The following is a 71,300-nucleotide window of genomic DNA, read 5'->3' as shown; positions in this document are numbered from 1 at the left end:
TTCACCTTTGGGATATTAATCATTTTTCGTATTTTTGGATGAAGAACTTCCAAATTCCAAGGAACTTAGATAAAGTGATGAAGTGATGGATTACAAAATGTTAAATAGAAGAGATTAGAAATGCATTTACATGAGGATTATAAAGGCATGTGAGAATACTGTAAAAACTAATTACTTGAAATGTGTCATTTAGAAATTCCTTCCTAAGGTTAAGAAATGTTAATGCACAGGATATCGTTACGCACTGTTAAACTCAAATTTGAGTTTTCAATATAATGTTTTCTCTTCCATTGTAAAGACTTGAATCAAAACTCAGAATGATTTTTAAGATTTTTTATTTTGGTTCAAATGATTTGATTTTATTTTTAAGAGAGTCTCTTTGCATATGGAGAATAAAAAAAAAATCTGAAATTTTCAAATCCACCATCCTTTTTAGACTTGAATACATAATGTGGGTTTAAGAGTATAATCTTGCATTAGAAATGGTCCTTAGACATTAGTCCTTTAAACTAAAAGTCAATGAGTATTCTCTAAACTTATCACAATATGAAGCAATGTTCATTTTGTGTAACATTGTTAGAAATTTCATCTAAAATAAAGGGTTTAAATGAGCAAAAAATGGACCGAATTGTTCTAATGAAGTTATCCAAAAGAATCATTACTCTAAATTATAACAAATTCAGAAACAAATACTCACAAATTTTTAATTCAAATATCAGAGCTCCAAACTAGAATTTAGAGACCACTTTTCTAATTATTGTAATGAAAAGGGAGTAGGATTCTCTCCCTTCTTTTTTTCCCTCCCCTTCCTTCCCCTTCTATTTGAACAGTCACGGTTAAGCCACGTCAACATTTTATATTAATTTTTATAGCAAGATAAAGATAAAATAACAGAATGTGAGAAGAGGAAATGGAAAGAGGAAGAGAGAAAATTCAAGTCCAACGAAAAGTATCACCTTCATCCTCTGTGATTAATTGAATCCAATGACCGTAAGTGGCAGCTCTTTTCAATTTGAGAATGACTTGTACGTGCTTGACTGTCTATGGTCGTCTGGTTCCTACATTGCCATTTTCTCATTCAAATTAATGGATCCTGACATGACAGATGACATGACTTATCATCAGAAACTAAGAAGAAAATTAACCGCATAAACATGGCAATTCCAGGAAAGCCGTTATATATTTGATAGAGTTAAGTCATTGACTGCTAAATATAATCCCTAAGCTTGATTAAAAAAATATTTAAAAAAAAAGTTATCCCTAAGCTGCAAGCATGCAATGTTGGTATATAACTATTGACTCCAAAAATTACACAGCCTATGTGGCGCAAAAGTTAAGTAACAATGAGCTAAATACATTTTTTGGTGGGTTGAATGCTGATGCGAGTGTGCCAATTCGCTATCGAGTTTAGTCAGACAAATGTCTTGAATGTGATAAATGTTGTGAAATGCATTGTTGACTCCTGAATTGAGAGACTTCGGCCGAGAAAGAAACACTCTCAGTCTTGGGTTCTATAACCTAAAGACAAGGTTATGCCAATTTCTGTGAAGTTCAATAATGGTTCGGCTATTTGTGTGCCACACCCTAAAAGTAACCTCAAAGTAACACTTTCCTTCACCGAGAAAGCTGATGAAGTAATATCTTTTGGCGAGAGAATCAAAGACTCTTCACCAGTTAAGACTTAAGATAAAGAATCAATCGGACTTGAGAGAATTCCTATCTAAGTAATTAGTCGAGACTCCTAAGGCAAATTGACTTTACAGCTCATTGTTTAAATTTTAGGCTTCAATTTTGAAACAAATGAAAATTTATAAATTAATATCTAAACTTAAAACAAAATGAAATTTGAACTATAAAAATACAAATGAAATGGTTTGATTTTAGCAATTTGTAAATATTAGACAATGCGATTTCAAAAGTTTTTTCTCTCATTTCTCATTTTTAAATTCATTTTTAGTGATCTGGGATGAAGTTCCTAATATACTCCTAAATTTAACGGAAAAGTAGACGACGCTAGTGAAAATGACTACTGGTACAACACATAATTCAAGGACTCAAATAAACTAAAGATAAAATTCAGAGATCATTGCTCCAATTAAGCTTAATAATAATTTAATATCAAATTCACTATACTTATTATATTCGAATTTAAGAACTCTCATTTAATTATAAACGGAGGAATACCAAATCAGGAGAAGATGATCATCTCAACCCAAAAAAATGAATGTAGGGCAAAGTGGTAATTGAAGAAAAGGTGTTGTCAATCAATACAAAAGGTAAAGAAACAAATCATGTTATTCCCTCATATTTTTTGACCCCATTGCCTTTATCATGTATCCATCCCATCTCTCTCTCTCTCTCTCTCTCTCTCTCACTGTCAACCTCTTTCCATTTCTACAGAAACCCTACTATTTGAGGAGAGACTTCATTCGCACTTATTACCCATTTACCGCGCACACACTCTATCTCCCTCTCTCAATTTGTTGGCCTGAACTGAGTTGCTCCCCCGTTTTTCGGGGCAAAAAAAAAAAAAAAATATATATATATATATATATATATATATAAATCTGGCAGATCATAAAATGTTCCCATGAAACAAAGTAATAAACAAAAGCCACCTCATACCATAACCTCTTTCAAAGGGTTTCTAGTATTTGATCAAACAAGGATTCTAAAAGAAACCTCGGAAGAGTAGTATATACTGTAGAAAATAAAAACAAAAGGTTATATATAGCTAGTTAACCCTACTCCACTTTTCTCACTTGATCTATCCTTATAAAATCCCCATCCTCATTCCTCAACCATATAATTGGAAACCCAGCTCAATTGTTCTTTGAGTTCTTCTAATCGGCCATCCATGGATTCACTTCAAGAATTTGACCCTTCCAACTCATCAAATACTTCAAGCATCAACATCAACACCACCATCACTACCAACTCATCCTCCTCCTCCTCATTGTCACCGAGCTCCACTCTAAGCCGCTACGAGAACCAAAAGCGGCGAGACTGGAACACCTTCGGGCAGTACCTCCGCAACCACAGGCCACCGTTGTCCCTCTCGCAGTGCAGTGGGGCCCACGTGCTTGAATTCCTCAAGTACCTAGACCAGTTTGGGAAGACCAAGGTGCACATCCAGATGTGTCCCTTCTTCGGGAACCCTAACCCTCCTGCGCCGTGCCCCTGCCCTCTGCGGCAAGCTTGGGGAAGCCTCGATGCCCTCATTGGCCGCCTCAGAGCCGCCTTTGAAGAGCACGGCGGGAAGCCTGAGGCAAATCCTTTTGGGGCTCGTGCTGTGAGGCTTTACCTGCGTGAGGTTCGAGATTCTCAGGCCAAAGCCAGAGGAATTAGCTACGAAAAGAAGAAGCGGAAGCGCCCACCACAGAGTAGTAGTAGTAGTACTAGTACTATTCTTCCAGTTCAAGCAATACCGCCTCCGGCTCCTCCGAGTGCAAGCTAATAAGTCAGTAATTAAAAAGCTGTTTGGTTTTTTGGTCTAGTATCAAAATCTTCATTTGATTAATTAATTAATTATCTCTATCATACATATAATTTTCTTTGCCCTAGCTATGTTAATGAGTCTTCTTAGGGCGGCACGTTATTCTCACTCTATAGAAAGATTAATTGTTATTGTCTTTCTCTCATCAGACGGAACAACTTATCTACAACTGGATATATACTTCTTCGTGCCGTCTCTAGTCATGTGGTATCACAGGACTTTTTGTCGTCATCTTTTGTATTTGTAAGTTTATATATCTATCGGACTTATTTTTATTTTTATTTTTTTTCTTCAGAAGCATGCTTAATTGGACTGTCAGATATTGAACAATTGGATTGATAAGCAGACAGCAGGTGCAATGTTGTAGTATAAGCAAATTAGCAGTTGGGCTGGGAGTAATGAATATTATAAGTACTAGTTCTAGTAATGAATATTATTAGCAGTATGACTTAGCATAAAACATGTCATGGCTATGTACTATTAAAAGGTCAATTGGTGAGAAGTAATAGATTTGCAGATCATGTTCTATGTCTCCTTTTGAAAATTTTCATATTCTTTAAATGCGTGTTGGCAAATCATTGAACAGTTTGGTAGATATAACTTTTCAGGGGATCGATCCTGTGTCAGATTTGTCTAGCACGATGTGTATACAGTCTGTACTTGTTTATTTTTGGTATCGACATATAAGGGTCAAATTTCTTCTTTTGTTTCCTCCATTGGATTGGATTGTGAGCTTTTCGATCGTCACCGTGGAAGTGGAAGTTGAGTGAACAGAGAACAAAACCTTTCAATCACTAATGTAAATATGCAATCGGTAGATGATGGAGTTTCTGCAATTAAACCTTTATGAATGTATTATATTCATTCGCTATGTGTGTGTGTGTGTGTGTGTGTATGTATATATGCATGTGGGGAGATGTGTCTTTGCCAATATGAGGTGTCCTTCATTTGTCAAATGTGTCATATCACTCTTTGTGCTTCATTTGTTACCGAAAGCGGAGAAATACATTAAACAAGTGAAGTCTTATAATCGTTAAATAGTGTGTGTGTATATTCAAGTCATAAACAATATCAAGCTAGCTAGCTTTCATTTAAAATATTCAATATACCATTCAAGTCAGACGAAGGGGTTAGGGCTTGTAACTCAAATAGACTGACATAATTTACCCTGCAGACGAAGTCTTCGATTTTATTCTCTCATCTCTCAGCATCATTTGTATATGGACAAAATGCAAACTAAAAAAAAAAAAAAAAAAAAAAAAAGGAAAAAAGTTGCATGAGAGAGGTACAATATAAAAACTAGTAGTAAGTATTATATTATCAAACTCCATGTTAATTTAAATTAAAAACATCTAGAGATATATATAATATATTGAGTTGCATGAGAGAATAATAATATCAAGTATTTATATTTCAAGCCAGGTTAAGATTTTATGAGATGAATTTAATTACTTGGTGATAATCATGAGGAGGAGGATGAGATGGACTTAATTATTTAAGCATCTGATAAACGCGTGTATCAAACCTTATTTTCACAACCTTGCTCATAGTAACAGAAGCATTGATATACTTGCACTTGTCTACTTGTTTGATTTTTTTAACTAAGTTGTGCATTGTATGGATTGAAGTGTTCTCTGCCGTGCTATTGTTTACATTTTTAATATAAGCTGTGCATTATGATATTTTTTTTATATATGTGGGAGATTAATTTAGACTTATGTATGATATAGATATTTGCTATCGGGGACATGATAATTAGAGTAGTGATCAAGAATGCCAAATTAAGGTTTAAGTCCACCACATTAGGGAGATGATAATTGGACCTAACACATCTTCTTATTATCAATTGATTTTAAGTTGAATGCTGACATCCAAATAGTTTGTTGTTATTGCACAATTGAGTGTTAATTGAGGCAGCTAAGTTTTCTCGACTAATTTGCAACCAGGTAGGGTGTCTTATGAATGTTAATTTTACTCCTCTATGTAGATATGTGCGAGCACACATAAGAGAGTATGAAGCTTATTTTCGGGTGCTTGTATGATGGACTCTCAGGTTCTTCGATCATAAAATTTTGTTTGGACAATTTCAACTTAGTTTATGAGCTATGATTGTTTGTTAAACATGCATGTAAACACATTCAAATGGTGACTTTTAGGTTAAGTCGTTGTTAAATGAGATCCATCTATTAAGGTTTTGTTTATTTTTAATTTCAACGTAAGTTTAAGTCTGAATTTTCCCCTTTGTTTGAATACAGATAAGGGATTGCAAGCATGTCAATCGTATTGACTATCTATGCATACTATATTTATATAAAAATTAGTGTTGGTAAAAGCTAGAACCCCAAAAAAAGCTACCTTGTTGCTAACTTGGGGATTAGATTATTACAAGCTAAGCTACCTAACAAGAATTGATCTTCTTTTTTCTTTTACATTTTGCTCCGGTCTGAAACCATGCTATTCATGTATCACTGTATTTTTGGTAACACGGTTGGCAATAAACAGAATTCTTCAATGACAGTGGCAAAACTGTATGTATCCCTTCTACCCCTTACATTTCCATTAGTGGATCTTATATATATTGAAAGTAATCTCTAGCTTTGTGTGGTTGCTATTGTCAACTACAAGCATTCAGTTATAGTTTGGCTGGAAGTTTCTTTAGCCTCGTTTCGTAGGAACTGATTGGAATGAAAAAACAACTACTTTCAGGTATTTTGAAGGAAGAAATGAAAAAATTGTGGCCAACATAGAGGTAGGAGATGGATTACTCAAGAAGAAAGTTCATCCATTCCAATCTTCCCCCAAATGGTACAATTGGAAGGGAGTAGTTTCTTTCATGTCTAATCCCTTTCTAAGTCCTCAAATGAAAAATCATTCTCCACTACCTTTGATATACTTTGAATTTAGAAGGTAATCCATTTCACTTTAATCCTAGACACCAAACAAGAGATTTTGATATTATCTTGTCGTTTTTGATAGTGCATTTGCTAAGTTTTTAGTTCGTAGTATACTCGGGAATCATTAAACATGTCCAAATTTGTGTGCGTGAAATGTGTTAGCTAGGCTGTTAATTAGATTGCTTAAGAGTAATCAATAAAACTGCTAGCTGCCTGGATTTTTCAAATTTACAACGAAAAACGATGTAAAGGGTATATTGACAGTGTATTCGTATAATGTAAGTTGTTCTTCAAAAATAAAATTTGTTTTTGAGCTTAAAAAAAATAAAAATAACCATTAATAATATAAGTTTTGTCATGGATAGGCTTTGGAAAATCTTCTGGACGATCGAACTTCAATATTGTATTTATGTTAAGCTTTACATTTTTTTATAGCTCTAAAACGGAATGCTTTAAAACCTAGCTAGCATGCATTATAGAATATAGTGACATATTATTGTAGGGAGATTTTGTGGTACCTTATTTAAAAAACCATTTAAGATACATTATGATGATTCAAATTACACTCCAATGTTATATAATTATTTGGATAAGTTTCAAGTTAATGACAAAGAATAGTGTGATCATTACTATAGCAAGGTTGGTAGTTACATTGTGGACGTTCTATTACTTTGTCAATGTAGGTTTTTGTACTTCAACATGATTTTATTACAAAAGTTACGTTTATTATTATTATTATTTCAATGAAGTATGATTATAGTATAGACGTATGTTATTAGCAGGGAACATTATGAACCTACGCAACATCGTAATTGTGTTACAACATGATGTCAACATACAAGGTCGAAGTTAAGGTTACACCTTAATCTTTCAAATTTGAGTCGAAAGTTACATAATTATATTAACATTATATTTAGTTACATCAAATAACGTTCATATTAATATACCAAGGTTGCCCTTTACGGTGTTAATGTTGGGTAACAACGTAATCGTTCAAATTTACAGTCCAAAGTTACATAATTATATTAATGTGATATTTAATCATGCCAAATGACTTTGGTATCACTATACCAAGGTTGCTCTTTAAGTCGTGGATGTTAGATTACATTGTTTTTTTTTTTAAACATACGATAGTATCTACACTAAGAGGGTGGGGGAGTGGGCTAAGCCTCACAATGGACTAGCAATAATGTGATTCAAATTTGTCTTTGATAAGAATCGAACATAAGACCTCTTCAAAAACATGATCAAAGTGGGGCAAGACTAGCTCTCCACTACCATTCAGATCACAGAGAATCAATAGGCCAGGTCAAGCCAATCTAACTTCCGAATGCAAGTAATGAATAATGTAAAATGGCGATGATCCGAGATGGTAACTGGAATTTAAGTTCCTATCAATATAAATTGCAGTCATCTAATGTTACTCTTAAGTTTACGAATATAATCGTAAAGTTGAAACCGAGATGGAAACTGGAAGGCTATATTTTTTGCAGTTAAAACAAAAGAAGAACCGTCTTTACGTCAGAGAGAAATAGAATCTGTACAAGTTTGGGCTTTGTGTACCAGATTTGGTTAAAAAAGTTAAGCTCAAATAAATAGGTACAACTTTATAAGATCTGGCTGGATCATGCAAAATGCAACACTTTTTCTTTGCTATATGCACTCTTCGTTTGATGGTCACAAAGCATCGATCCTTCTCTTGTGAACAACCAAATAGTCAAGTTACGAAATCCAATAAAATGTTCATTCTTTGTTGGAAAACTAAAATAAATTGTTGAGAAAATGATGCATGGCAAACTTCTATCTAAGCAACAATTTGTACTTAACCATTTGGGGACTCCTGTGTGGTATTCTTTTAGTGAAAGAAGCATGTGGTATGAGTCGTGTGACAGCCTGATAAACCTACACCATATCTCCTATCTAGTTTGGATTGGAAAATTCGAAGAGAAGATCAGTGTGGAGTTTTCTGATCCATCGTAGCTTTGGGAACAAGCCCATATTGTCTCCAGTGCATCCTAGGCCAGAAGGCCTCCAATGCATCTGTAACGAAGAGAACTAACTAAAATGAAATTGTCAGCGGTGACTCGCTACGAATTAATATGCCCCTGTTTTCTTTACGCCCGAGATTTGTGTTGAATCGAAGTGTAAAGATGTGAAGAAATATTCTACGTCAGAAAGTTAAGTAAGAATAAAAGAGCTATAGTTGCCATCGCCACTGATGATATACCGTATGACATTATGTCATTATATATATAATAGACATAATTAATTATGTATGCATGAATTTGGGATTGGAACCTCAATATTTTATATGGTATCATAATAAATTCATCAGTGTGTGAATTTCATAAGCCACATGTGTGCTATGTAACTATATCATCCAATTAAATTATGAAAGATAAACTGTTATGACGAAACCACTAGATCCTTAAAAAAAATCTGATATATGCCACGAAAGGTTTAATGCGAAAACCATTTTATCAAGGATGACAATCTATTTTTTATAACAAAGATGATGATTGTATTGATGAGCAACCAATACAAGGCTAACTACAAAACGAAGGGATTATGCCAGTTCAGCCAAAGTTTTTTATTCGAAGCAAGGGATAAAGAACAAGAAGTGATTTGTGCTAGTGTGTCTTTGCCTTTTGGTCTCCTCTTATAGTTGTCAATAATCAATAAAAAAAAGTTGCCAATAACCTATAAACAAAAAAAGCCTCGTGGCAGATAATGATTTTGCTCAATATTATGAAACAAATGAGAGGAAATTAAGGATTTTATCGATTGAATAACTTCTAGCTTTTTAGAAGTGCTTTTAAATGACTAAAAACATTTTAAAAGAAAATACTTTTGGGTTGCAAAAGCACTTGAAGTGTTTTCTACAAGAAATACAAATTATGTGCTTCTTACATGAAGCACTTCAAATGCTTTATAGGATTAACTTGTATTTTTATTAAACATTGGTTTCAAATTTTCTTTTTTAAAAGAGCTTTAAGTCATATAAATGAAATGTCCAAACGAGCCATTCATATTTACACTAACTATGAATATGAACAAACAAATAAAACAATCTCACCTCAAAACCTTTGTGCATGCCCGCATGGTTAGTGCAAGCGATGAGAAAGTGCAAAATTAATAATGAGTTTAGATTAAAGTAGACTCGGGGTAAGTCTCCAATGTGAAGAAAAAAAAAAGGCAATATCACCATATTAAAAAATCTAATAGTCTTGCCAAACACGATCGTATATTGCTCATTTTAATGGTAGCTGTAATGAGAGTAATTTACATGATAGGAGCATACTAGCACCGTGTTATTTTATGTCAAGATATCGTTATATCTTTAGTGACGGAACAGTAACAATATATACTCTTGTCATAAATTGTTGGATAGTTTTTTAATGTCATTCTAAATTGGTCTCAACCTTTTTAAACATTTCAAACAAATATTCAACCTATTGAAAATGTCACGTCCTTTAAGTCCCAATAATTTTTTGTCACATTAACTAGGGTTTATTTTGTCTCCATCATCAATAGAAGGTTATGGAAGCATGGCTTCCACCAAGTAACGCTCACCATCACACCCTTCATTCCATCACTTCCAACCCAACGCACAACCACAAACTCCATCCTACAACTCAAGCTGCCAATATTGAGAATAAGGTATTAGAGCCTGTTGAAATGGTATGGACTACCATGATACGGCCACCACCATATTTTCATTGCTCACAATAAAGAACTGAAAGCTTGACTAGCAAAAACTCGGCAAATGAGGAAATCACATGAGTAGAAACAAGCTCTTTGATATCCTATATGAATTCTTAACCCTCTTCTTTGTTAGGAGATTACCCGATCTACATATTCGTTTTCAATTTTACTCATGGATTTGTTTTTTTTTTTTTTTTCATCTTCATGTCATTTTTGAAGTTATTTTATTATTATTTTAGTGTCAAAGTAAGCAAATAAGTGGGACTCATTGTTGCACATGTACATTTAATGAAAAAAATCAATTGGGACATAACGGATGTGACATGCTTAATAGGTTGGGTACTTATTTGGAATTTAAAAAAATATTGAGATCAATTTGAAATAACACTAAAAGGTTACGAGTTTTAGGTATTCAATCTTTAATTGATAAGTTGGTGGATAGGGAGTTATCCTATACATGTTATTGTTAGGCAGGGTCCTAATTGCAGGGTCCGAATCATAAATCCAATCAAACCTTATCTCAGGTTCCAAATCGGCCAGCAGTTCACACCACACCGAAGATGGTGCATGGCAACTGGCAAGTCACATGCATGCTAACTTTCCAGAAGGAAGTCGGCCAATCTTTTTAATGATAGTCTTCATCCTACTGTATATTACCTTACTTAATGACTTTTTCAAGTATATTGTTTATACAACTTATATTATTAAAGAGTGTTATTAAACTACTAATCAATTGGTATTTTAATAGAGTGCTTACCACAATTCAAGCCGTTTCATGAGAACATTTTCCATTTTTTTTAACTTACCCAATATTTTTTTTTACGACGATAATATTGTTATATAGACCCGAAATCATATTTTTTGATGAAAACACAAAGACTAAATTGACTGAATAGATAAATGCAGAGACTAATTAAGCCGTTTCATGACATTTACCGATAAAAGGGACTATATAGGCTAACAAAAACCATAGATTAGCTAAGTTGGCTAAATAAGTAAAATAGATAGACCATTTTGACATTTACCCATAACGGCTTAATTTAGAGAAGTCAGTGATTCTAGTCGGTGCTCCAACTTAATTACAAAGTGGTTAAATTGGGGGGAATTATAGAGTGCTATGGCAAGAAGTTCTATACCATGTTTGCCATTTCACAAGTTTAGTTTCACACCGTCCTTGTGGTGCTTTGCTTTCGAAGGCTCCATAACCGGCTGAGAGGCTAAGCAAATCTATCCTAGCGCCGGAAAACAAATCAAACATATCATCATATTAACATATCTACAAATTTGTAAACGGTGTTTCGGGTGTGAAGCCCACCATGCAGAATATAACTACATCAATCAAAAGAGTTATGATGCGCTTAGTGTCGATTAACTGAACCAGAATGTAGAACTCTAAGTGCTTCACCTTGCATTCTTTACGAAGCACTGGTATATCAGTATCCAATATCTTAATAATATAACTCGTTAACTCCTTATACAAAGTGCACTCAAGAACTGATAATAAAATTAATGTCGAGAGTAGCCACATCGAGTTTGCATACGCCAACTAGAAGCATATTGAAAGATCTAAACAATTAAGGAGCCCTAGGCTTTTATTATATTGATAAGAGGGATTATCATGCCTCCTCTTCTGCTTGCATCTCTAGTCTCTACTCCCTTCTTTGAAATCTTGAGAGAAAGATGTTATTTATACGTTCAAAAAAATCATTGCATTGCATGAGGCAAGGTACGTAGTATGTGTGGAAGAAAAAGAAAAAAATAAAGTATTAGAGATTGTTAAGTTTGAGATTAATTGTATTTTATTTCCTACCTTTCGTTATTTATAAATTTGATTTGATACCATAATAACTAAAGAAAAATAATGAAATGGGTTTGAAAATTTCGAGTTTTAATGATAAGGACAAAATAAAGGGTAAAGTGAATAGTACCAGAATTGACTTTTTAGTGTAAAAATGTGGTTTTTCGTTAAAGTGAATAGTACAGTGAGCTTTTCGTTAAAACTCTCTAATAACTAACACAGTATCGTGGGTTTTTCGTTAAAATTCCCTAACTAAGGAAAACATCGAATCTTAATTTATCCAATGTCTATCTAGTAATGCCTATGACCAAATTTCTGGTTGTATAAGGTGATGTAAATGATAGGTTAATCTTTGGTGCTGCTACAGTTATTTTACCATTGTCGCTGCTAACATCATAATCGTAACCTTTCGCTTGACACATTCCTTCTTAATATTTTGCTTCCAGTTCTTCGCCCATAGTTTGTTGGGTTGTTACAATGTTGTTCTCTCTCCGAGAACAACATGCAACGCTGATGATAGTTGACGAATCATCTTCAGTTAATGTTAACCCAAGAACAGGCTCTTTGGAAGATTCTTCTCTTCTTCCTCCAAAATTCTTGACATCTCCCTTCTACCAACTAAGAAAACAGGAACGTTCGCCAAGATTTTCATATTGACTGTTTTCAAAAGTTCTTTCAATTTACAACACAAGAGGCTCGCGTTCTAAAATATCAAAAACCACAGTTGAATAAAAATCCGAGCAAATTTCTCGACCAACACCGAGGGACGCATTAATCCTTGTCTTCAATCTCATACAAGTACAAAATAGCCAAGTTCCATCGTTCAGATGAGCATGACAAATTGTATGCTTGGTTCCATATTGTTACACAACATGCCGGAGTAATTTCTTCGCATAGATGAGTGAAGTAGTGCATGTTCTTAATTGTTTCATCACAAATATCGCGAATTTTTTTTGCTTTGAAATAATTGGAGTACTCTTTTTCTTTGTATAGCTGGTTTGGATATGATGAAGATTTAAAACTTTCTTGATTTTTTGTAGAAATTAGGCTGTATACTCGTGGACATAAAAAGATATATTATATGTCAATTGGTATAGAGAAAACTCATAATACCAATCTTTAGAGCGTCAATTTTCGTCTTCATCCATAGAATCCTCAATCCGTAAAATAAATCATACATCTCATCACTAACGTCTGCAAATTTATTGTGTTTCTTATGTGAAACCCCATGTAGACGGTGACTACATTTGCTACGCTAACTGAACTGGGATGCTTCGAGTGCTTCACCTAGTTTTCTTTACAAAGCACTGATATATTAGTAGCCCCTATCTTGATAGTAGAACCCATTAACTCCTAACGGAGAGGACTAAAAAACTGATCCAAGAATCATTGACAAGATTCTTGTCCATGTATCCTAAACCCTAAACCCTCAGTATCCTCCCTTCATCAATGCCACTGTTACTCACCTTGATCCCAGCAAGTCCGACCATGCATGTACCTCTCCTCCTATCCATTGATGGTGCGCCGGCGCATAAGTCTCATCGCTGCCGTTCATTCCGTTTTGAGGAATTTTGGGTTAACCATGATGGATGTGAGGAAGTCATCCACAATGCTTGGGCTCAGTATATGGTGGGTACTCCAATGTTCTACGTTATCAACAAAATAAAAGCTGTTAGGGTGGCGTTCCTCAAATGGCAGCAACTACTGTTTCAGGGGAAGACAGGAGGAAATCTCTCAAGTGAGGGCCAAATTGGGTTTCATCTTAGCCCAACCCTTATCGGAGAACTCCTTAGCGGAACGATCAAATTTATTGGCTCATCTTGATGAATTGTTGGGGCTCGATGAGTCTTTCTGAAGATTTAAATCTTGCTCACTCTGGTTACGAGATGGTGACAGAAACACCAAATTCTTTCATCACAAGGCTAACAATCGGAGAATGAGAAATCATATTAAGGGAATCACAAATGCCCGAGGCCTCTGGGTGAAGGATGACAGAGGTATTGAGGATACTGTGCTTAATTACTATAGTGATTTGTTAACCTCCTCACCAACACATAACCCTGATTTGGTGCTTAATTCTATTGAGCCCAAAGTTTCGTCCGCTATGAATCAGGAGCTGATCAGGGGTTTTTCTGCAGAGGAAATGAAAACTGTTGTTTTCCAAATGAAGCCATCGATGGCATCGGGCCCTGATGGGATGACACCACTTTTTTTTTCCAACGCTTTTGGCACATTGTGGGTTCCGATGTCACGTCTGCGGTCCTCTCCTTCCTCTCTACTAGGAAACTACTCAAACAAATCAACTACACACTTGTCTCTCTCATCCCCAAACAGAAAACTCCTAAGGATATGACCCAATTGCACCCTATCAGCTTTTGCAATGTTCGTGTCCAAGGTTTTGGCTAACAGACTATAAGGCATCCTACCGAATATTATCTTTCTATCTCAGAGCGTTTTCATCCCTGGAAGGCATATATCAGACAATATCATTATTGCATCTGAGATCTCCAAATTCCTTGCTAAAAGGCGTTGGGGGAAGAACGGCTTCCTGTCATTGAAGCTTGGCATCAGTAAAGCGTACGACCGCATTGAGTGGCCATACCTCCGGGCTATTCTTCTTAAGCTGGGCTTCTCTCCTCTTTGGACTAACCTGGTTATGGCTATGGTTACTACGGTCTTGTATTCCTTTATCATAAATGGATGCCCACGTGGTTACCTTCACTCCTCTCGCAGCCTTCTGCAAGGTGACCCCCTCTCGCCCTATCTATTCCTCCTATGCGCCGAATGCCTCTCGGCATTATTGGCAAAGTCAAAAAGGGACGATCTCCTCACTGGTATTTCTATTTGTCCAGGTGCCCCCACGGTTAATCATCTGCTTTTCGCAGATGATAGTCTTCTCTTCAGCCAGGCTAATGAAATAGATTGCCTTTTAATTGCCAAGGTTCTTTATGATTATGAATCAGCTTCTGGCCAAAAAGTTAACCTCCAAAAAAGCGAAATTTGTTTCAGTCGTAACATCAAATCTCCCCTCCATGCGAGATTGGGTGCCCTGTTAGGTGTACGGGTGGTTAATTACCACGAGAAGTATATGTGTATGCCGTTTTTTGTTGGGAGAAACCGTTCATGAAGTTTTGGTTTTATTAAGGATAGACTGTGCAAAAGACTCCAGAGTTGGAAATGGAAGCTCTTAAGTGTTGCTGGAAAAGAAATTCTAATCAAGACTGTTGCTCAGTCCATCCCTATCTTCACCATGAGCTGTTTTCTTCTACCAAAACACCTCTACGAGGATTTAAATAAAATTGTGGCCTCTTTCTGCTGGAACAGTTTAGAGGGAGAAAGAAAGCTTCAATGGTGCTCTTGGAACAAACTTTGCACCGCAAAATTGGAAGGTGGACTCGGGTTTCGTGATTTGCATGCCTTCAACCTGGCATTGCTAGCTAAGCAAGGTTGGCGTATCCTCACTACTCCCCAATCTCTAGTGGCTACGATCCCAAAGGTGAAGTATTTTCCTAACTCGTCTTTCATTGAGACTTCTATTTGCCCCACTGATTCTTATTGTTGGAAAAGTATCTGCGCCGCTAGGTGCATCTTTACATTGGGTTCTCGGTGGCAAATCAGATGAGGGACTACTATTAGAATCTGGGAAGACCCATGGGCACCTTTACCCTCTACATTTGGTCCCTTCTCTGCTAAACCGAAGGGATGTTCCTTAAGCCACGTAAATGAGCTTATTGACCCAATAACCAGATCTTAGAACACTAATCTTTTATTATCTGCTTTCTCGGTAGAGGAATCATGCGCCACCATTTCCATCCCTATCAGTTATTGTCAAACTCAAGATCTCCAGGTCTGGTACTATGACAAAAAAGGCATCTTCACTGTTAAAAGCGCTTACCATCTGGCAAGAGTTCGGGCCTTACAACATAATTCGGGGGCCTCTTCGTCTGGAACCACGAATCCTTATCTTCGGTTCTGGTCTAAGGTCTGGCATGCTAATATTCCACCCAAAGTAAAAATATGCTTCTGGCGCCTCTTCAATTATTTGGTTCCCGCCAAAGCTATTCTTTCTAGGCGGCATATTGTGGTGGATACTTCTTGCGTCCTCTGTAATGGTCCTAACGAATCTATCATCCACCTCCTTAAGTTGTGCCCCTTTGCCAAGTGCGCTTGGTTGTCCTCGACTTTGGGTAATCTTATCAAGGATCACAACCCACCTTTCTTCTCATAGTGGGCATTTGATGTTGCTAATAAGATTCCCAAGCATGGCTTTAAGGCGTTTCTCATGATTTGTTGGGCATTTTGGCGAGTTAGAAACAACAAACTTTAGAACGGATCGTGTGAGACCCTTGACTTGGTTGTTTCCTGCTGTATAAATTGGTGGCATGATTTGGCTCACACTTCTGCACTTATCTCTCCACATACTATGAGGCTGATGGCTCATCCCAAATGGATCACACCACCTTCAGGGGTTCTTAAACTTAATATCCATGATGTTTGGAATGATATCACTAAACGAGATGGCTTTGGATGTGTGATCCACACAAATTCTAGTTCCTTTGTGGCCGCCAGATATGGAAGCATTAACAATGTTTTATCTCCTGTCCAGGCAGAGGCTATGGCAGCTTGTTTGGCGGTGGTTTGGGTGAGCGAAATCAGATATCAAAATATTCTATTTGAGTGCGATTCGCTCCAAATTGTGGATTCGCTAAGAGATCCATCTACCAATATCTCCTTTATTGGACAAATCCTAGAAGACATCAAGGCTTTCCTTCCCACAATCACTGGAGCTTCTTTTGCCCACTTTCGCCGCCAAGCCAATGAAATCGCCCTTAGACTTGGTCGTTTAGGCCTTACTCTTAGTCATATTTGTACATGGCTGGAGTCCCCTCCTAGTATAATTTGGGATTTACTCGAGGTGGAGGCTAGCTTGAATTAATTTTGACTGCTTGTAATGTCTCCCTTCAATCAATACAACCTATTAACGTTTCTTTAAAAAAAAAGAGCTGAGAAGAAGAATCATTGGTAAGAGTAGCCACACCAAGTATGAGTGTGCCAATTGGAAACATATTGAAAGATCTAAACAATAAAGAAGCCCTATACATTTGTAATATAATAAACAGTTTTATCCTAAAGCACAATGTAAGCTTGACGATTCATTTGGAGCTTCTTCCCCCTCCATGGAACGTTTAATAATCCTCATTTCGTGAGAGTCGTGACATTAAGTTGAGTATTTCAGTATCGCACAATAACTTATTTGGCAGAACCTGTAGGGTTCATAAACTCATTTCTAAATTGTAAATCAAATCTCCTAAAATGACTAAAATGATCGGAAATCAAATCTCAATTGTTGAACTACTTGACAAGATATTGGCAATATAACGATCAAATACCAACCACATACAGATAAATATATCATTCCATTTATGTGTGCAACTTGGGCGAGTTAGGTAGTCAGCCCAACCTTAACCCCACCTTCACAATTTGGCCTTGGAGTTTGGTTCATGTTCATTCAGGCTCGGTTTTCAATTGAATCGGGCTTGCTTGGGTACAGTTCGAGTTTGCCAAACTTTATCAAGATCAATCTTGTAACATCTTATTTGTAGGATTTTTCATTTTGAACCAATCAACATCAGTACTAATTAAAATTCAATTGTACACATCATCATCCACACCAAAGTTAAACCAAATGGAAACCGTTTATAATGTTTCAACTATGCGAATTGGAAATTAAACTATAAGACAGTATCAAAGCTTCAAGCACATGAAATTTAAAAACAACTCTACCATTCATAATTCGCGCGAAAACTAACAACAAACTTCAAGTATAATCATTCCAAAACCTACACCTAGCTTATATAATAGAAGTAAGATGAGTAATGTGTAAATGAGCGAATTTGGGGTGGAAATCAGGTTGAGTTTGATTTAACATGGGTGGGCAAGGCAACAACCCAACCCAATAAATGATCGGATTAGGTTTGGGCAAGTATTTACTTCTTTTAATTTGTCTAATCCGGTTGGAAAATGGGTTGAACATGGACAAATTCGGTTTGACCCTACCGTTGCACCCTTGATTTTAGTAATTTAAATTTAGTAAATAATCATTTTTATCAATTTTCCTAAAATTTATCCTCCTCTACCATTAAAATCATTAAACCTCAAAGTGGCCATATACAACATTTTATTTGGAAATTGACAATCAGAAATCAAATTCCAATTATTTAAGTGATCAAAATTAAATATAAAAAATATTACGAACAAAGTTTGAGAATATAACCCGATATTAACTAATAAAGCTATAACTCACTTGCATTTTACTGAAAAGGCAATAATGGGACTTGTACATGAACCATAATGACGAAAAAAATTTCAGTGTGACCAAGACAGCTGAACACAACTTATCCCTCTCTCTCTTGTTTACTCAAACTCTCACAAATATCTTACCAAAAAATTGTTTGAAATCCGATCTCTCCCACTTTTCTTTCTTTTCTGCTCCCTTTCATCCCTTTGTTTCTATAAAAGTACCAAAGCCTGTCACTTTAGATCCTTTCAAACCAAAGCAGGAATCTTTATGGACCACTGTTAGAAAACACCCACTTCGTTATTCCAAGTAAGCTCTTGCTCCCACCTTTTCTTTTGCATAAATTTTCAATTTTATTTGCATCAATTTTCAATCTTTTGTATAAGTTATTAATCTTTTGGTGGATTTGGCTGAATTTGTACCTTATTGGTTTTGGTCATTTGTTGGGTTTGATGCTTACTGATACCAAATTTGGTAGTTTTACTAGGAAAAAAAAGTATGAATTTCATAGTTTCTTGATTTGAAGAATGAAGGGTTCGTCATGATTATGTTTTTTTGTTTTCCTTTCGATTGAATTGTTATCCCAGATCCGTGAATTCAACTATTAAGTGCTGTCATTGTTTCGATTTCAATTAAGTGGAGAAAAATTGATTAACATTTATTTTGGTTTATACAATTTAGTGGATCAATCACTTACATTGCTTGGTTGCCAATTTAGTGGATGCAAGTGTACCTGGTCGACATCGAATAACGTTTCCCGTTTTATCAATTGATGGTCTACATATTTGACTTGATGTTTGAACTCTTGTTAGGCAAGGAAAATTAACATCTTTACATTTAACATGGAAATTTTACAATACTATGTTCGGCCGGGAGGTTACATTTAAACATTATGGCAATACTATGTTCTGTCAGAGGGTTGTATTGGCATAAGTTAGCAAGAGCAATTAGGTGTAGTTGTTAACAGAAAGGTGGATGGTGTTTGATCTGTCACATCCATTCAGTCTTTTTCTTTTTGAACCGGTCATATTTGAAACTGTTGGAACCATGGAGAGGTATCTTAGTTGCTTTGTACATTAAGTGTAGGATTCATTTTTCTTTTCTTTGTGCCTTAAATTGTTTGTTACATGTTTTATATGACTACTTGGTCACTTAACTATTGTATCTTGATTTCCGGTCTAAAGATTTTCATTGCCAAGATTGAGCGAGAATTTTGTTTTGTTGCAACAATAAATTGAACCTTTAATCTTTGAGCTTTTGAACTGCGTATGCTTGCAACAGAAGAACTAACACCTCCTATTTATATGTTCATATGCACTACAAGTTTTGATAGTGTTGTTTGGTACCTATAACAGGTTGTTCGTTGTATCTAGTCTAATGGATCTCAAAAGAAAATTTGTACCATTGTCTTTAGTATTAGAGCTGTGGAAAGGCAGCACTTGGCATTTGTAACAATTAGACATAAGACAATTTTAGTTAGAAGAACTTCAAAACTACATAAATGATGAGAAGGAGATCTGATTCGGCCCAAAAGAAGCATATAATCACATCTCTGTGCATGGTGGCAATCCTTCTTGGTTTCCTATGTGTATTATGGGTCCCTTTTTAGCTCTCAAAGTTGTAGTGCATCATCACTAAAATATGATAGCAGATCTTTGAGAAAGCTTGGTTCATCTTGTTTGGGTGAGGATGAAGATAACAATAAGAAGCAGGATGAATCTTCAACAAAATCTGGGCAGGAAAACGGAGAGGACAATGTCACATTGAAGAGCTTTCCTGTGAGTTATATATTACTAAACTTGGAACACTGAATCCTCTCCCCCACCCTAATTCTCCAAATGCCCTCTATCTTCTGATAAAAATATCTAGTTTTAACGTGTCAGGTTTGACCTATTTTGTTTGGCATCTACTCACCTTGCTTCATTTGTCTACTCATAACTTTGTAAGGTTTGTGATGATCACCATTTGGAACTTATTCCTTACTTAGACAGAAATTTAATATACCAAATGAGATTGAAATTTGACTTGTCTTTGATGGAGCACTATGAAAGACATTGCCCTACCCAAAAAGGGCTTTTCAATTGCTTGATTCTTCCTCCACCAAGGTACAAGGTATTGTTGTGTCAAAGCTGAATATTTAGACTGCTGTTTACTAGCTTCTTATTCTTGGAGTTATTTATTATTCCCAGATTATGCAGATGGTAAACATTATGGTTGTTTATCTTACAGATCCCAATCAAATGACCCTCAAGCAGAGATGAAGTTTGGAAAGCAAATATACATCATACTCACCTTGCACATGAGAAATCTAGTCAGAACTGGGTGGTTAAAAAATGTGAAAAGATAAAGTTTCCTGGGGGAGGCACACATTTCCACTGTGGAGCTGATAAGTATATTGCTTCAATTGCAAATGTAAGGTTTCCTCCCCTTACTGTGCCAAAAAAAAAAAAAAATAGTAGTATTGGTGGATGATATTTTCTCTTTATAGATTTTGTTGAATTTCCACTTGAACTTGGCAATCCTTTATAGGATTTTGTAATCTCTTATCTACTCATTTTGATGGATTTAATGATATTTTTTTTTTTTTTTTTTTTGTGTTGCATGAATGAAGCATTAATATTTTATGTTGTTTTCAATTGCCAAATGCTCAACTTTTCCAAAAACAATTTGAACAATGAAGGAAGGTTACGAATAGTTTTTTATGTTGGCTATAGAGTTGCAAGTTTTGGAGCATATTTACTTTCATCTGATATTATAGCAATGTCATTACCACCCAATGATGGGCATCAAAACCAGATCCAATTTGTTTTAGAAAGAGGAATTCTAACCTATGTTGGTGTTCTAGGAACTAAAAGGCTTCCTTACCCTGGAAAATCCTTTGAACTTGCTCATTGATCCCGCTGTAGAATTGATTGGCTTTAACAAGATGGAATCTTCTTTCTTGAGCTAGATAGGTTGCTCAGACCAAAAGGCTACTTTGCGTACTCATCTCCTGAAGCATATGCACAAGATGAGGAGGATCTTAAGATATGGAGAGAGATGAGTACCTTTGTGGAATGCGTGTGTTGGAGAATAGCTGCAAAGCAGAACCAAACTATCATTTGGCAAAAACCATTACCAAATGATTGTTATGTGGAAAGAGAACCTGGTACTCAACCTCCTCTTTGCCAATTTGATAATGATTGGATGCAGTATAGGGTGTGCCAATGGAAGCTTGCGTCTCAACATACTCTGGTCGTGAGTGTTTCTTTCTTCTACGTCTTTTGTATCAGTAGTAGGACTTTATTGAAATAAACTAATGTCAATCTCTTAGCAATATCATTGTGCATTTAAGGTGATACTTTGCCAATTAGTTTGGTAGTTTACGAACTATTTTGGCTAAACAATGTTTTTTCTCGATATAATCAGATAATCATACAGAAAAGGGTAGTGGATGGGCTACGTGGCCAGCTAGATTGACATCTTATCCTCCACAACTTGCTGATTTTGGCTATTTAAATGAAATGTTCAAAAATGATACGGTATAAATGACAGCACTATTTTTATATGTTTTAGATTGCAATTTTTAACTGATTGCACTACTCATAAATATTTTAAATAAATGTATTGCTTCAGCATTTCTCTTGTTATGCAGGAAGTTCGGCCACACAGAGTTGAGAGTTATTGGAATCTCATGAGTAAAAAGACCGAGCCAAACACTCTGAGGAACGCAAACATGAGATCATTTGCAGCTGCTCTGAAGGACAAGGATGTTTGGGTAACTAAAGATGGACCAAATACACTTAAGCTGATAGATGCTGGTATGCAAATCAAGTTACTGAAATATGCTGAGCATGTCACTTTGATAAAGTAATTCACTTAATAATTTGTCCGTTTATGGTCTATTCTTCCATCATGCTCTTCACACAACAAGTCATAGAACTTGTAGAAATCAAAATCAAAATCATGATCGTAAAGATTATTAGGATAAAAAGGATCCATATTGAAGTTTTGATGCATTTGATATTGTGTTAGTAACTTGATTCTCTACTTTGACAAGTGTGAATCCTATTCAACGTACCCTCAGACTTATGATTTACTCCATGAATGCAATGTTGAGGATCTGCTACTTGGGATGGATTGCATACTCAAACCCACTGGCTTTGTAATAATCTGTGACAAACAATCAGTAGTAGATTTTGTAAAAAAGTATCTAACGGCATTGCACTGAGAAGCAGTGGCAGTATCTGATGCCAGTTCAGATTCAGACCAAGATGGAGACGACGTTATGTTTATTATCCAAAAGAAAATATGGCTGACAAGTGAAAGCCTCAAGGATTCGGAATAGGAAAGTGCCTCTTCAGTTCCCCGTTTCAGTTTCCCCTTAATTATCTGCTACCCCAAGGGATTAAAGTCATGATCTAGTAAACACTACATTTTGTGGCATTACAATGATGTTTACATCATTTCTTCTTCTTCTTCTTCTTCTTCTTCTTTTTAGGTTCGATTCTCGCCAAAGGAGAAGTTGAACCACATTATTATGGCAAGCCCATTGTAAGGCTTCGATCACTAGTGTAGATACTATTGTTTGTTCTAAAAAAAAAAAAATATGCATAGATGTTCTGCTTTGGCTTCCAAATTATGGAAATTTATTTTTTTCATGTTCTTTTTTGTTTGTTATTAGTTATTTTATTATATATTTTGTTTTTGTTTTTTGTCAACATTTTCTATTTGTTATTTGTGGGATCACGGAAAGACATGTTATATTATAGTTTGGAGTTTTGAACTAATGTTATCAACAATTGACAATTACACTTGGCTATAAGATATGAACGCTCATCAAGCAATATCATGACGCAAATATGGCTTTGCTTCGTTAGAGTGTACTTATAATCAGTCTTATGTCGGGTTTAGGAAATTTTTCCCCTTGTACCAATTAGAAGTTTATATGAATGATTTTAAGATCCTACGAAAATATTTGTGACTTAGGGAATGAGTTGAGCTCAAGTGAGAAGAAAACAAATAACCTAACTTAGCATTTAGTATTTGATCTATATCTGTGGAATCTATCAAGTTGAGGAGAGATCCTATGTCAAAGGTGTAAGTAATGGGCCAACCTCATCCAACCATAATGTTAATTGCCATGACATATTGTTCTTGTTTGGATCAGAATAATCAACAAAGTAGCTATAAATAACATAAAGCAAAAACGGATAGGTATGTTCATCTTTCACATTTGTTTTGACATTCAACAAAGAAAGTTCTACAAGATCAACCACAACCGCACAACGAACAACAATTGGTTCTATTCGTAACCCTACTTTGATACCAACGCCGTTCGTGTGTTAATCTCGTCCTTACGTCCAAAGTTTAAGATTAAGGGATTTATATGTTTTGAACTATGAACTTCTTAATGGTATAAGGAAATAAGTAATTTTGTGGCAGATGCTTTGGCTATTGTTGCTCATCTTATTCTCATGTAATCGTGTTTGGATGCAGATCCGTCTGAGGCTCATTGGCTTGGTTGCTCTAAGCATTTGTAATTTATTGCTTCTTATTACAAGGAAAAAAGAAACAAGTCAAACGAAAAAAAAGTGTGCAAAAATCGCTATCCATGTGTGAAAAGATGTTGAATAATCATTTATATCCTCCACTGCCCAAAGGCCCCAAAACACAAGCTCTGGCTATTACATGTGGTAATGTTTAATCTTCTCTGAGATGGATCACAATCACTCCATTTATGTGAACATATATCATGCTTTTGACTTGAATTTCTGCCATTTTGTAGGACATAGAGGACCCCTTATCTGGGTTCATGGCCATTTCTATTTAGGGCTACACTAATTCTCACTTCTCTTTGTCCTTCATTTTTGTTCTGTTATGTCGTTGGAATTCAATTTTTCCAAAAGACAGAATGTGAAATTGAATTGAGAGTGCTGTTGTCAGCTGCCATGTAACAAATGTGGCAAGGAAACTACAGCCTTTTGGACTTGTCCTGTTGTTTGGCCAGGCGCAAAATATGAATATGATTTGAGTTTGGCCGGTTCGGGTCTAAACTACTTTAGAAACATTTTATTTGGTTAATTTCTCATATGTGTGTGTGTGTGTGTGTGTGTGTATATATATGTTGAAAATGCTGATGGGTAGTGAATGTCCACAGTATTTTGGTGGAGTTTTTCAATGCCCTCACAGATCGACTTTTAACATTTGCATTATGTATGAATAAACATATACATTGTCAATTCCCATGACAGTTTGAAAACTGAGTAGGAATTCAGGATGTCATTTGTCAAAAAGTGAGTTGTAAATTTCAAATGTAGTAATACGAGTTGCTCTATAAATAGAGCACTCGACTGCAATCAAAACATATACAAGAAAATATAAGAAGAATAGAACGAGAGAAAAATATCAGTAACATCATCTATTCCTCTGCCTTTTATTTGTTATCCTCTTGTGCTATATTTTTAGTGTGACATTTAACATCTACCTTGCACCTACCATTAAAAAGGTTATCTCTCTAACTTTGACCTATTTATAACACGTTATCAGCACGAGTCTCTAAATATAATTATTCTCTCATCTCTCTTCGCCGAACAAAAGAAAGAAAGAAAAAATGTTTCCCCTAAGGTTTTTACTGTTCATCTTCTTCCTCTGCCTCAACTGCGCGGTATATCCTCGCGACGAACTGTTTACTCCATGCCTGCTCTTAGTTCTCAATCTAACGGTTACATACATCTTTGATTACTTGTTTGGTGTAGAGATTGATTACTAACCCAATATTTATTTATGTTAATTTTACTGCAATCCAAGATGGTGCGGTACAATCGCCCATCTTAAACTGCAAATTTATTCTTACTGCGATCCAAGACGGTGCGGTATCATCGCCTATCTTGGATTGCAGATTTAATTTTACTACAAATTTTAGGTGGAGCGGTATAATCGCCCACCCTACCCTGCATATATAAATTTACCTGCTGTTTAATTTCCTTGCAATTTTATGTGGTGCGGTATAATCGCCCACACTACTCTGCATATTTAAATTTTCCTATTACTTGAGTGGTGCGAAATAATCGCACATTCTATATTACATTATTTCAATGAGAATGGTGCGGTACAATCGCCCTCCTCATTCACCCTGAAAATCTCGAGCCAAAAGTTTCAAGTGCTTATCATTTTGGCCTGAAGATCAAAATGAAAAATTTGTAAGAACCAAAAGTTCTAACATCATATTCCTCCAGGAATACATATTATTGCAAGTTCTTACACATCTAATTTTTTTTCAGAAAAGAAAATGGCGAACTTGGCGAAGCTTGAATTTGCTACCCTGGATATTACCGGGAAGAATTACCTGACCTGGGTACTGGATACCAAGATCCATCTGGAAGCAGAGAATCTTGGAAATACCATCAGGGAAGAGAGCAACTCATCCTCTCAAGATCGGGCAAAGGCCATGATTTTCATTCGCCGCCATCTTGATGAGGAGCTAAAGAGCGAGTACTTAACGGTTGAAGATCCGTTAGCTCTCTGGAATGCCTTGAGAAACAGATACAATCACCAGACAACGGTGATTCTTCCAAGGGCCCGCTATGAGTGGACTCATCTGAGGATCCAAGACTTCAAGTCAGTGGCAGAGTACAATTCTGCGTTGTTCAGAATTACCTCTCAGATGAAGCTCTGTTGGGACATTATTACTGAGGAACATATGCTGGAAAAGACTCTCAGCACATTTCATGCCTCCAACGTGCTCCTCCTACAGTAGTATAGAACGCGAGGCTACACTGAGTACAACCAGCTGATATATGTGCTCTTAGTAACTGAACAGAATAATGAGCTCCTGATGAAAAACCATTATTCTCGACCTACTGGATCTGCACCATTCCCAAAAGTGAATGCTGCTTCCCTCGAAGTGAATGCCACATCCTTTGGTGGTGATAATCATAAACGAGGACGTGGCCACAAGCGAGGTCGATGGAATAGAAAAGGCAAGAACCATGGAGTTCAGTTTCACAACCAGGTTCCGAGGCATAATTCTGGCCCGAGCTTCAAAAATGCGAATCGCCACAAAGGCAAAGCTCATATGAACAATGCTCCTAGAAACTCTGAAGGAGCCTGCCATAGGTGTGGTGGCAATGGGCATTGGGCGCGTACTTGTCGTACCCCAAAAACATCTAGTGGATCTGTATCAAGCCTCCCTCAAGGAGAAGGGTGTCGAGACCAATTTTCTCGGGCAGGCTAGACCAATGGATATACCTGATCCAATGTTTGACTTATCAGGGCAATTGAACACAACTCATCTAGATGTTCCAGACTTTATTGTGGAAAGGGGAAATGAAGTATACCGGTCCGATTGAATCATTGATGTACTTTTATTATGCTGAACTTGTAGTATTTCAAATTAAATAAAAGTGGCATGTAAATTTCTTGTTATAACTTGCTTTTAACTCTGATTCTCTTACTCAGAGAGCATGGATAAAAACTATGGTTATTCTCAGAACATGAGAAATGGCGGAGATATTTGTCTTGCAGATAGTGCAACCACACATACAATACTTCGTGATCGGAAGTATTTCTCAAGCTTAATACTTACAAGAGTAGGGGTAACAACAATATCAGGACCTTTACATGTAATTGAAGGTTCAGGGAAAGCCCAGATTATATTACCAAATGGAACAATATTGTCCATACAGAATGCATTGTATGCTACTCGATCTACTCGAAATTTGTTGAGTTTCAAAGACATACGTTTAAATGGATACCACATTGAAACAAAAAGTGCAGAAAATGTGGAGTATCTATGCATTACCTCTAATGATACCCAGAAGCGTATATTGGAGAAGTTGCGTGGTATGTCGAGTGGATTGTATTATACATACATAAGGACAATTGAATCACATACTGTCATGAACCAGAAGTTCATTGATTCAAAAGTTTACATACTTTGGCATGACCGTCTGGGTCATCCAGGATCTACCATGATGCGTAGGATCATTACCAACTCTAATGGACATCCATTAATGAGCAAACACATTGTTGTCTTAAATGATAACCCTTGCAAAGCTTGTTCTCAAGGGAAGTTGGTAATTAGACCATCTCAACTAAAGGTTGATGCTGAATCCCCATCATTTCTGCAAAGAATTCAAGGGGATATTTGTGGGCCTATTCAACCATCATGTGGACCATTTCGATATTTTATGGTTTTGGTTGATGCATCTACCTAATGGTCACATGTTTGTCTCTTGTCTACTCGAAATGTAGCCTTTGCGAGACTTCTTGCTCAGATAATTAAGTTACGAGCACAGTTCTCAGATTATCCCATTAAGTCAATCCGACTTGATAATACTGGTGAATTTACGTCTCAAACCTTTGATGATTATTGCATGACATTGGGCATTGATGTTGAACACCCTGTTCCTCATGTCCATACTCAAAATGGTTTAACAGAAGCATTGATCAAGCGACTTCAGTTAATAGCTTGCACTCTGCTTATGAAAACCAAGTTACCAGTCTCTGCATGGGGACATGCCATCTTACATGCTGCATCATTGGTTCGATTGAAACCTATAGCCAACCATCAATATTCTTCAGTATAACTCGTGTTTGGTCATCAACCAAACATTTCCCATTTACGAGTTTTTGGTTGTGCTGTTTATGTGCCTATTACACCACCACAACACACCAAAATGGGACCTCAGCGTAGACTGGGAATTTATGTGGGTTTTGATTCACCATTTATCATTAGATATTTGGAACCCTTAACAGGTGATATGTTTACAGCTTGTTTTGCTGATTGTCACTTTGATGAGACAATTTTCCCGTCGTTAGGGGGATAAAATACCGTTCCAGAAGAACGAAAAGAGCTGACATGGGTTATTCCCACCTTGTCTCATTTTGATCCTCGCAGCATTCAATGTGAAAATGAAGTGAGAATGATCGTTCATCTTCAAAGCATTGCCAATCAAATGCCAGATGCATTTAATGATGCTATGAATGTGACAAAATCACATATACCAGCTGCAAATGCACCTGCAAGAATTGATGTCCCTGTTGGACAAAATAAAGTGGCATCGAATGATTCATCTGGTGCACACCTGAAGCGTGGTAGACCCCAAGGTTCAAAAGATTTAGCCCCTCAAAAGAGAAAGTCGAGGGCACAACTGAATTCAAATGAAATCATTCAGGAAGAGAAAATGAATGATACATCCACAATTCATGATTCTGGACTTCTAGAAAAAGAAAATGTCCTTGATGAGACATATGTCCCTGAAGAGACAGAAGTACATGAAAGCAAAGAAATCTCCATAAACTATGCATGTACAAATGAATTGTGGGATCGGAATGAAATAATCATCGATGATATGTTTGCATTCGTAGTAGCCACTGAAATCATCTTAAGTGATGATATTGAGCCCCGCTCTGTTGATGAATGCAAATAGAGACAGAATTGGCCTAAATGGAAAGATGCAATCCAAGCTGAATTAAATTCCTTGGAAAGGCGGAATGTTTTTGGACCAGTAGTCCAAACCCTGCCTAGTGTAAACCCCGTGGGTTACAAATGGGTATTCACAAGGAAACGCAATGAGAAAAACGAGATCGCAAGATACAAAGCACGACTCATTGCACAAGGCTTTTCTCAAAGACCTGGAATTGATTATGAGGAGACATACTCTCCTGTAATGGACGCAATTACGTTCCGTTACTTAATAAGTTTAGTGGTTTCAGAAAGGCTTGACATGCGACTTATGGATGTCATCATTGCGTATCTATATGGAGAATTAGATACTGACATCTATATGAAAGTCCCAGAAGGACTTAAGTTGCCTAAAACAAGTAACAAACCACGAGGTATGCTCTCGATCAAATTAAGGCGATCATTGTATGGTCTGAAACAATCTGGACGAATGTGGTATAATCATCTCAGTGAGTATTTGATCAAAGAAGGGTATATCAACAATGTTATTTGCCCTTGTGTGTTCATTAAGAAATCCAATTATGGATTCGCTATAGTGGCAGTATATGTTGATGATATGAATCTAGTTGGAACTCCTGAAGAGCTCAATAAAACTGCTGAATATCTGAAAAGTGAATTGGAAATGAAAGATCTTGGGAAAACAAAATATTGTCTCGGCCTGCAGATCGAGCATTGTGCTAGTGGAATTTTGGTCCACCAATCAGCTTACATTGAAAAAATTATGAAGCAATTTGGTATGGACAAGGCTTATCCACTCAACACGCCAATGGTCGTTCGTTCTTTGGACATTAAGAAAGATCCATTCCGTCCAAAAGAAGATGATGAACTGGTCCTTGGTCCAAAAGTGCCATATCTGAGTGCAGTAGGTGCTTTGTTGTATTTAGCACAATGTAGTAGACCAGATATAGCTTTTTCAGTTAACTTGTTAGCAAGGTATAGCTCTGCTCCAACAATTCGCCATTGGAAGGGTATCAAACATGTATTGCGATACCTTCGTGGGACAACAGACATGGGTCTCTTCTACTCAAAGAACTCCACAAATGATTAGGTCCTTGTTGGATATGCAGATGCTGGTTTCCTCTCTGATCCGCATAAAGCCCGCTCACAAATTGGATATGTGTTTAAGAATGGAGATACAGCAATCTCATGGCGCTCAACCAAGCAAACATTAGTTGCTACATCTTCAAATCATTCAGAAATACTTGCTTTACATGAAGCAAGTCGTGAATGTTCTTGGTTAAGATCAATGATCCATCATATTCGGAATTCATGTGGTCTAGCTTCGAAGACAAACAACCCAACTGTTATCCATGAAGATAATGCAGCCTGTGTTGCCCAAATGAAGGAATGATTCATCAAGGGCGATAAGACTAAACACATATCTCCAAAGTTTTTCAGTGCACATGAGCTTCAGAAGGCTAAAGTTATTGAAGTTAGACAAATCCGTTCAAATGAAAATCTGGCAAACTTCTTCACCAAATCTCTACCAAAGTGTACGTTTCAGAAGTTAGTGCAAAGCATCGGATTACGTCGACTTACCAAACAGCTAAATTTGGAGAATGCGGAATCAGGGGGAGATACATATCAGGGGGAGCATCCATGATACATGCTTGTTGTACTCTTTTTCCTTCGATTAGGATTTTTCCCACTGGGTTTTTCCTATCAAGGTTTTAACGAGGCAACATAAGCATACTTGACACTATATCAACAATCCAGGAAAAGTTATACTCTTTTTCCTTCGCTATGGTTTTTCCCACTGGGTTTTTCCAAGCAAGGTTTTAACGAGGCAACTGATGTTGATATGTGGGCATCCAAGGGGGAGTGTTGAAAATGCTGATGGGTAGTGAATGCCCACAGTATTTTGGTGGAGTTTTTCAATGCCCTCACAGATCGACTTTTAACATTTGCATTATGTATGAATAAACATATACATTGTCAATTCCCATGACAGTTTGAAAACTGACTATGGGAATTCAGGATGTCATTTGTCAAAAAGTGAGTTGTAAATTTCAAATGTAGTAATACGAGTTGCTCTATAAATAGAGCACTCGACTGCAATCAAAACATATACAAGAAAATATAAGAAGAAAAGAACGAGAGAAAAATATCAGTAACATCATCTATTCCTCTGCCTTTTATTTGTTATCCTCTTGTGCTATATTTTTAGTGTGACATTTAACATCTACCTTGCACCTACCATTAAAAAGGTTATCTATCTAACTTTGACCTATTCATAACAATATATATATATATGTATATATAATGTATATGTATATACCAAGTAAATTTCAAATTTTGTGGTCAACAATCGACCTTCAAATCTCCTCTTTTTAGAAGGAAGTTGGTTCACAGAGGAAAGCATAATAAAACACTGATTGTAATGGGTAATTTTTTTTTAGCTTAAATGTTTGTGTGCAATGAACTATGTTAGTAAGTTGAGTCTTAAATGTTAAAATTGGTTGTGCTAAATAAATTATCATGTTGGAGATGACATTCAAAGCGCAAGTCCAAGCAATGATCGTTGTTCTAACATATGTAAGTTATAATATTTAAGTTTAGGATGGTAACTTTGACCTGGAAAATATAGATGCATTAGGAGAAATGTATTATTTACGCACTTACTTACTGTGTTGCGTGGAATGCCTTAATGTGCTTAGAATTACATGAACTTTTAAGAGCAAGTTTTTATGGTTGTTGGATATTTTGTAGCGAAGTTTCAGCTCCATTGGCACTCGAGAGGATGTGAACACTCAAGTTTAAATCTTCTTATCAACTAGCTCTTGATCTAGTGACTCTTTTCAATATTTAAAGAGATTCTAAATTTTAGGCTTCCAGCTCCCTCCTCAATTAATCAAAAAGTTAAGATCTCCCTCCCTCCCTCTAAATCACAAACAAATTAATGATAACATAAAAAATATGGTTTCAGCCTTCAGGTACGATGCTCCTAGCTGAAATGCTAAGAAAAGTTTTGAAATGGGTACCAATCTTGTCCATAACTTGAGTAATTTGTCGGGATGATGTGACAAATTCAATTGTCAAAGAGCTTTGGCCCGATGCTTCTTCCCCCAAAAAATGCTCCCTATGCCTAACATAATATACAAATGATTGTTCTACGTTCTGTTATTTGTTAAAACAAAACGTGATAAACTAATTTACATAGCATTCACAATGTATTTCTTTCCATTCCGTTCCTCTGGATTTAAACAATATTTTGCTTGTAATACAATGGTATATTTACATCAAGGAGTGAAGAATTTAGGTTAAAATACAATGGTATATTTACATCAAGGAGTGAAGAATTTAGGTTAAGCTGCATAATGAGTTTTCTTTAGTATCAAATTTGATATGCATGAAAGTTAAACCTAAGAACTTTCAGTTATAAATGAAAAAGAATATTACGAGATTGTAGTACTAAGTGATACATTCAATTATCCTTAATGCACATATATTTATGTACAGTTTTGAATAAGTTACCATTACAACGACGATCTAAATAAATCTCAACACACATATAGTCATAGTGTACATATGCAGTGATTTACCAGTGAAAATAGTGTCCATAGTGATACCCTGGTTCTAAGGAAACCTCCTACTCGACCACTACAAATCAAGTAACCAATGTTTGTGGGACAAACCATGTTGTGGGGCTATCTTTGCCTGATTGTATGTCTGTAGAACATGATTGAGTGAGTAGTATATGCTAATTAATTGCATTATAATAACAATAGTCATAATCTCACTCGCAATTTTATAATTTTTATGTTTAGTTAGAAAGTCATCCAGAAAATAAAAAGAAAATTAGAAAGGAAAAGAAAATGTCTCGTCCATACAAAGAGATGGATTTTCCCTAAAGTCAAACCATATTTTTTGTTTACAGCTGTTAGTTTGAATAAAAATCCACTATTTTTTTTTTTTTTTTTTGAGAAAAAAATCCACTAATTATATATGAGCTTTGTTGAATTAATGGAATGAGCATCCTTTCCAGATCCTTTTTGTGAGGATTCTGAAGATCTTTCAATCACGTCCGTTGGTTGTATATTGTACGATCAGTTTTCGTCAGCTACTATTTATATTCAATTTTAAATAAAAAATTTACAATGATTTCTGACCGCACAATATACAATAAACAGACATGATTAGAGGATCCCAAAAATCCTTACAAAGAAGATCTAAAGAGGATCCTGATTCGAATTAATCTCTATGTGTTATAAATTTTGATTAATTAATCTACTTCTCAATGCACTTTTTCATTGGGATCAGTCGTATGCAAGGTCAGATTTTTATGTTAACGGCCAAAAAGATTTATATATTGCAGGCAACTTTTAGGAATTAATTATTTTAGTGAAGAATAATACTAACCTTTGAATTAAATTAATTGTGATTAGTTGTTATTCAGTATTGTAAGTGAGAAGTCTTAGATTTGAATATCGTGGATAGCGAATTAGATTCCAAATTATGATGCCCATTGTGTAGCTTAGCCAAACTCCCGCTCTTGATAATGTAAAATATATCATTGTACTAAAAAATATTAATTATCATTAATAGATACTATATGTAATATTTTGTATTTGTTATGTGTGTGTTTCTCCTCCTCGGTATATTTATTTGTGCTAATCCTTCTGGAGCTTAAGAATCATACAAGAAATACAATTAAGTATATGGATCTAGTCCATGTCTAACCCTATTTCTAATTTACATAATCACACTTTTTTTTTTATTTTTTATTATGGATATAATTTAGAAGGAATAGATATATTATATCTAATATTCTTATACTTTTTTCCAAAAATTTAGAACCAATATTGGCCAAGTTCAGTAGAAATTTGAATCAATAATATAGGTCCTCCCTTTTAAAATTAATTTTTCAGATAGACCATATAAAGTCAGACCTGTTGACCTATCTTATTTCTAATCCTTATTTCGCCACAAGTGCTTGAACATGTTTACCTAACAGAAACGGGAAAAGAAATAAACCGAAAAGCTTGAAAATAGGAGAAGTAAGGAAAGTGAATCTAAACCACTAGTCCTCCTAGTCGATCCGATATCTTAATTTTTGTATTTATTTACGGATTTTAAGAGAAATTTATACTTTTTTTATTCTTTACGTGTAAGTAAATGCATGTAGAAGTTAAGAAGTGAAATGATTCCCTTACCATATTTTAGTAAACCTATAAAACTTAATAATCGAAATGATTTCAATTCTGTCAATTAGTACTACAGTATAGTGGTATTTGTGGTGCAAAAAATACTCCCAAAAATCCTGCAGGCAACACATGATTTTTTTAGCCAAGAATGATTGCTCTTATTAAACGAGCACGGCGTCCCATGCTCACCTCAACATAGCGGACTAGACTGCTCAGAGCTCCACTACACGAAAAGTCAAAGGTATTTAATGATAGGATTATCCCTAAATTAATCCTGTCATAAATAGGTTTGACTAAAAAAAATCCTATCATAAATACATTTTTAATTGAAGACGAACTCTGTCAAGTAAGTAATCTCAATCACATTTATTATGGGATAATTACCTTTATTTCCACTATATTATTTACACAATATCTTGGGAATATTCTCACCAAATCAACCCTAAATGCCCAGCCACCTCCTCTATAAATACCCTATTTCTCCACCAAAAGTGAGAGAGCTTTTCTATACACATAAAACCCTAGGAGCACTCATCATAGGCGTGTGAGGCTTTTAAGTTCGATTCTCGTCAAAGGCAAATTTGAACACTTACTGTAGATAATATCGTTTGTTAAAAGAAATTGATTTCAATTCCTATTCTTTACAAGTAAACACACCCTAAAACGTATATGGACTATACTAACAACAAGTTAAGTTACTATCATCTTGACCAGAATGGCAAGGGACGAGACTATGATATGTCGGGTTTTGGTCATCAGCACCATCCCATCCTCAATTATGACAACAGTCCATTAGGGCAATAATATAAGTCATGCAATGACCAAAAGGCATTTGAAAGGGTACATGATATGAACCAAAGCCTTACAAATTTTAAAATGAATCAAGGACTAAGGTCCATATATTACGTGGAGTGTAGGGTTTCCAATACTAAAGTGAGATGGTCCCATTTCACAAATGGTAAAAAGCATACTATGTATATGAAACATGTGACCTCATGTGATTTAGATAGCGACATTGTTATCGGTTGCCTTGTCATGCAAATCCCTTTTGTAATATTTAGCAAACAAGTTGTCGCTAGTATTACAATGTAATGGTACTATTCTTTATTTGTAGGGATTTTTTATAGTACTTCGAAATATTTGACTTTTAACCGTTAGATCTTTAGTCAAAAACATAAAAATCAAGATTTAACAGTGAAAAAGTCTGGAGTATTCTATACTACGATATAATTGTTGGTATTTATAAGTGTATAATTTTAGATTCAACTCTCAAGACTGACGAATTTAATCCTTAAATGGTTGATTCATTATGTGGCCTGACTAATTCATTGTGTAGCTCAATGTGAATTGTAAAAATAACCAGCAAGAAAGCTTTAGAAAAAAACTAAGCCCAAAAAGGAAGTGAAAGCAAAGAAATGTTTTTGGGGTGCCCCTGCCTCCATCCCCACCCATGGCAAGGGATTTGCAGCATTTCGGGCGGAAGTCGAGGCTTTGAATGTGTTTAAGAGAAAATCATAGTTTTAGTTTAGGTGAAGCAACTTAATAAAAAGTCATTGTTTGGCAATTATTCTGGACAGTTTGCTAATGGAGATGTCATTATTCTTGATGGTCCAGCTAAGCACGCCATATTAGGCACCGTTTTAGTTGTACTTTTGGTACTTTGCCATACGAACATTTGATAGAAGTAAAATGGATTTGTATTGTGATGGGTAGAGATTTTAAGGTTCTTTGAGTCTTAAAAATAGAAGTTCAAGCATAGGTACGGAATTGGAACTCAATGCATGTCATGCGTTTATTTTTGTTTTTCTCATCATGTGATTGAAAAACTTCTATACGTGCATTGTATGTCAACTGTCTTTTTTCTCTCGTCATTTGACAATAATAAAGAGAAACTCCTATTGTACATGTTTCATGTTGCCTCTCTCTCTCTCTCATTGTTTATGTGGCATGCCACAAAACACAAATATATTCTTTCGATAATGGTAAACAATGCATTATGACGATAAATGACAGAATCTAGACTCACTTGTAAAGTACCTTACTAAGAAGTACCATTGTTTAAGAGAGATTACTTTTAATGAGAGTAAGATTGCATTGTTGAAGTAACTTTATAATGTTATTCAACAATTCGAACAATTTGTATTTAAAAGCTTAGTAATGAAGCATCATTGCATAAAATCTATAAAACTAAAAATTGTTTGACCATTTATTATTCTTGCGAAAATCTCAAAATTTATCGAATTGTTGTGTTCGTCTAAAATTATGTGCCCATACTTAGATGATAAAATCATTTTAATTTCGCATGGGGTCTAAGCAAATAGATTGCTCAGCTCTTCAAATTGCATTAAGCGTTAGGCCTGCACGCAAAATCGATAGTTTCTCAGTTACTAGATCACATAAACACTGTTTTTTTTTTTTTTTTTTTTGTCAATGATCACATATAAAGATTACATTTACTTACCAATATAAAAAGATTACATTAATAGAAGAAAGCAAGAGTAATATAGCATTCCAAATCTAAGAAGAAATATAGTCTCCTAAGAGAGAAATTTTGTGACAGCCCGTCCTGAATGGGTATATTATTTTATCCTCGAGAGTAAGGAAATGACTTAATTGCCCTTGAACGTTGAGATGTGTTGTGTGTGATATGTTTTTGGTTGTGGTCCAATTCCTAACTTTCCTATACTTTTGGAACTACTTAGGACTTAGGTTTTATTTTCTTTTATTTTTGGTTGGTGACCCACTAGGACCACACACACACACATACCCAAACCTCTCCGTTGACCATCTCTCTCTCCTTCTCTCGAATTTCATCCGTTGTCCATACAAGTTGTACGGTCACTCTTCAAACTAGCTTTATCTTACATGGATCGATGTGGAGGAGGTTGCTTTTGTGTTCTTTGTGAGCTCAGGAGCTCATCCATACCCTTAGTTCGACGTGAAAGCTCGTAAAACCCGAAAACTAGAGAACCCAGTTTTGGGTTACTGTTCATGCAGTCATGATTGTGGACTTTTCTTCGAGTTTTAAGGTTCTAGGGAGTTTTAGGACGTCTTCACGAAGCTTAAGGAAGAAAGTTGGAGTGTTTTGGACGTCGGGAAGCTTAGTTTTGGAGAGTTGCAGTGGTGGCCAGATTATCGTGGGTTTTTCCAGCAAGATCCCATTAGATTTAAGTCCTAAAAGTGGTAAGGTTTTGTTCTACTCATTGTAAGCTTTATTTTGGTACAAATTTCATGGATTTTGGTTAAGAAATGAGAAAGATATGAAGTTTTAAAGTTTTTCCAGAAACTGGCGAAAATTCGAGTTTTAGACGGCGGCGGACGGCGGTGACCGGCGAGGCTCGTCGGAGAAAGAGACGAATATTCCGTCAGAGTTGACCAAATATTCTAACGGCGTCAGGTAACGTCGTTAACTTCTGTTAAGGTTTTAACAGAATATTCCTAACTGCCGTTAACTGTTCCGTTAGGGTTGGCCGCGCGTGAGGGCACGTCTGGCGGTGCCTTGGCCAGCGTGTGGGTGGTCGGAAAATTTTTCTAAAAATATAGGGATGTTCGTGGTGTTGAGTAGATCATGTTGGTATATTCAAACACCCCATTTGAGCAATGTATGAGAAGTTATTAGTTAGTTTCGTTTATGTGCTTTAAGTTGTTTCGCATATAGGTGAGGCCTATCCTCAAGACAAGGGTAGTCAATCGAGGCTTGGGGGCTACGACCATTCCACATACCAGTGAGTGGGCTTTTGGTTTTCTGTATATACCTATATACTTGAGATTTTTCCCAGAAAATCGATTTAAATGAAATTGTGTTTAGAAATGCCATGCATATTGATTTATACGTAGATCATTGAATTAATATAGTATGCATAAATGTGATTTGACGTTGTGAACGCTCAGGTAAGTACCAGGTGAGTTGTAGATTGTTTATGTAAGTTGATGATTATGTGAGATGTGTTAGTGCTCCCGCCATAGTGAGGGCATAGTCCTTCACGTGATGTTCACCTCCCGCACCATATGCTCACCTTGGATCCAAGTTAGGTGCAGAGTCCTGTAGTACAGACCACTATAGATGGTTCTGACTCGTAGGTGAGCCGCGATTATTTGTACAGTCTTCACGTGATCGTAGCACTTAAGCATATTTATTTACACCTAGTCCTGTCATACAAACCACTTTAGATGGTTCCGACTAGTGTGCAGGTATATTTGTTGAGATATGGATTTAAGCCATACAGGTCACGTTAGGTGACTCTGGCTGACATATCATTTTGCATTGATTTATATCACCTAGCTTGCATACTTTCATGTTGAGATATCTGACATGGCATATATATATATGAGGATTTTGCTATTTAAGCATGGTTGTGGTATAGTTATGTATTCTATTTTCTGGGAAATTATACAGGTTTTACGACGAGGGGTCTTTGATAATTGAAATGGTTTTAAAAAGTTTTGTTTTTGCCCACTCACACTTTCTATTTTGCGCCCCTCCAGGTTTTAGTTAGGAGTGCTTTTTGGTGGCTTGCGAGGAATCCACAGCAACTCTGACAGGTTATCACCATTGTATGGTCATCTTTAGGTGTTGTATAATTAGTATTCGTCCTGCTGGACTGCACTTAGGCTACTTATGCTCTGGTTGTGAATTCACACTTAGTTTCGTTTTGCACTTATTCTTATCTAGTGCTCTAATTAGTTTGGTTTTTTTAGTTATTCGCATTTCTTATATTAATATTGCTTGTGCACTGTGCACATGGCTACGTCACCCTCACGTGATAGCCAGCAAGCCTTGATTTCGATCGGGGTGTGTCAGTTTGGTATTAGAGCGTAGGTTTAGCAGTCTTGCATATTTTGTGAATATTCTAATTATTTTGGTGTCTTTTGTCAGAACTATGCCGCCTCGTAGAGAGCCACGTCGTCTAGCTGAGCCTAGTTTCCCCGATATAGCTCAGTTAGGGGAAGCTATAACCAATGCGATTCAGTCTTCGCTTCGCCCTCCTCAGAGGACTCCCTTGGAGACTATGTATAACTTGAAGTTGGATAAGTTTAAGGGTAATGAAGGACATGAAGGAGCAGAGCAGTGGCTCGATCATCTGAAAAAGACTTTCTAAGTGATGTAAAGTCAAGGGAATCTTCATCCTGAAAGGTGGGTCAAGATGACTACATGGTTCTTAGGTAAAGAACCAACATCTTGGTGGAGACATGAGGCTTATCAGTTGACCCCAGCGGAAATTGCTGATGAAAGAGATGATAAAGGTAAAGGTCAATCGTCTCAAGGACCTTGCAAGACTCAGAACTTTAAACGAAGTGAAGCTAGTTCCAGTTCTTCCAGCGGGGGTTTTAGTGCCACTGGTCAGAGAAGAGGTGGTAGATTTTCTAGAGGTCCTAGATTCCAGAGACAGGGGGTGCTAGTAGAGGAAGTGCTCCGTTGTGCCGCAGATGGAATAACAGACATTTTAGCGAGTGCAGGAGGCAGCAGTGGATGTTTTACTTGTGGTAAAATGGGGAATATAACTATAAATTTTCCTCAGAATTAGCAGAGGCCCCAACAGCCTTCCTTGCCACCACCAGCACCGATCTAGCAAGTTCCAGAGTTTGGTAGTTGTGGTCAGATGGGTCGTGGTGGTGCTTACCATTATCAGGGTGACGCTGCTTCTTATGCTTCAGAGCAGTATCAGTATTCCTAGGATCCTTATTATCAGAGTAGGTATCCTCAGTATTCTGGAGGTTATACGCCGTATCTTTCCATTCCAACTGGTGGATCTCAGTGGTACCAGGGAGGATAGCCCTAGCAAGTAGGGATTGCTTTTAGTAGTGCAAGATCTTCGAGGCAACCTGGTCAGCCAAGTCAAGGCCATGGTGTGCAGGGGCGAAATAATCAAGCTAGTAGAGGTCGTGGGGGACGACAACAAGCCTAGGGATATATTAACAATATCTCTCTGCAGTATGCTCAGAATCATCCGGACTTGATCATGGGTACGTTAAACATTCTTGGTCACTTTGCTAGAGTTTTAATTGATTGTGGTGCTACACATTCTGTCATTTCTCATACCTTTGTTCAAGTGACGCCAACTCATCCTACACCTCTAGGGTATGATTTAGAGTTTGCTATGCCTAAAGGGGAGAGATGTTATGTTGATTGTATTTATCCAGGATGTATAGTGATGGTAGAGGATATAATTATGCCAGCTAACCTTATCCCGTTAGATATTGTTGATTTTGATGTGATTTTGGGCATAGATTGGTTACATTATAATCTAGCCAATATAGATTGCTACAGGAAAACAGTTACTTTTGTGGGTGAGCAGAGTGGGGTGAGGCATGGTGTTATTTCTGCCATAAGAGCTAAAACGTTGTTAGAGAAAGGTTGTCAGGGATATTTAGCTCATGTGGTGTTAAATGATGTTGCTCCTAGTAGTGTGAATGATGTAAAAGTAGTTAGGCATTTTCTTGATGTATTCCCTGATGATTTACCTAGATTGCTGCCAGACCGAGATGTGGAGTTCACTATTGGTATGTTTCCAGGTACAGACCCTATATCTTTAACTCCTTATCGAATGACTCCTGCTGAATTGACGGAATTGAAGATTCAGTTGCAGGAATTAGTTGATAAAGGTTTTATTTGGCCTAGTACTTCACCCTGGGGAGTTCCAGTGTTATTTGTGAGGAAGAAAGACGAGACTTTGAGGCTATGCATTGATTATAAGCAATTGAATCGGGTAACAATTAAAAATCGTTATCCATTGCCACGTATAGATGATTTATTTGATCAGCTTCGAGGCGCCTGCGTATTTTCTAAGATTGATTTGAGGTTTGGTTACTATCAGTTGAAGATTAAAAGTAAGGATGTTCCTAAGACGACTTTCAGAACTCGATATGGTCATTATGAGTTTCTTGTGATGCCATTCGGATTAACTAATGCACCTGCAGCTTTTATGGATTTGATGAATCCAGTATTCCAGCCATATTTAGATGGGTTTGTCATTGTCTTTATTGACGATATTCTGGTATACTCTAAGTCTAAATCAGAGCATGTTCGACATTTCACTTTGGTGTTGAAGAGATTGAGGGAACACCAATTTTGGTTGAGTCAAGTGGCATTTTTGGGACATGTTGTATCCGCCCAAGGTATTTTGGTGAACCCTCAAAAGGTAGCAGCCGTTGAGAATTGGGAGCAGCCACAAACCATCACGGAGGTACAGAGCTTCCTTGGTCTAGCAGGTTATTATCGACAGTTTGTTAAATATTTTTTAGTTATTGCATTACCACTAACGAGATTGACAAGGAAAGATGTTAAATTTGAGTGAGACGATAATTGTGAGCAGAGCTTTCAGCAGTTGAAGTATTGTCTCACTCATGCACCTGTTTTGGCGCTCCCAGATGATAGTGGTAATTTTGAGATCTACAGTGACGCTTCCTTGAATGGTCTGGGTTGTGTGTTGATGCAGCATGGTAGGGTGATTGCTTATGCTTCACGACAATTAAAGCCTCATGAGATGAATTACCCTACTCATGATCTGGAATTAGCAGCCATTATCTTTGCTTTGAAGATTTGGAGACATTATCTTTATGGTGAAAAATGTAAGATTTATACGGATCATAAAAGTGTCCAATATCTTTTTACTCAGAGGGATCTTAATCTTCGGCAGCAAAGGTGGATTGAGTTGCTAAGTGATTATGATTGCACGATTGAGTATCACCTTGGTCATGCAAATGTGGTGGCTATGCACTTAGTAGGAAGACTCCAGTTAGACTTAATGCTTTTGTATGCTTGTCATATTCCTCTTCTTGCTAATTTGAGGTCCATTGGAGTGAAGTTAGGGGTGGAAGCTCGAGAAGAAGCTTTACTTGCTAATTGGAAGTTAGACCAATTTTAATTGATCGTGTGCTCGAGGCTCAGATGAATGATGAAGAAATCCAGGAGTTAATTGAAACAAGAAGTCAAGGAAAAAAGGAAGATCTCAGAGTTCGGTAGACTGATGACATGCTTATGCGTCAAGCCCACAGTTACAATCGGCCCCAGCCTGGTATCTCAAATCCAAACAATTTTATATTAAAACGTTGAATTAACTTCGTTCTTAAAACGTTGAAACCAACTAAACTAGTAGACTAGTAGCATGGTCTTTCTCTTTGAGAGAAATCCGATCATATATTAATAGAAAGGATTACAGTCGAATAGGAGAAAACTTAGTTCGTGCATTGCCTTAAGTAATGGTATTCTTTATGTTGTTGATTCCGCTTCTCGCCTCCTAATCTTGTAATTTGTTCGACTAAGAATGTTTGATTTACTTAAGCTTTTGATCCGACACGTGTTGACGTTGGTAAAACTTGATGCAACTGTTTACTCATTAATTGTAAGCCCCACCCAGAAACTGAATTTTTCTTTAAAATACATTGAATATTTTGGATAAGAAATGAAAATGTACGGACACAGGAAAGAAAGAAAAACAATGACAGACAGTCAGACAGTCACTGAAGCAATAAATATTAAAAAACTAAACTCGAAAGTGAAAATATTATATAAATTAATAGAGAGTGACAGAGAGTCAAAGGGACTTGCAACCTTTTGGAAAAGGCGAAAAAAAAAGGAAAAAAAAAGGAAAAAAAAAAAGGAGAGAGTAAAAGAGAAAGAGGAGAGAGAGTAGAGAGAGGGGGGAATGGATGAATGAAACGGGGAGGCATCCGAGTCCTATTTCTCATGATATGACATGAACACACCAAGTGCTCCTCTCTCTTCACTTCCCCACTTTCTTCTTCAACACCCAACAAACCATCCATCTCTCTCTAGGGTTTTCACTCTCCCACATCACCATTGCCTCCACTGCACTTCTCCTGCTGGTGCGTGTCTCTCTCTCTTTCTCTCTCTTGAATCGAACTCTGATTTGCTTTGCGTTACTTAAATTTGGGATTTTTTGATGTGCTTCTGTCACTATCTCTCATTGTCTAATTTGGTTGATTTGCTTCGTTTGGCCCTTTAATTATTGTTTAATTTTAGTTTGTTGGTTGATCGAATTTATGCTTTTGTTTGGCAAGAAATTGTGGGTGGAAAGTGTTTTTACTTTTTGTCATTGGGTAAAATTTGGTGTTAAATTTATTGGATCGTAAAGTAGGATTCGTTTTCCTCTTCTGGTTGAGCTTGGAGTTGGAGTTTTCGGAATTGGTGAGTTGAGTTCTGGGGTTTGCTCATCTGATTGATTGATTGGAGTGTCAATGTGAGAAAATAGTAAATTTCGGACAACGGTTTAGCTGTTTTTTTTATTCTTGTTGCTTTTAAGCAGATTTAAGAGCTTGTTTGGTTGGTTACAAGTTACAACTGGAAAATGTAGCAAATATCGTGCTTGGTAGGCATATTGTAAAGATGTTTCTTTTTTCCCTAGAATATTGTGCTGAAGTCACTTGTAGGAACTCTTCATTTGTTTTATACTTCTGAAAACAGAAAAAGGCAAGTTTATGAATTGTTCACATGATACTTCACACATTTGTATTGAGTCTTGTTTCCAGAACATTGTGCCAAAGCCACTCGTCGGAACTCTTTATTTGTTTTCTTAATCTAGTGATCCTTCTGAAAATAGAAGGCAAGTTTATGAATTGTTCACATGATACTTTGCACGTGCTTGTATTGACTAGTTTTATTTCAAGAACCAATGCCGAAGCCACTTGTAGGAACTATTTATTTGTTTTCCTAATCTACTGATCCTGCTAAAGACAAAAAGGTTGCAAGTTTATGATCTGTTCATGTGATACTTCGGTCGTGCTTGTATTGACTAGTTTTATTTCAAGAACATTGTGTCGAAGCCACTTGTAGGAACTTTTTATGTGCTTTCTTAATCTAGTGATCCTTCTGAAAACATAAAAGGGCAAGTTTATGTATTGTACATGTGATACTTCACACGGGCTTGTATGGACTAGTTTTATTTCCAGGACATTGTGTTGAAGTCACTTCGTAGGAACTCTTTATTTGCTTTCCTAAAGATCCTTGAAAACAAAAAAGGGCAAGTTTATGAATTGTTCATGTGTGTCACGTGCTTGTATTGACTAGTTTTATGTCAAGAACATTGTGCCAAAGCCACTTGTAGGTACTTTTTATTTGTTTTCTTAATTTGGTGATCCTTCTGAAAACAACAAAGGGGAAGTTTATCAATTGTACATGTGATACTTAGCACATGCTTGTTTTGAGTAGTTTTTAAGAACTACATTGGCGGCATAATCAGGGATCTTGGGTACATAACTGGGCCCTAATCTATGAACCCAGATGTTAGTTAAATGTCTGGTTACGTAACCAGCGGTTCTGAATCTTTTGCTGCAAATTTTACAGAGTTCGGAATTAGTTGGGTCATATCCAAAGGCTGTGTCGCTTTTATGCCAGAGAAGCATAAATTATCAGGAAATGGAAAGAAACCGAAGACTTTATGGGGATGTATAGTTTTGGCTATCTTGGGTCCATAACCGGGCCCTAATCTATGAACCTAGATGTTAGTTAAATATCTGGTTACATTACCAGTGGTTCTGACTCTGTGGCTGCAACTTTTACAGAGTTCGGAATTAGTTGGGTCATATCCAAAGGCTGCGTTGCATTTATGCCAAGGAAGCATAAATTATCAGGAAATGGAAAGAAAGCGGAGACTTTATGGGGATGTATAGTTTTGGCTGCGTTATTGGTAATCTGGACAGAAAGGAATTGGGTGATTTTGAGGATTTTGTGAAAGGAATTGGGTGATTTTGAGGATTTTGTAAGTAGCAGCAGAGGGGAGTTATGTGAGAAAGTTCGTTTTGGGTCATCATTATGGGCTCGGTTTTGTCAGATTTGAACGATTTATCCTTCTCAGTTATTTGGCTCGACTAGAAAGCTGCTATCAATTACCTTTATGAGTTGTCATAGCCTCTTCTTTTTAGGAGGCTTTCATTTTTGCTTCGCTGACATCTTGTCACCTGTGTAATTTTATTGTCATTAGAATTAAAATGTCATTTCTTTCGCATGTTTGTGATTTTCTAATTTCTGACATCTTTTGAATGAGAACTTGGCATTGGAAACAAAATGCTGTGCATTTTAGTTTTATAATTGGTTAAAACAGATACTTATTGAGGATACAATTTCAGATATAATTGGTTAATTGACCGGTCTTTGGTTTTTGTCAATGCAGGAAGCCTGCATTCCTCAATGCGGTAATCAATCGTGCATTGGAACGGATAATGTTTTATGAGACTCTTGTTTGCTGAATTTTGTTTGCTTTAGTGATTGGGAGATAAAATGCACATATAATACACTGGTTAAGTGGTTTGACGTTAGTTGAGCGATACAAATGGAGTTTGCAAGGTCATGGTTTAAAAGATTCAAGTCCAAGGAGAAGGTGAAGTCGTCAAAGAACAAGGGCGCTACAGGACATGGGAAAGAGGTATCAAAAACCCCAACAACGGAAGAAGTGCCTTCAAATGTAACCAAGCAGAGGGTTGCAGCTGCAAAGCAGTATATAGAGGATCATTACAAGAAGCAGATGAAAAGTTTGCAGGAGAGGAAGGAGCGGTATGTGTTTAAATAATTCTCTTTATAGTGGTGGTGTTAGACAGGGTAAACTGTCTGACACCACTTGCTAAACTACTTGATGCTTCTCTTGATTGTCGTGCCTGATTGTTGAGTTTTTCTCCATTTTTATGACTTGGAGTAATGGTTGATCATACTTTTAATTTAATACAGACGTAATATACTAGAAAAGAAGTTGGCTGATGCTGATGTGTCTGAGGAAGAGCAAAGCAACTTGCTAAAGTACTTGGAGAAGAAAGAAACAGAATATATGCGTATTCAGAGGCATAAAATGGGTGCTGATGATTTTGAACCACTGACAATGATAGGAAAGGGTGCATTTGGAGAGGTATATCTTTTCTTTTTAATAATGTAGTACACTATCAATTTTGTTCTGAAGTATCCACACACCACGACACGTCTGTTCTGTGTGCGTATTATATTTGACCATTTGAAGAGTGTTTGCAGTCAATATAGGTCATGACTGAAAATTAAGTTTTGTATATATATGTTTTAAGGGTATTCTTGTAGTGATAGTCAGGACTTGGGAGAATAAACTTTTAAAGCATCTCCAAAGGAGCTGTCAAAATGTCCAAATCAGCTTTAACAGTCATAAAAGGCAGCAACAAAATTTTCCAACTGAGAAGCCAAATCTGATGTGGCATGACATCGAATAGCAGCCCACACCCTTGTTGTCAAATTTGATAGCAACGTAAAATATTTTTAATTCATTATTAAACACTTTTCCATGTCGCCTATCCACCTTCTTTCAAAGCAAACTGAAAAAGACAAAAAATCAAAAAATAAAAAAAAAATCTTCTTCATCATTTTTAATTCCTTTCACCTGGAATTCCAAAACCTTCAAACTTCTTCGTCTCTAACCATTTGCAGAGTCCCCCCAAAACCCTTCTCATTGCCCTTTCTCCCTCTTCGTCGTCGTCTTTTCTCTCTGCACCTCCGCTCGATCACTTACAGTGTTGGCTGGTCAAGCTCGTCTCCACCGTCAAGATGGGATTTGGGGGCCTTCGAAGAGGTGGGGTGGGGTTTGGAATATTGGTAAAGGTTGGGGTTTGGGTCAACAGGGAAGAAGAAGTGGAAGGGGCTGGGATTTGGGTCAAGATGGGATTTGGGGGCCTTGAAAGAGGTGGGTGGGATTTCTCTTCGATCTTGATCCACACAACCACAAAAGTTTAATTTCTGCAACACAAGATTGAAACAACAAGGAATTGTGATTTAGGGTTTCACAATTGTAAAAGTTAATTTTGATAAATAGGAAAAAATGAATGCCAAATCATTCATTATTTATTTATATTTTTTGCTGAAATTGTAGAAGTTATTTATATTTTTGTAAAATATAAATATAAAATAAAATTATAAAAAGAAAATAATGTAATAAAATAATAGTTCAATTTGACGTATGGGGTGGAGACTAAAATTTTAGAAGATGTCATATTGCCACATAGGCTATCAAAATTAAATTTTATGTTTAAAATTTGAAATCTCCTTTGGAGATGCTCTTAGGCTCTAGTTGCATTATGGTTATGGTTTTGGAAGTGGCATCTATGGATGGATTAGGTCTCACATGTCATCTCAACTTTGGATTAGCAGCAAACCACATCACGATACCTAGAGTTGGTTCTCATGTGTCGTATTAGCTCTAGTTAGCATCCACATGCATAGATTGCATTGCAACTTGGTGGATCTTCTGACTGTTTTTGGGATATATAACTCATCTTGAGAAATAAAAGTGGCCTTAATGCATTATGTATGGCTTACAACATCTGACCTATTCCTTTGTCTGATACAGGTTAGAATCTGTAGGGAGAAGGCAACTGGTCACGTATATGCAATGAAGAAGCTTAAGAAATCAGAGATGCTTCGGAGAGGCCAGGTATACATTCTCTCATACCTTTTTTTTTAATCTAATTTAATTTTTCTTCGCTGGGCTTAGTACAATAGATGTTTTTTCTGTTTAGGTGGAACATGTGAAAGCTGAGAGGAATCTACTTGCTGAGGTTGACAGTAATTGTATCGTCAAGCTCTATTGTTCGTTCCAGGATGAAGAGTACTTGTATCTAATTATGGAATATCTTCCTGGTGGGGATATGATGACTTTATTGATGCGCAAGGATACATTGACAGAAGATGAAGCTAGATTTTATATTGGGGAAACCGTCCTAGCTATTGAGTCCATTCATAAACATAATTACATCCATAGGTACATTGATGTTAGTTTGATTATCTGATTGTACAGTTGTACATGATATATACATATGTAGATGCCCTATTATCTAATTCTTATGTCTTATCATGATGAATGATCCTTTCCTTTTTAATGTGTTACAGAGATATTAAGCCTGACAATTTGCTGCTGGATAGAAATGGTCACATGAAATTATCAGATTTTGGATTATGCAAACCATTAGACTGTAGTATACTTCAAGAAAAGGATTTTTCTGTTGGAAAAAATCTTAGCGGGGCTCTTCAAAGTGATGGACGGCCTGCACCACCAAAGCGTACACAACAGGAGCAACTGCAGCATTGGCAGAGAAACCGGAGGATGCTTGTAAGTTCTAATATCGTGTTCTTGATATGGTTATCATTACTATAGTACTGACATTGTTAATACAAATTCAGCATGCTCTTGGTTATTGGTAACCTATGCCATTATCGTAAATGTTTAAACTCTAGAGTTTATCATTTCAATTTACAACTTATGATATTGATACTTAATCGTAGTGCATCCTTAGGTCTTAGTTACACCTGAGCTGGTCTAACTCAAATGGCATTCCTTCATTTTCTCATCAATATACAGAAATATCTATATAATTATCATATACCTAGAGATATCTCGAGTTCATTCTTTGTGATGTCATTGTGTTCAGAATTTTCATACCATTTTTCATGTTGTAGGCTTATTCTACAGTTGGAACCCCTGACTATATTGCCCCAGAAGTTTTGCTGAAGAAAGGATATGGAATGGAATGTGATTGGTCAGTGTATAAGACTTGGCTATCTTTTTCAACTTTGTATTTCTTGTTGTACATTCAGCTGAGATATTGTTAATACTGTCCCAGGTGGTCCCTTGGGGCTATTATGTACGAAATGCTTGTGGGATATCCACCCTTTTATTCAGATGACCCCATGTCAACTTGTAGAAAGGTAATATCAAGAGTACTAGTTTTTATTTTTCATTTGATATGTCAGCAATACCATGCTATGCCTTTAGGGGATATGTGTCATAGACATGGCACTGATAGGATGTAATTTTGTTATCATGATCCTCATAGATATATCATTATATGGAACTTTCTTTCGGGTAATGGTTAGTTTTGATTCTGATTAAGTTTACTTGAATAACAAGAAAATAACAAACATTGAACAAACTCTAAAGACCTTGTCTGTGGGTAGCAGTCTTTGATACTACTCTTGTAGCAAAATTATCTTAACTTTTATGAGGTCTACTTTTTTTATTTTTCCTTGTTCGTTGAGGTCCCTGAAATATGGTGCTTTTGTCAAGGTTTAGTGCTAAGTATTTTCTGGGGCATGTGTAAGTTATTCCCACAGAAATGTTTGAAAATTGTGTCACACAATGAAAGGGTACTTTCAATGTAATGTATGACTAGTATATCAAGGGAAATGTTTCTCCCATTTTGGTTACGTTGCCCATCCTTTTAGAAGTGTATGGAGGTTACATGTTTACTGATTACTGTATACAGGCTTAGGATAAGTGAGGTCATTGTTATGATTTGAGAAGTTCCTGGAGTAACAGATTTGCATTGGTGCTGTGTAGAGGATGGGATCCTGTATTTGATCTCATTTTGTCACATTTGGCTGTAGAGACGTTGGTAGTTATTCAGTCACCTGGTCCATTACCTCCATACATGAAGCTGTCTTTATTCATTGTCTTCTGATCCTTATAGAGTCTCTTCATATGTATGTATTAATTATTACTTTGTTCTCTTTTTTCCTTCAATTTATCTCATAATTGCCGTCTTGCTACAGCTTTGTGACTTGTAATAAAAATTTCAATCCTTGTCGGTTTATCAAAAAGGAAAAAAATGGGTTTTTTTTGGGTCTATGGCTAATTAATTCTTTTTCTTGCTTTTATTCACACGTTGAATCTCAATTTATTCTTGTTTGTTTTGGCATTTATGGTTGAAAAGTACCTCGTTTCTCGTTTATCCAGATAGTTAATTGGAGAACTCATCTGAAATTTCCTGAAGAAGCCAAACTCTCTCCAGAAGCCAAGGATCTCATTAGTAAACTCTTATGTAATGTTGACCAGAGGCTTGGAACAAAAGGGGCAGATGAAATAAAGGTGTTGTGTGGTGTGTTCTATTCTAGCTTCTCTAATCTAATGTTGCAATTGGAATAGTAATTGGTAGAATGAACTAGTTGGTCTTGTTATTTCCAGGCTCACTCCTGGTTTAAAGGAATTGAATGGGACAAATTGTATCAAATGAAGGCTGCATTTATCCCCGAGGTCAATGATGAGTTAGATACCCAAAATTTTGAGAAGTTTGAGGAGGTAGATATTTAGTTTCTTGTATGTTTGTGTATGTATGCATAACGGTATTAGCCTTTCTCGGGGCATGTTTTTCCTAATCCTTTTTATCCCTTTACCCTTATTTGCTGGTGGTAGGGAGACAACCAGATTGAAACTTCAACGAGAGCTGGTCCATGGAGAAAGGTTGGTACTATTAGTTTCAGTTGTATGAGTTTTGAAGTTAGAGCTCTGCTCATGTAGTATTTATGTTGGTGTCTCACATAAAGCTTCAGCTGCGTGGGCATTTTGTTTGCTAATGTTTTTGTTGCTGTTGTCAAATGTAGATGCTATCTTCCAAAGATGTCAACTTTGTGGGTTACACATACAAGAACTTCGAAATTGTAAATGATGACCAATTGCCTGGGATTGGTATTGTCTTCCATCCTTTATAGCTTGTTATCTATGGACTCCTTTGATATGGTTTTTCTTAATTGTATGCGTTAATATCTGCAGCTGAGTTAAAGAAAAAGAGCACAAAACCTAAGCGGCCTTCCATCAAGTCCCTTTTTGGTAAGATTTTTTAATATGCTTTCTTGTTCATATGAAATAGCATCCACCCTCATTTAGTGGTGGTTAGTAGTCAGTGAGCATTGCCCAGTGAAGCTTCAGGTTAATCTGACAGAAAGTTTGAAATCCACATGTTAAACGTAAAATACATGTGCATTTATTCACATTCTCGGTTTCTAGTCCACCATCCAAAATACCACCTAGGTGTTTTTCTTCTCACAGAAACAGACACAAAGAAGATTATAGGCTTTTTAGCTGTTCAAAACCGTTACTTTCCCACATTACTTTGATCGCTGAATATACTGGAACAACCTCCTTTTCTGGATCCATTTCTTTTGTTATATGACTTATTACATATGATTTGTGTTTCTAATTGTCTGAAGAAACGTCAGCTCCTCAATTAATTTTCTCTTCCATAATCTCCAGAACACAACAGAATTGATTGATTTGGTCTCTTTACAGATGATGAGTCCGCAACGGTGGCCAATCAACCTGTTCAAGGAAGCTTTATGAAACTCCTTCCTCCCCAATTAGAAGTCCCTGAGAAACAAAGAGAGTGAATCCGGGCGAAGGACACAGTTTATCTCATAACTTTCAGCTGCTGTAGAGATCCAACCAAACAGAATATTTTCCGGTGATTAATTTATCTGTAGATCCGTAGATGAGGGGCAAAGGCCTCGGAAACAAATGGTTTTTGTTACATATTTTCTGCAAAGTATATATTCTTTGGAAATGGTTGTGTATTCTTTATTTGTACCCCCTTTTTTGTCAAGATTAAAAAATCCGTGTACAATTGTTCCACATTTGTTCATGTATTTTACTTGTGTTGATGATTGTCATACTAATGCTATATATAAAGAAAGAGTAATTTGAAACCTTTTATTGATAGGCTTTTGGCCCGAAATTTGTTACTTCTCGTCTAAAATCGAAGTTTAGAAATCAACTATGTCAATAAACGGGATGAAGTTGAACCTTTTTTTTCTTTATATTTTTGTTTACTGCTGGCTTCATGTCTTAAACGTCCTACATGCATCAAGGTGGACTCTGTTGTGCATTCTGCATTGCCCTCAAGAAACTTGTACGTTTTAGTCCTTCAATAAAAGGACAATAATAAAAACCTCACCAACTAAAACCTGAACAAATGTTTTAGGATGAAAATCACACGTTCATCGTTGTTTACGACTCTTTTATAAGGGACTTTGATGACATGATTATATTGTTATTGTACATCTTGTGCCAATGATTTAACGTTATATGTTAAATTTTCTCTACGTTGCGTTTTATCATTAGCACAAAATGTCAAAATGTAATGTACTTGTGCTATGTTGCTTTGTTCATAAAGACGCTAAAAGCACAACTGTATAAACCTGAGGATTGATTTTCACAAATCTTTTTTAGCGTCCTACAACCCTCTTTTTTATTTATGGTGATTGAATTGATAAATCAAACAAAAAAATAAAAAAAAAAATAAAAACATACGTGATTGGGCTAAGCACGTGAGTCAATTTTTTCAAGGCAAACATAAATTTGAAAACAAAAAGCTCACTTGCTCCCCGCCACCCTCTCTCCCTCTCCGGCGGTGCGGCAACACCCATGACTCGGGAAATCCAGGGGGCAGATTCTCATCCCCGTAAGGAAGATTAACGAACAACAATGATCTCATAACCCTAATTTCCAAAAAAAGCCAAATCGCAAAAAACCTCTAAACCCCATGAAATGAGCTCCGCCTCCATCCAAACACTGCTAAAGACCCTCTTCAAGAACCCCAGCACCATCAAATGCCAATCCCATGCCAAACAGCTCCACGCCCAGATCCTCAAATCCAACTGCGGCCCTTCGGCTCCCGACCTCTCCTTTGTCCTCTCTGTTTACTCCACCCTGAACCTCCTACACGACTCCCTCACCCTCTTCAACTCCCTCCCTTCTCCTCCCCCCACTCTCGCTTGGAAGTCAGTTATCCGATGCTACGCCGCCCACGGCCTCTGCCACCGTTCCTTGGCCTCCTTTGTGGAAATGATGGGTTTTGGGATATACCCAGATCACAATGTGTTCCCTTCTGTGCTCAAATCATGCGCATTGCTTGGGGACTTGAGGTTGGGCGAGTCCGTCCATGGGTGTGTTGTTCGGTTCGGTATGGATTGTGATTTGTATACTTGTAATGCACTTATGAATATGTACGCAAAGTTAGAGACTTTGGAGGGGATTGGTGGGCAGAGGTTTGGTGCACCCAAGTTGTTTGATAGAATGCCTCAACGAAATCAAGTTTGTAGAATTGGGTCGTTGGAGGTAGAAGGTGAGGCTTTGTGTAGTAGTCAATCAAATAAACTGGTTAATGACTTGCAGATGCAGGGTAATGGTATTGATAGGACTGTTGGTTTGACTACATCTGTAGATGTAGACCCTCCACTTTGCGCATACCGGCAATTCAATGATCAGTGTCGTAAAGCTTTCGAGCAAGAGGAAGGGAAAAGAGTTGCCAGAGTGGATAGTGTGAGAAAGGTCTTTAACTTGATGCAAAAAAGAGATATTGTTTCCTGGAATACAGTCATTGCTGGGAATGCACAGAATGGGATGTATCGAGAAGCTTTGGCAATGGTCAGACATATGGGGAATGCTGACTTGAAGCCCGATGCTTTTACTTTGTCTAGTGTCCTTCCAGTTTTTGCAGAATATGTAGATGTTATCAAGGGAAAGGAGATTCATGGGTATGCTATAAGACGTGGACTTGATGCAGATGTATTCATTGGGAGTAGCTTAATTGACATGTATGCCAATTGCACTCGAGTGCAAGATTCCCTGCAGGTGTTCAACCTGCTACCTAAGCGTGATGCCATTTCATGGAACTCGATCATTGCAGGATGTGTGCAGAACGGTATGTTTGATGAAGGACTGATATTCTTTCGCGAGATGTTGATGAGTAAAGTTAAGCCTGTGCATGTATCCTTTTCAAGTATTATTCCAGCTTGCGCTCACCTGACAACTCTACATTTGGGAAAGCAGCTCCATGGATACATAACTAGGGGTGGATTCAAGGATAATGTGTTTGTAGCGAGCTCACTGGTGGACATGTACGCCAAATGCGGTAACATTAGGATGGCAAGGTGGATTTTTCACAAAATGGAGAAACATGACATGGTGTCATGGACAGCCATGATTATGGGATATGCTTTGCATGGTCATGCACATGATGCCATTTCCTCTTTTGAGCAGATGAAAGAAGAGGCCATAAAGCCCAACTATGTTTCTTTCATGGCTGTATTGACCGCATGTAGCCATGCTGGATTGGTAGACAAAGCTTGGAAGTATTTTAATAGTATGACTGGGGAATATGGGATTGCTCCTGGTATAGAGCACTATGCTGCTGTTGCAGACGTTCTTGGTCGAGCTGGAAGGTTGGAGGAAGCTTATCAGTTTATCTCTACCATGCATATATTACCGACGGGAAGTGTATGGTCAACATTGTTGGCTGCTTGTAGAGTTCACAAGAAACTTGAATTAGCTGAGAAGGTTGCGGAGAAAATATTTACAGTTGATCCTGGGAACATGGGTGCTTATGTTCTATTGTCAAACACATATTCGGCTGCTAAGAGGTGGAAAGATGCAGCAAAATTGAGGATCACTATGAGGGATAAGGGATTGAAAAAGAAGCCAGCCTGCAGCTGGATTGAAGTTAAAAGCAAGGTTCATGCTTTTGTGGCGGGAGATAAATCCCACCCACTTTATGATCGAATAATTGAGGCTCTAGGAGTCATTTTGGAGCAGATGGAACGAGAAGGGTATGCGCCCAACACAAATGAGGTGCTCCATGATGTTGAAGAGGAGCAAAAGAAGTACTTATTGTGTCACCACAGTGAAAGGCTTGCCATAGGATTTGGCATCATTAGCACTCCTGCTGGGACAACAATTCGAGTAACAAAGAACATTAGGGTATGCGTGGACTGCCACATAGCAATAAAATTTATGTCAAAGATCGTTGGGAGGGAGTTCATTGTCAGGGATAACAGCCGGTTTCACCATTTCAAGGGTGGAGAGTGTTCGTGTGGAGATTACTGGTAAGGAATCTCTTTCCAGACACAGTCATTGGCACATTTTTAGGTAAAGAGGAGGAAAAGGGGGTAAAAAACACCAACACAGAAGAAGTGTCTTCAAATGCCACCAAGCAGAAGGTTGCAGCTGCAAAGCAATATACAGACGATCATTACAAGAAAAAAAAATGAGAAGTTTACAGGAGAGGAAGGAGCAGTATGAGTTTCCTTCATCTCTCTTTACAGTGGTGGTGTTAGACAAAGTAAACTGCCAATGATCTTTGGAGAGGTACACGTTTTCTTTTGATAATGAAGTAGTGTATCATTTTTGTCCGGTTGCATCCACATACCACGACCTGTTATATTATTATATTTGATCATATGAATAGCGCTTGCAGTCAGTATAGTTCATGACTGCAGATTAAGTTCTATATATAGATACTGCATACGCTGTTCCTACCTCCCTCCAAACAAATAAGAGATGCAAAAAAACTTAAACTTTGTTCCTCTTGGATTTCATTTCTATTGCTTTTTAGTTATTTTAAATTGATGGTCAGATTCTGGGAGGCCTGTACTGGAGTTAGTTCCATCTGTCATGTTAACTCTAGTTAGCGTCGATAACAAAAGTAGCATTATTGCATTATGCCTTACTACATTGTAAATTTGTAATCAACATATTGGTTTTTCCTTTTCTTTGTCTTTGTCTTTGTGTTACCTATTTCTTTCTCCGCTGGTACAGGTTAGAGTCTACAGGGAGAAAGAAAGCAACTGATCATGTACCTGCAGTTAAGAAGCTTAAGAAATCAGAGATGCTTGGGGAAGGCCAGGTATACATTCATCCGTTCGAACATGTTCCTCAATCGAATTGAATTTTTCTTCACTGGCCTTAGTGTATCGTTCTATATAGTTTGTGCATGTGAAAGCAGAGAAAAGTCCACTTGTAGATGTTGGCAGTAATTGTATCCTCAAGCTCTGTTGCTGCTTCCAGGATGAATAGTCGTCTTTTTTGTTTACGGATTAGGGTTTAGGATTTTAAAAGGCAATGCCGGCCCTGACTCATTGGTTGGATTGGGGCCGGACCAAAATTCAAACGATGAGGCGGGCTTGGTAGTAAAAAATTTTGTTTCTGTTTTTCATTCTGTATACTGTATACATTCATTAATTAAATTTATTGGAGTCGTGTCTTTGTCTTTGAAATAAATAAATAAATAAATATATACATATATATATATATTTAGAGAGAGAGAGAGAGAGAGAGAGAGAGACAGAGTTGCTTCTTGCTTGTATTGTACAGATATATTATGAATATTGAGTAGTTGTGGTTTTAGGTAGAGGCCACCATCTCCCATTGATCCACAAAACCACAATTCCAGTTTCCAAATCCAATAAATAAACAATTGTTAAGGTCAAATCAGTCACCAACTATTTATCTGTTCTGCACTAATACTCTAATAATATGGATTGGAAGCTGGAAGCCACACTTGAATACAATTCTGTGAGTGAGTGAGACACACATTACTCACTCACCTGAAACTTTCAAAGTAAATATTGATTTCACTTTCTAGTTGTAATGATTTTAAGCAATGACTTAGAGTACCAAAACTATCAGTTGTCATGTTAATTTCTCAAAATATGTGACTATTTGTACAAGAAATGATAAATGTAGACTCTTTTTTAAGCTTTTAACGTACTCTTTTGAAATTATATCCATTGATTTTTGTTTGATTTATCCAAATTCGTTGGTCAAAATTCAGAGAGTGTGAGAAGCTAAAAATAGTATATGAAAATCATCTTTCATGCACAAAATGATTGCTTCCATGGTTTAATGTTACCACTTCATTTCAATTTACTAGGCTACTAGCTTCTTGATACGCTTTCACGTTAATGACAAGTTTTTTTGAAAGTCATATTGCTTTCATGGGCAATTGCTCTAAGTTGGACTACGGGAAAATTTTACCCAAAACAAAAAAGTTGAACGACAATAAGAACTTGATATTCTATTTAACTTGGCTAAACTCATATCTGCATTAAATATTTAATGTTGAACATAACTAAGAAAGAAAAACAAAAACAATAATAGAGAAACATTTTTATCCCGTTATGATATAGATATATATAAATATATATATATATATATGTATATATTATTATAGCATGAAAGAGACCTGAAGAAGTTATCGAAATCCAATTTGACTGCTGTTGGTGGCTGATTTGTAAGTATGCGGAATGATTGGTTCCCAAATCCGAAATCTTACACCCAATACTTAATAATGGCAAATTTGATTACTAAATTCAAATTACACGTAATTCTTGATGAGCGATCTGTATGCCTAACAGTTACAAATTGTTCGGGTAAAAGCACTTTCTAACATTAGAAAAAGCACTTATTAGGAAGACAGCAAATTAGCATAAGTAAAAACACTTGCATCTGCTTTTTCAACAAGGATTTAAATTGCTCTTGTAACTGAAAATAATGCTCTACTATTTCTGCAAATACGATATAAGAAAGTTTTTAGCATCGACGACAACGGTACTCGCAAAATTCAAAAAAGAAAAATATTAGGTACGTCACATCACACAACAATGTATACGGTTATAACTGCAAGAGAAACTTATTTGAAACAAGTGTCTGCTTTGACAATTTGTCATCAAGTGCTACTCACTGTTATTAGGAGAAAAAAGGATGTACACACACGTTACACATACCAATTTTTGTTCCTTTTACATGTAAGAAACTAGTGAATTTCACGACACTATAACAATGTGTATAAAATCACAACTTATTTCCAAGAAAAACTAATCAGTAATGGTTTATATGCTGAGAACAAGTCATCAAATATAAGATGCGTGATCACTTATTGTGAGAAAAATTACAGAAACACGCATTACACACGCATGTTTTTAGTGATTGTTACGTTGAAGGAAAATAGTGAACTTGTCCAAGTTCTAACACACTTGCGACTTATTGTTCAAGTGGAAATTGAAGCTTGGAAGAGCTAAAGGATAGTAGTTGGACAATCATTCACCAAATTAACATTTTCTTTTTTGTTTATTTCTCACATATCAAATACAATCCAACAAAATTAAATAAATAAAAAACAAATATTTACATCGATAAATGTAAATGATAAAGTTAAAAAAACAAAGTTCATGTAGCCATAAGAAAATGTAATAGTATGATATCATATATCACACACGCATCCATCTCTTTCCTATTCCTTCCATCAATCCATCCTCTTTCCTTCCTTCCCCTCTCCCTTCTCTCCTCTCTTTCATCCCAAATATTCCCCCTTTCTCGCACCGTCCAAATTTTCCCGAGAAAATCATATCCGTCCCAGAAAACCCAAAACCCCTTATCCTCAACCCAGATCCAAAGATCCCTTCTTTCTTCCAAAACTTCATATTTTTTTCCTTCTCTGACCGTCAATAGTCGCAAGCGATAGATTCTTCTCCGACTTCATTCTTTTTCCAGGCTGAAATTTTTTCCCATTTCGTCTGAGAAATTGAAAATAATCATCCCGAAGTAGCCTCTCTTCGCATTCTTGCTCCAATTCTTCTCCTAAGAAAAAAGGCCCAAAAGTCCAGTTTTTGGCTCCACTGATTAGTGGGTTTCTTTTGGATTTTCAAATTTCACATCAATTTTGTGGATTTTGGACTGTAGGTTCAAGCATTCATTTCAAATTTTTCGTATATAGAATAAGGATTTTTTAGGGGGTTGCATTGGAGCTGGAATTTGATGGATCTGAGATTGCATGAGAGGAATTGAGTGTTGAGTGGAATAGGAGGAGTTCGAGTCCAATAGCTGATGAGCTTTTGGAGCAGATTTGGTTCGTAGTTTAGTGCTGGATGGGGTTGTAAGTTAAGGGGGGTGAAGTGGGGGTGTGGGGTTTTAGGCTTTTTTTTTTTTTTTTGTATGATATTTGATTGGGATTCTTCAGATCATGGATCATGTAATTGGTGGGAAGTTTAAGCTAGGACGAAAGATCGGTAGTGGATCGTTTGGAGAGCTTTATTTGGGTATGCAATTTGTATCACCATTTCGATTGTTGGAGAAAAAAAAAATTGTTGTTTTAGTGGCATTGCTTGATTGTTTAGCTTTTTTCTAGATGGTGGCCTTGTTTTTCGGGTTTCTGAGAATTATGTTGGTTTGGTTTTGCTTTGTTTCAGGTGTTAATGTACAAACTGGAGAGGAGGTAGCCGTCAAGCTGGTATGTCTTGGACATGCTTTGTTCTTAGTTTTAAATGAAAAGTTGTGGGGAAGTTTGACTATTCTCGTTGATGGTATTGAGCTCTTACGCATTGAATGATACGATCAGTTTTTGGTAACAATTGGTTAAATTTGACTTTGACATGAGGTTGTGAATATACTAGAAGAAAGTTGGTATAGCACTGTTAGATCATGTGGAGTTAGTTGCGTTTTTAATAATCCGAATACAGTTAGCATGTTCATATACTTGGATTAGCATTTTGCTCACCGCCATTACTTCTGAGTTAATGTGCATGTAAGAGCAAAACGTATTCATTTTTTGCTATTTTAAGTTCTAGAAATTGTAGTATCCAAATTTTTGTTAGAAGTTTTCTTTACCAACATCTGCATTGGCATATACTTGTAGACACCCTATACAATGACCTCACAGTAATTCTTCTGAGTGGTTTATTTAGCATGGGATTGAGTATTATAACACTGATGGATATTCATGCTGGTGAGCATAGCTGACAGATGTTGAAATAGTGGAAAGATAGAAGGAGCAAGTTTAAATGCTTTTATGTTTTTTGTTTTAGGTTACTGAGATGTGTAATATTAGTGTTGAGGTTAACAAACCAAATGGGCCTCATTAAGCAATTGATTTGACAACATTGTTCCATGGTATTTGAATTTCAAAGTATAACGCAAAATTGGAGTAGGTGCTCTACTGTTATCTTGTATCCTTTGTTATGATTCAGATGTCTTTTGATGGTTCTTCATAGTAGTTAAACTTCACCTAGCACAAGACTGAGTACTTACATCTAAACATTTTTTTTTATATTTTTGTTCTCTCAGGAACCAGTGAAGACAAAACACCCCCAGCTTCATTATGAGTCAAAGTTATACATGCTTCTTCAAGGAGGAAGTGGGTTACTCTACTGTGTTTCTTTTTTTCTTTCTTTTGTTGTGAATTCATGTGAATGTGTACTTTTAAAGGCCTAACTTAACGTTTGTATTTGAATATCTATTTAGCGGGTGTACCCCATCTTAAATGGTTCGGTGTTGAGGGTGAATACAATGTCATGGTTATTGACCTGCTTGGTCCCAGCCTTGAAGACCTGTTCAACTATTGCAATCGGAAGTTCTCTTTGAAGACGGTTTTGATGCTTGCAGATCAATTAGTAAGCTATCAAATTATTTTGTATGTAAGTTTATGTTGTTAACATGGCTGCCATGCTTATGCTTCTACATTATCTTCTGTAGATAAACAGAGTTGAGTACATGCACTCACGGGGGTTTCTTCACCGTGATATAAAGCCTGATAACTTTTTAATGGGCCTGGGACGCAAAGCTAATCAGGTACTTGTAGACTTTACGCTGCTTTTGTCTGTAATGGTCATCTTTGTTATGTTTTGAAATTTTTCTGTATGAATATATATGCATTGTGAATCATTTTTTCCACTTAAGATTATTTTGTCACTTCCATTGAGATTTTGGATGGTTGAGACTTACTTTTGTGGGGAAAAATCTGAATACCTAATAAAACCGAAAGTAGACCTTGTAAGAGAGTCATGGGTTTGCGCATGGTGATTACTGTATGAATGCATAAATTTGCAAGTTCTGTGGCTGTTATTCTCCTTGAATATATTATACTACAAAAATGATATGATCTAATCTCTTAAGCTAAGCCGTTTAATATATTCTTCTAGTTCTACAGATAAGTGTTATTTTTTTTTATTTTTAATAAATTGGTAATGGCTTCTTTAGTTGAGTTCGTTAAAAGTCAATGCAACTATAGTAAATTTTGAGTGCTAGTTATGAGTCGAGTGCTTGCAGAAGATGCAGCAAGTGAAGACAGGTTAATATATTATTTTAAAACCTGGCTCATCCATAGGACAGTAAAGTTAATGAGGTCTGTCAGGTATGCCATTTGGTTCTTATGATTTCATGTATCCACATTGTGGACATATTATTTTGCATGACATACATAACAGGTTACGTGGTCAAATCTTTCTTCCATAAGGTCATAGCTTATTTACAGGGATTTGTACCATTTTAATAACATAAACGTCCTGATGCACTAGTGTAAATTAATTGAAAGCTTGAACTCATTTAAGTAGTGGTGGAATTCAAATTTCACACTAGATTCCATTCTAAAAATGGTATAAATAGATGTGCTTGGAAGGATAACCAGTCTATAAATGTCACAAACCTCTAATTTAATTTATCTTTAAATGTTGCCAGCCATCGAATTAGAACTATTACCTTCCATCTATTGTACTGTGATGGAGAACTGGCTTTTGTTCTTTCATTTGTCATGGAAGTATCTTTGATGAGTCTTTTTTTTTTTTTTTTTTTGTTTTTTTGCTGACACCACTTTTGATTATTAGGTCTTTACTTACACAGTCACAAATATACTGTACTTATTCCTGTCTGACCTTTCCATATAGTATCTGCTCTTAGGAACTGAAACTTAGGGACTGAAACACCTGTATCTTATTGTTGCTTTTATCTAGAGTAATCATCTTGCCAAGCTCAGATGAAAGTGCGCACAGCAGTAAATTAACTACTCGCTTTGTCGCAGAACAGGCACTGAACATTTATTTTCTGGATTTTGTTTCTGCCACAGGTATATATCATTGATTATGGCCTTGCAAAAAAGTATAGAGATCTTCAAACGCACAAGCACATACCATACAGGTATCAGATACAAGAAATATTTGTAGTATTTTAGTTTATCGTGCATCCCTATTTTCTACCACATCTTGTCTAAAGAGGAAGTTCAAATTTCCCCTCCCCGTTTATTGTATTTTGTAAAAAGCTAGCCTTGCAGTGTTGGGGTATCATATTGAAAGTTATTCACTACACTTGTGTCTAGTGTTCAAAATGTTGAACAACACATTTTGGGTTTCCACCAAACCAACAAAGGGAATCAGTTTCTGGCATCTCACAGATATGACTCAGAGATGCTTAGAGACGGGTTTAAAGGTCATACCATGTGTGAACCTATGTGTTCAACTGTTCTACTATTGATGGATCCTAAATTTTTATTGAGACTTTCATGTTATGATTTTATTTTTTGCTCTATTTAACTGCAATCAACATTCTTCATCTTGGTTGCGTCATGTTGGGGGGAGGGGAAAATGCCGCTTGCACACGCATCTGTGTCTGTGTTTTCTGCTTATTTAATATTTTAGAATAAAAAACTAAAATATCACTGGATGGGTTTTTATAAAGATAGTTTGTCAATTTTTATGTACTTTTATCCTGGGGTATCTTGGGCATTGTTTCAGTATCTTTTCAATTATAACATTGATAAGTTGTTATAATTGTGTTTTTTTTCCCCTTTAAAATATTTGCTCTCGTGTTACAGACTGTATTCTCTGCTGGAATATTTGAATTATTTAGAGACAAAAAAAATTCATAGTCGGATAACTCTTTTATGAGGTTCTTACATCCAAATTGTTATTTCCTTGTAGTTGTAAGGACTACATCTATAATTTTACTGAACACAAAAATGGCTTTACACTTATATAACAATTCTTAAGTTCTTACTTAAGTTTTTCAACAATAGGCAATTTAATGTTCTTATTTTTTAAGTTATCCTTTCTGTGTTTTCCTTGATTTGATGAAATTGATGTGGATAGAATTTTATGTAACCTTCTAAGATTATCAAAATCTAAAGATTGTCCCTTTTTATTCTGCTTTACTTTTCGGTTTTCAATTCTAGAAATAGCTGACATTGTGGCATTTCTGACAGGGAAAACAAGAATCTGACAGGGACAGCCCGCTATGCTAGTGTTAACACTCACCTTGGCGTTGGTTAGTCAACTTAAAGTTATTGGAGTTGATGCTTCAGGAAGGTCTTGTGTTCTGGATTTACAAATATTTTACGTATATCTAATTGTAATATTAATTTTATTTGCAGAGCAAAGCAGAAGGGATGATCTAGAGTCTCTTGGTTTTGTACTCATGTATTTTCTGAGGGGGAGGTTGCATTCTTGTCCGAGAAGCTTAAATCACCAGTATCTTGTGTTTCTTTATTTCTTGAACTTCACATATTTAACTTGGTGGTGCGATTACTGTTTCAGCCTTCCCTGGCAGGGCTTGAAAGCAGGTACAAAAAAGCAAAAATATGACAAGATCAGTGAGAAGAAGATGCTAACTCCAATTGAGGTATCAACACTTGCTTTTATGTGTGGTGTATAACAACTAACAATTGTACCATATTGGGTCGAAGGAGAATAGGAATAATAGATAAGGTAGGAAGCATACTAAATGGAGAGGATTGATAGCTGTTAAAATGTTATGATATTTAGTTGTAACTGTGCAGTCACTGACTCACTGTCATGATTTTCTGCGATCCTGTTCTATTTTTCCAATTACTGTTTCTGATGCTGTTTAACGAATGTATATGAATTACTGATATTTTTCTCTACAGGTGCTCTGCAGATCATATCCTTCAGAATTTACATCGTACTTCCATTATTGTCGATCATTACGCTTTGAAGATAAACCAGATTATTCGTACTTGAAGAGGCTTTTCCGGGACCTTTTTATTCGAGAAGGTTAGCTTGTAGGCGTTTTAAGCCCAAATTTTAGTTCATATCTCATAGAAGCATTCTTCTTTAAACTTCATGATGAATCTAATTGGCTCTTAAAAACTGTTGAAACCTAATTGGTTGTAATTGGTGCAGGGTATCAATTTGACTATGTATTTGATTGGACTATATTGAAGTATCCGCAAATTGGCTCCAGTTCTAGAACACGAGTCAGTACCTAATTTATTGAGGATTTTCTATGTAAAGAAGAAAAATTCTTCATTTTTGTATGTGTGTTGGGTAATGATTCTGGCTTTCATATGGATGCCATTTTTTTTGCAGCCAAGTACAAAACCAGTTTTAAACCCTGGACCATCTGCAGAAAGAACAGAAAGACCTACAGGTTGGTTAATGGATCGGTTTTTAATTACTTATATTCTTATAGATGCCTTACAGTTTCTTTTAGGGGTGTGCTATCCACACACCCCTTTTTACTTCTCACACACCCCTTGTTAATTTCTGTCCTTTGATTGTCTTCAATTCATCCGATCCAACGGCCGAAAATTAGAAGGGTGTGTGAGAAGTAAAAAGGGGTGTGTGGATATCACACCCCTTCTTTTATATGTTGTCTTTGTATCTGAGTTCTCAAGTATGGTCTTTTATTTGTTTTATGCAAATAATTTGGATGAACTTTATATTTCAGGTCTTTTATTTATTTCTTTTACACTGTTGTTATATATGTTAGCGTTTTTCAAGTATTTTTATATCTTTTAGCAGTGGCACAAGATTTTCGAGAAAGACTCTCAGGTGCAGTAGAGGCATTTTCTAGAAGGAATAGTGCTGGTCATGGTTATGGCGATCACTCCAGACATAGGTCGACTGATGATGCGCCATCGTCCAAAGATGTCGTGAGTTTTCTAATGTTTTCATTGATGTCTTGGATTTTGTATTCAAATGATTTTAAATGCATGTTATATTTCCTTACGATGGAGCCTAATGAAGTTGCACATTCTTTGCATGTTTCTTGCAGCAAGCTGATTCAGAAAGGGCTCGTAGTTCATCTAGAAATGGCAGTAGTTCAAAGAGGCCAGTCATATCAAGCAGCCGGCCAAGCTCATCTGGTGAGCCCAGCGAGAGTCGGTCAAGCCGGCTGGTCTCAAGTAGTGGCCGCCTGTCCACCACCCAAAGGGTTCAACCTGGGTATGAACCCAAAACATCTTTCACCCGAGCATCCGCTGCAAGAGGTGGCCGTGATGACACACTTCGGAGCTTTGAACTCCTTTCAATCGGCACGGGAAAGAGGAAGTAAGGTCTCAAGATTCCTTTTGCATTATCTATCAAAGATGTCTCGGCACTAAAATGGTTTTGCAACAGCTTACTCTGTATATGTGTATCCATTGTTGGGTTCATTTCACTGTTGAAAAGCTCAATGAAGTTTCTCCTTAGACACTACTACCCTTCTGTTTTACCATCTTCATGGATTCTCACCGTTATGACGCATCGGAGACTCACCCAAGGAAGAGATTAACCATCTCACTTCAGGGAATTGTCTATATATTTGAGATACTGATAGCTGTAATAGAACTTATGTCATTTTTCTTACCTGAAAATATACCGTTGCTTAAAACGTGTGCCGTCAAGTGCTATTATGCTCTCTTAATTTTCTAAGTTGAAATCTGGTGCCATCTTTGTATCCGAGTTTGCTCGAGTATCTTGCTATAATTGGTTTAGGTGCCAGTGGAATGAATCGTCCATGACATTCTTGTGCACCAAATGATGCGGCAAGAATTGGTATACCTAGCAGTATTCGGTTTATTTGGAGCAATGGATAAAAGCATTTTAGGAAGAATTTATTTTTCTAACTTGCGTGGGAGGCTTGGATTCATGAGTCATGACCAAAACATTGTTTCGATCTTATGCACACTATTAAACTTGATATGTGTAATGGTGGATTTTCTTGGTGGTTAAGGCGTTCCCTCTGTGCCGGTTGTGTTATCTCATTAATCAGCTTTTGGTGGTGCAAATAGCGTGAAGCTCAAACTGAGGTTGCGCATTTGGGTTGCCAATATTAGAGATGCTGCTTATGATTTGGAGGATGTCATGGCTTGAAAGTGGCTACCGAGCGGGAAGGAGGCATGAAGAATATTTTGAGATAAGAGAAATAAGGGAGAGCAGAGTTGCATCTTCCTTGCAATATTAGAGATGCTGCTTATGATTTGCAGAGTGACAATACAAGAGAAATAAGGGAGAGCAGAGTTGCATCTTCCTTGCAAATGCACGACAGACAACGACAATGGAGGAATACTTATTCTCATATTATTCAACGTGATGTTATTGGATTAGAGGGCTGTGTACAAGAATTGATGTTACAGTAGTGCATGATTTGGTAATCTAGGTCAGAGTCTCCCTGGAACGATTTGAATTGCGGTTTGGACCGTTGGCCTGATGGGGTCTGGTCGTGCCCCTAGGGTTTCCTTATATAGCGGGCGTCGTCGCTCTTGCTTTTTAGAAGATTCATTTTCATCGAACCTTAGGTGATGGGTTTCCGCTCTTTGTGCCCTTGTCGCGTTTAGGGGAGGAAAGTCATGTTGGGTTAGGAGTCTATTCCTGGAAGTAACATTGGCGATTTGCCCGTTGCGCAAGGACCTCTTCTTAGATTAGTGATGTCTGTTGAAGTTGGAGCAGTGGGTGACACTATGGGCTCTTTTTCAGGGGTTATGATACTTATGTTCCTGTAACTGAAACAGGAATTTGAGTTTGAGGGGTAGTCCCGCTTGAATTCACCAAGTTCTTTATACCATTCTCGATGTCGATGAAGCCGAAGTAACTCTCCACCCAAGGAGTCACTTTGATTTTTCATTAGGGTCTCGCAAATTTGATCCATGGAAGAGGGGGTGGCAATAGTTGAGAGAAAGAGAGAGATGTGTAATTGTGGGTGTGTGTTATTCCACCCCATTGTGCCTTTATTTATAGTAGTAGGGAAGGTTAATTCTTTACACTTTAGGATTACAACATTTAATAGGTAATCTACTCCTAATAGGAATATAAGATACATTCCCATATCTACTAGGATTATTGTTACCTGATCCGCGTATTCCCCACTTCGAATATTATTACTGGCTTGTGCCAAGACGTCTCTCCACATACTAAATGATTGGCTAAGTAATTTCCAACGATTGGACATCGATCTTTGGTTCTTTTCCCACCCATTTTCTCAAGATAATTGGTATGAATAAGACTCCATATTTCTCGCAACTACATCTCGTTACCCGTAAGTGAACTATGAGTAACTTCAACGCAGTTATTACACAACGTAATATTTTCAAGAAGCATCCAATTCGTACTTGCATCAGTAGTCATTTTGTTGAAAAAAATTGGATTGAAACTTTGACAGAAAGATAGGAATTTGATTGAAAGTAGTTGAGAAAATATGAAATTGTGGTGTAAGGTAGATGATAATGAGAAGTTATTTATAGAAAAGTAAAAACAATTTTTTTAAAAAAAATTTCAGATTTTTTTTCGAATTTTTTACAATTTTTTTAAAATTTTTATTGAATTAATTAATCTCTACCGTTGGATTTTAAAAAAATTGAATTCCAACACTCCAGATTGTGCCACGTGTCACAACGGTAACTTTTCTTAAATTTAAAACTATTTTTTCTTTTATTTATTTATTTATAAAGCAGAATAATATCAACCATTGATCTCAGATCCAACGGTTGATATTAAATAAGATTTTTTTTATTTTTATTACCGTTGCAAATCGGACGGTGAAATTTAAGAAACCGTTGAGATCGAACGAATCGTGGGAAGCCACGTGGCCTCTCAACGGTAACTTTTCGAAACTGTGTTGCGGGCCCTAGGCGCTGAAACCGTGTCGAGTGACGCGCCCCTACGCGCAGGTGAAGTGCACATGCCTGACAGAAAAAAAAAATAATTGGGCTGATGCTAGGATGATGTCAGCCTTTGCGTCACATCCACTCGAGCTCTCGGGTTGGCAATTCCTCACGGGCCTGGCGCTCGGGCCTTGCCTGTCCATCGGGCTCCCCACGCTAGAGCATTGAAGCCGGGCTTTCGGGCCTTTTTTCCTGGCCTGTCCCCCGAGCAAACTCCAACGGTGGAGTTGCTCTTAAATGGTGATGCAGTACCATTCATACAACGAGAAGCGTACCAATGCTCTTAATTAGGTTGGATAGACCTGAAGTCGTTGTTAAAGATGTGATTTAGGTGTAAAGTTAGTGTGCGTAGTATGCATTCATCCAGACAACTAACTTTCCCACATTCCTACCTAATCACATGTTTAATTGAATTGATCACATGTATTAAGAAACATGATTCAACTAACTCATATTCGAGGACAATATCAATAAGATTATCCATAAGTAAAACAAACACCAAACAAGAATCCAAGAACATGGAAAAATGTTCACAAAGTAACTGGTTTACTAAGGGGATTCGGCCAACAAGGCCATCCATGTCAAAATTCTGCTCTTCCAACGGCGTTTGGTGGAGCAAAATTAGTCTTACATATTGACTACTAGAATGGTACTCCTTAACAACATTGGTAGGGGCACGAATAGGTGCATAACCAATGATCTATTCCATCAAGACGGAAGTAGATTTTGCAGGGTTAAGGTTTGGGAATATTATCCCTTTATTCTTGAAGTTTTAGGTCTTAAGTGCCAAGAATCACGCTTCGGGTATGACGCCACACCTTGTCAGGCCCTGATTCTACCATATGTTGTAAAAACAAACTCCAAATTGGATTGTGAGAGAGTATGCCATTCGATGTATCCCTGCCAAAGCAGTGCATCACCATTCAGTTAGGCTTTAACCGAACTAGGTTGAGCCATTCGGTAGACGCCAACAAAACTGGGTCTATACCTTTCTCTCACATTTGTAGTAGTAATCAGATCGGAGAATTTGGTAAACTTCCTTTTTCTACACTGCTGCTTCAGGGGCGAGTTAGAAACATGAAGGACGAGAAAAGTATTCTCTAGTCAAAATTCAATCGGATTTATAAACTTCAGAATTGCACTCATTCATGGACGTAATCATGATGTGCTTCAAGCAATGTCTTTCATGTTTAAACGGTCCAAAGAAGCGAGCCAAAGAGCCATGGAATCCTCGTTCATGAGGTATTTCCATTTGTAATGCTTCGGGTACAAGTCTTCGATGAAGATCATGGTGGAGGCTTATTCAGCTCTTCCTTGCCATTGTTGGCTACAATGGTTTCTCAGCTTCTTGATAGTCAAGTGGAGATTCATGTCTTGTACCAACATAAAGTGGTTTCTAATAGAAACATCCAAATCAGGGAAATCGAACTTGTGACAGTTCGACAATCCATTGAATTGGAGGGAACAAGATTGTGATTGGTGCTATGGGAATAAATCATTCATAAGCATCAAAGTTAGAACATTCGGGGTTCTAAGACATGGTTTTCATGAAAAATTCAGGTTTTCATGGGTGTATTGTTTTACAAAAACTTTGGCTTTCAAAGGCACTAAATTTGAAACTATAGGCTCAATTTAGTTTATGAACATTTAGTTCATAAAAGAGAGGTTCTTGCAAGAAACACAGAATGCAATATACAACTAAGTATAGTGGATTTGAGGTTTTTTCGGAAGTCAAGTGTGAGAACTTCGTTACTACGAAAGTATGTAACAGTTCAAAGTATAAAAATAAATTATTTAATCGTTAATGTCCAAAAGTGATCTTCAGGTAAATAATTTTGGATTCATTATTAGATTAATGGACTGCAAGTCACTTTTAATTAATTCAATGAATCGGGCCATACAGGGTTGATTGTAGAAGCAAAATAATATTAACATACGGGTTAAAATTATTTAGAATGCTAAAATAATAGCGTTGGGTTGAAAAATTGCCCCCAAAAAAAAGTAATTGAGCATGGGTTGGGTGCCTTGAGTAAAAGGCATGGCCTAAAAGGGCCTCGAGTGTGAACTTCAGGTCACGGGGTGAGGGAGAAACCCCAGCCGCAACTAGGCTTCAATTTGGGGACCAAAGGAAGGCACGAGACATGGCCCATCATGAGCTGGCCTTGGGTTTGGCGCGAGGAAACCCAGCCGCAATGGACTAGCTGTCATGCAAGGCAGGCCGGGGTGCTGCAAGGCCCAGCAAGTTATGTGGCTTGCTGGCGTGGACTGCAGGCTAGGGTTGCAGGCCCTTTGCTGCTACACAAGCCCAACAACAATAAGGTTGCGACATGCAGGTGAGAGGACTCAGCCAAACGGGGTTGGTTTCAGTGTTTTGGGCTCGGGGCTTCAGGCCATGCCGAGGTAAAGTCCAGGTCGTGGCCTGGTTGCTGTGTCCATAGTGATGGTGCAGTGGTGTGCTGCACCATATCCCATTCCCCTTTCTTTCAAAAATCCCATAGGGTTTAGGAAACCCTAAAATTGCTTCTAATTTAATTTGATACTTTGACTCACATATTCCACATAACAGTTTAATTGTGCGATGCATGAAACAAATTTATATATATATATTGACAAATATATAAACATATACAATATATACATCTAAAGGTAAATATAAATGTTGGGGGTTCATGCATCATGGGGAATGTTTTCATGCTTCATGGCCATTTCAAATATCTTACTTTATTTTAAGTGTACCTGATTGGCAGAAAACAACAAAGAGCCTTTGAATTTGTAGAAGATCCATCTTGGAAAGCCGAAATTGCATCTCCAATGCGTTGTATCACGTTCAACACAGAAAAATTAAATTGAATCAATAGCATGTACATCAATTCAAAATAATAAATTAATCACAAAAAGAATGATTAAAACATAATACTCCCCTAATTGAAGATCAAACTCTCTTTAGCGGAGCGTTAAGAGCTGTGGAGCCAAAAATATTCACTAGGTGACACGTGGATTTTTGAACAAAAGAGGACAAAAGTACCCTTGAGGCATAACCGGATTCCTACGCGCGAGCAGCGGACAATCATCCCTCAACAAAGTCGAAAGTGCCCAAAATAGGTAACAATTCAATCCATCTCATCAAATCCTTTTTACAAGGTAATTCCCAAAACCTATTTCATTCCATATACTTCTACCTCTTTTTTCCTCTTTTAGCTAATCAATTAAGCTTTCATTCCATAACCTCCCAAAAAACATTCCTTTTAATTAGCCAATTAATATATTAATTGCTAATTAAATCATCAAATAACACCTAAAAACACATAAAGGGATGGCCGCTCTTTCTCCAAAGAGGACTGGCCATGCCCTATAAATATGATCCACTTTTCTCCAAAAACCTAGTTCTTCACTCTTGCTAAAATTCTCCAAAACTCTCAAACACTTTTCTCTCTAAATTCTAACTTTTGCATCGAAGGTTCTTTGGCCAAAGCCCCCCATTCATCGTGGACGTGTGAGACTGTTAGCCTTGACCTAAGGTGTTATTTGTTTTGTAGGTACAATTTTGTTCAAGATCAAGGAGGAAGAAATTTGCATCCACAAGAGTGTGCTGATAACGTGTTGTAGGCATAATTTACTGAACAATTATGAAGGCCATAGAGAGAGAGAAAGGTGCGGCAATAGTAGAGAGAAAGAGAGATGTGTAATTGTTGGTGTGTGTTATTCCACCTCATTGTGCCTTTATTTATAGTAGTAGGGAAGGTTAATTCTTTACCCTTTAAGATTACAACATTTAATAAGTAATCTGCTCCTAATAGGAATATAAGATACATTCTCATATCTACTAGGATTTACACAATTACATTCCTATTCCAATAGGACTGCAACAAGTATCATTTTATTATTTTTAAACTAACAACAACCCAACTTTTATTATCTTGGTTTTAAAAAAACGTAAATGAAGTAATAAATTTTGGCATATCGGGTGGAAGGAAAATATTGACAATATGTCAAATTGCCAAGTCAGCTATCAAATTGAAATTTAATGTTTTGAATTTGACGTCTCCTTTAGAGATGCTCTTACACCTAACATCTGAAATATCTCCAGTCCAAACTCTTCTCAATCTTCATCATTTCTCCATTGCAAAGCTTCAAGCTTTGAGCTTTATCATTCACATCATAAACTTCTAAGCCCTAGCGAAGTCATGTACAAGGCTCCCTTAGGCTATAGTATTTAGAGAATTGTAAATCTTTAAGCTTAAAAATATTAATCTTTTGGGCTATTTTATGATTTTAATTGTCATATTCCACTTAGCAAATGAAAAATTT

General features: G+C 36.7%; 6 protein-coding genes and 1 pseudogene across 9 annotated transcripts; all 7 read left to right on the top strand.

Moving 5' to 3' along the window:
• Positions 1–2,619: 2,619 nt before the first annotated feature.
• Positions 2,620–4,022, top strand: LOC137738100 (protein LIGHT-DEPENDENT SHORT HYPOCOTYLS 4-like). 2 transcript variants are annotated; one of them, XM_068477705.1, is made up of 2 exons: positions 2,620–3,460; positions 3,792–4,022. In XM_068477705.1, exon 1 carries the CDS (start codon positions 2,858–2,860, stop codon positions 3,455–3,457), a length of 600 nt encoding a protein of 199 aa, XP_068333806.1. In that variant the 5' UTR covers positions 2,620–2,857; the 3' UTR covers positions 3,458–3,460; positions 3,792–4,022. The 2 variants fall into 2 exon arrangements, with proteins under 2 accessions (XP_068333806.1, XP_068333805.1); XM_068477704.1 differs by having other exon boundaries at positions 3,646–4,022.
• A 12,303-nt stretch (positions 4,023–16,325) lies between these two features.
• LOC137736112 (uncharacterized) lies at positions 16,326–16,829 on the top strand. Its single transcript, XM_068475444.1, has one exon. The coding sequence runs from the start codon at positions 16,326–16,328 to the stop codon at positions 16,827–16,829; it is 504 nt and encodes a 167-aa protein (XP_068331545.1).
• Positions 16,830–19,477: 2,648 nt separating this feature from the next.
• On the top strand, positions 19,478–22,559 carry LOC137738098 (probable methyltransferase PMT8; annotated as a pseudogene).
• Positions 22,560–25,461: 2,902 nt separating this feature from the next.
• On the top strand, positions 25,462–25,929 carry LOC137736111 (uncharacterized). Its single transcript, XM_068475443.1, has 2 exons — positions 25,462–25,664; positions 25,716–25,929. The coding sequence occupies exons 1-2, from the start codon at positions 25,462–25,464 to the stop codon at positions 25,927–25,929; spliced, it is 417 nt and encodes a 138-aa protein (XP_068331544.1).
• A 16,449-nt stretch (positions 25,930–42,378) lies between these two features.
• Positions 42,379–51,226, top strand: LOC137737452 (uncharacterized). The gene is made up of 14 exons (XM_068476929.1): positions 42,379–42,608; positions 44,912–45,291; positions 45,463–45,637; positions 47,096–47,179; positions 47,265–47,506; positions 47,635–47,854; positions 48,202–48,281; positions 48,366–48,450; positions 49,478–49,609; positions 49,706–49,819; positions 49,934–49,981; positions 50,122–50,206; positions 50,291–50,347; positions 50,807–51,226. Exons 2-14 carry the CDS (start codon positions 45,071–45,073, stop codon positions 50,902–50,904), a joined length of 1,641 nt encoding a protein of 546 aa, XP_068333030.1. The 5' UTR covers positions 42,379–42,608; positions 44,912–45,070; the 3' UTR covers positions 50,905–51,226.
• A 689-nt stretch (positions 51,227–51,915) lies between these two features.
• Positions 51,916–54,549, top strand: LOC137738192 (putative pentatricopeptide repeat-containing protein At3g23330). The gene has a single exon (XM_068477823.1). It carries the CDS (start codon positions 52,061–52,063, stop codon positions 54,398–54,400), a length of 2,340 nt encoding a protein of 779 aa, XP_068333924.1. The 5' UTR covers positions 51,916–52,060; the 3' UTR covers positions 54,401–54,549.
• Positions 54,550–57,589: 3,040 nt separating this feature from the next.
• On the top strand, positions 57,590–64,724 carry LOC137736932 (casein kinase 1-like protein 10). Of its 3 annotated transcripts, none has more exons than XM_068476258.1 (14): positions 57,590–58,386; positions 58,537–58,577; positions 59,411–59,480; positions 59,588–59,736; positions 59,819–59,914; positions 61,185–61,255; positions 62,316–62,377; positions 62,484–62,547; positions 62,647–62,731; positions 62,997–63,123; positions 63,253–63,326; positions 63,439–63,499; positions 63,874–64,004; positions 64,127–64,724. In XM_068476258.1, the coding sequence occupies exons 1-14, from the start codon at positions 58,311–58,313 to the stop codon at positions 64,403–64,405; spliced, it is 1,386 nt and encodes a 461-aa protein (XP_068332359.1). In that variant the 5' UTR covers positions 57,590–58,310; the 3' UTR covers positions 64,406–64,724. The 3 variants fall into 3 exon arrangements, with proteins under 3 accessions (XP_068332359.1, XP_068332358.1, XP_068332356.1); XM_068476257.1 differs by having other exon boundaries at positions 63,871–64,004; XM_068476255.1 differs by having other exon boundaries at positions 62,484–62,731; positions 63,871–64,004.
• Positions 64,725–71,300: the final 6,576 nt, after the last annotated feature.

This window comes from Pyrus communis, chromosome 6 (assembly GCF_963583255.1).
Source record: "Pyrus communis chromosome 6, drPyrComm1.1, whole genome shotgun sequence".
Classification (NCBI taxonomy): domain Eukaryota; kingdom Viridiplantae; phylum Streptophyta; class Magnoliopsida; order Rosales; family Rosaceae; genus Pyrus; species Pyrus communis.
Note: the sequence above shows the minus strand (reverse complement) of the source record. Positions and strands in the feature narration are given on the sequence as shown.

Excerpts from the sequence above, each read along its gene's own strand:
- LOC137738100 (XM_068477705.1), top strand. The coding sequence starts at position 2,858 with ATGGATTCACTTCAAGAATTTGACCCTTCCAACTCATCAAATACTTCA.
- LOC137736112 (XM_068475444.1), top strand. The coding sequence starts at position 16,326 with ATGGCTCATCCCAAATGGATCACACCACCTTCAGGGGTTCTTAAACTT.
- LOC137736111 (XM_068475443.1), top strand. The coding sequence starts at position 25,462 with ATGGCGAACTTGGCGAAGCTTGAATTTGCTACCCTGGATATTACCGGG. Across the intron at positions 25,665-25,715 it reads GATGAGGAGCTAAAGAGCGA|ATACAATCACCAGACAACGG; the intron begins GTACTTAACGGT and ends CTTGAGAAACAG.
- LOC137737452 (XM_068476929.1), top strand. The coding sequence starts at position 45,071 with ATGGAGTTTGCAAGGTCATGGTTTAAAAGATTCAAGTCCAAGGAGAAG. Across the intron at positions 45,638-47,095 it reads GAAAGGGTGCATTTGGAGAG|GTTAGAATCTGTAGGGAGAA; the intron begins GTATATCTTTTC and ends TGTCTGATACAG. Across the intron at positions 47,180-47,264 it reads AGATGCTTCGGAGAGGCCAG|GTGGAACATGTGAAAGCTGA; the intron begins GTATACATTCTC and ends TTTTCTGTTTAG.
- LOC137738192 (XM_068477823.1), top strand. The coding sequence starts at position 52,061 with ATGAGCTCCGCCTCCATCCAAACACTGCTAAAGACCCTCTTCAAGAAC.
- LOC137736932 (XM_068476255.1), top strand. The coding sequence starts at position 58,311 with ATGGATCATGTAATTGGTGGGAAGTTTAAGCTAGGACGAAAGATCGGT. Across the intron at positions 63,124-63,252 it reads GGACCTTTTTATTCGAGAAG|GGTATCAATTTGACTATGTA; the intron begins GTTAGCTTGTAG and ends TAATTGGTGCAG. Across the intron at positions 63,327-63,438 it reads GCTCCAGTTCTAGAACACGA|CCAAGTACAAAACCAGTTTT; the intron begins GTCAGTACCTAA and ends TTTTTTTTGCAG.